General features: G+C 30.0%; 5 protein-coding genes across 6 annotated transcripts; 2 read left to right on the forward strand and 3 right to left on the reverse strand.

Moving 5' to 3' along the window:
• Nucleotides 1-7,098: 7,098 nt before the first annotated feature.
• LOC109791811 (pentatricopeptide repeat-containing protein At3g26630, chloroplastic) lies at nucleotides 7,099-9,280 on the reverse strand. Of its 2 annotated transcripts, none has more exons than XM_020351158.3 (2): nucleotides 9,145-9,280; nucleotides 7,099-9,001 (listed from the first exon to the last, which is right to left on the reverse strand). In XM_020351158.3, exon 2 carries the CDS (start codon nucleotides 8,932-8,934, stop codon nucleotides 7,507-7,509), a length of 1,428 nt encoding a protein of 475 aa, XP_020206747.1. In that variant the 5' UTR covers nucleotides 8,935-9,001; nucleotides 9,145-9,280; the 3' UTR covers nucleotides 7,099-7,506. The 2 variants fall into 2 exon arrangements, with proteins under 2 accessions (XP_020206747.1, XP_020206748.1); XM_020351159.3 differs by having other exon boundaries at nucleotides 9,228-9,279.
• An 8,876-nt stretch (nucleotides 9,281-18,156) lies between these two features.
• ATAN11 (Transducin/WD40 repeat-like superfamily protein) lies at nucleotides 18,157-19,522 on the forward strand. The gene is given in 2 exon segments (XM_020351157.3): nucleotides 18,157-18,554; nucleotides 18,556-19,522. Coding segments are annotated over 2 exon segments (1,053 nt in total). The 5' UTR covers nucleotides 18,157-18,200; the 3' UTR covers nucleotides 19,255-19,522.
• A 7,536-nt stretch (nucleotides 19,523-27,058) lies between these two features.
• Nucleotides 27,059-29,957, forward strand: LOC109791812 (glyceraldehyde-3-phosphate dehydrogenase A, chloroplastic). Its single transcript, XM_020351160.3, has 5 exons — nucleotides 27,059-27,214; nucleotides 27,327-27,443; nucleotides 27,977-28,281; nucleotides 28,396-28,640; nucleotides 29,257-29,957. Exons 1-5 carry the CDS (start codon nucleotides 27,173-27,175, stop codon nucleotides 29,757-29,759), a joined length of 1,212 nt encoding a protein of 403 aa, XP_020206749.1. The 5' UTR covers nucleotides 27,059-27,172; the 3' UTR covers nucleotides 29,760-29,957.
• Nucleotides 29,958-37,244: 7,287 nt separating this feature from the next.
• LOC109791814 (xyloglucan endotransglucosylase/hydrolase 1) lies at nucleotides 37,245-38,971 on the reverse strand. Its single transcript, XM_020351163.3, has 4 exons — nucleotides 38,748-38,971; nucleotides 38,489-38,589; nucleotides 38,183-38,376; nucleotides 37,245-37,850 (listed from the first exon to the last, which is right to left on the reverse strand). The coding sequence occupies exons 1-4, from the start codon at nucleotides 38,932-38,934 to the stop codon at nucleotides 37,451-37,453; spliced, it is 882 nt and encodes a 293-aa protein (XP_020206752.2). The 5' UTR covers nucleotides 38,935-38,971; the 3' UTR covers nucleotides 37,245-37,450.
• Nucleotides 38,972-47,561: 8,590 nt separating this feature from the next.
• Nucleotides 47,562-49,179, reverse strand: LOC109791813 (putative xyloglucan endotransglucosylase/hydrolase protein B). Its single transcript, XM_020351162.3, has 4 exons — nucleotides 48,953-49,179; nucleotides 48,754-48,854; nucleotides 48,409-48,602; nucleotides 47,562-48,156 (listed from the first exon to the last, which is right to left on the reverse strand). The coding sequence occupies exons 1-4, from the start codon at nucleotides 49,137-49,139 to the stop codon at nucleotides 47,757-47,759; spliced, it is 882 nt and encodes a 293-aa protein (XP_020206751.1). The 5' UTR covers nucleotides 49,140-49,179; the 3' UTR covers nucleotides 47,562-47,756.
• Nucleotides 49,180-72,089: the final 22,910 nt, after the last annotated feature.

Genomic DNA, 72,089 nt, shown 5'->3' on the forward strand with positions numbered 1-72,089 from the left:
CTAGACTCTATATGTATACATTTGTTCTCTTCTGCGTGGTGTTTCTAGTGTGCTGTTCCGTGTGTAGTGACCAGCCGGGTCGTTACAAATTTTGTGCAAAATTCTAACAAATTTTTTCATAATTAATATTTTACTATCATGTTACAGTTTTATAATAATAATAATAATAATAATAATAATAATAATAAGATATATATATATATATATATATTATGTGAATTTTGTGTAATATTTTTAACGTCATTTTTAATTATTTATATTTTAAAATTATTCATAATTAATAATTAATATAAATTAATGTTATGAACACTTTTTTTTTTTCAAATGTACACTCCTAATATTATAAATTCATTGAAAATCTAAAAATATATGCAAGTCTCATTCCATATTTAATTTACACTACTTTAGTTACAAATGAAAAAAACTTAATGAATGGGTCCCCACATTAAGGAATTATAGAGTTCACATTCATTTCTCTCTAAAACAAAAGCATATGCATAACATAATTGTGCACATCAATAGTTGAAAATTAAAAATTAGAACACATGGATTTATCAAACAAATGGTGTTCATATACAACAAACTTCTGCCCATCGATAGTTGACATTTAAAATTTTTTAGTTTAAAGTTGTTTAATTGTGTATTATTCAACAATCCATAGTATTTTTGACCTATAAGATATTTAATAGTTTTAACTTACAAGGTATCATCCCATTAAAGATAGTGTAGGAATAATTTTTACCTCCAAAGTTCTTTTTTTTTATTTTTATTATAACTATGTACTGTCTCAATTGATTAAAAAAAACTTATAAAACTATTGGTATAATATCTCATTAGAAGTCTTTTTCATATTATTTTATCACTCATGTTTCTTTTATATATGTATGAGGTTTGTATGATAATTTTGTTCTCTTTTTATTCATAATTTTCATTCATAAGAATTCTTAATTCTCTTTTTCTATGAAAAAAGAAATATAATACATAAAAATTACTCTAATGATCAGGTTAGTATTCAAGCTCAACTATAATAATATAATAAATATTATCATAAATGTAATTAAAAAGTATTTATCTTACTTAAGGTTATTATTTATATTATCACTTAATGATGTAATAAAACTCTTTAACCTTGATGATGAACCTAAATTATTGGATTCTTTTTTGACAATAAACATTATATAATTACTTATAAAAGAAGGAGATGTATATATCCTAAATTTTATAATTTTTACAAATTCTTTTTTATTCTAGTCCGAGTCTCTTTTGAATCCTAAGTCTTAACAAACCATTGGTCTTTGGTATTTAAGCCTTTTCAAGTAGCACCTGACCAGGATTTAAAGCTAAATATACTTTCTGGAATACTCCTCAACTTCATCTCAGAATTTCAAAGCCTTACACATTCTGTAAATAGAAAAAACATATATAATTAATTAAAAAATACAAATAAATAGTTTCATAAAATGGGTCCACACATCAATGAATTATATTAAAGAGATTCACTTTCATCTCTCTAAAATTATAAATTTTTAACTAAATAAATTTTCTTTACTAATAAAATGTACAAATCAATTAGGTTAAATAATTAATTTATGACTTTGAATATTTAATAATATTATCTGAATATTCAGTATTTTAATTAATTACTTTTATGACATTAAAATAATTTTCTACTTTAGTTTATTTATTAATAATATTTCTTGCTTTTCCTTTATTTTTTTACGACTTTCATATTTTCTTAAACTGGATAAAAAAAGTTAGAAAACTTATCCATAAATTTCTTAAAGGAAATTAAAAAAAAATATTTTTTTTATACAAATCATAATGTACATGAATAAGTAAAAAAAATCATATAATTTTTTAAAGTAAATTTAAGAAAATAATATAGTTTGTAAAAATTATACCGAAATTTACAGATTTTAAAAAATAACACAAAATTTATAATAAAAAAATGCATTAAAAAATCCTACAAGAACAATCTGCAAGTAAGAAAAAATCATATATTTAAATTATTGTATAAACTTTATTATAATGAAATAACTTAATGTATAATTAAAAATATTATTAAATCAATTATAATTATTGGCTTGATGAAAAACATTAAAAGTGTATTATTGACATAAAAGTTTCTGTTAAAAATAAAAAAAAAAATTGTCTAAACATTATTTTTTATACATTCTTTTAATGATTAAAAATTTGTAAATAAAATTTTTCTATACTCTTTTAATGACATGAAATTATCAATAATCAAGAAATAAATAAATTTATTTGTAAAATAATTTATCATGACTTAAATTAATAATACATAAAAATATATTTTTAAAATAAAATATAAATATTTTTTAATAATTATATATGTACTTTATTTGTCTAAAAATTTGTATGTATCCTATGACTATATTAAGCTCCACCTCTACTAACAATGAAACGATTTATCTAAAGTGTAATTTGTGCAAGTGTAATATTATTAGATTTATCTAAAGTGTAATTTGTGCAAGTGTAATATTATTAAGTAAATCGTAAAATAAATTATCCAAGGCATAGTCTTCCCACTCAAATATTATTCAATAACATCAAAAACATTGTTAACATGTACTTAAAGCAACAATCACATCAACCATAACATTAATACATAACATTAATACGACCATTTTTTTTTGGCAAAATAAAAAAAAATGAGAATAAGAGACGATAACAATGGCAGAAGAATTATAATTTTCCAGTTATTCTTAAATATTTAATTTCTTAAATTTATGTATTTTACATTAAATAATTTTTCTCATTTTTTTAATAGTTGTTTAACTTGTTATAGACAAATTCAAGAAGGCAATATTTTTTTAGTTTTTCATAAAATAATATTGATCTTTCTTATTATACTATTTTTATTTTTGTTTTGTAATAAATGTATATTAATTATCAATGTATATATTAATTAAAGTTAGGTAAAATATAAGAATATAATTAATAAAAAGTAATTAACATTATCTTAAAATTTGATAACAATTAAATAAATAAAAAAATTCTTAAAAAATTGACAATTATTTTTATTTATTTTACAATGATTGCAATTTAAAATTTTTATATATAGATTAATAGTAACAATAAATATATTATTTTTTATATAATTCTATAAAAATACTTTATTTTCTCAATAAATATATTATTTTAAATTGTGGTAGTTGAATAATTTATAAAATAAGTTGAGAAAACACCTATTAATATTACATTTAAAAAGTGAACATCATTTAGTTCAAAATATTTTTTAAATATTAAAATTAAAGTTATTGTGAAACATAAGTAGTATAAAGAAACCAAGGGAATAGTAAATAAATATTGAATGACTGTTGTGCAAGTCCGTGCGAATTCCATACGACTTTTAATTCATTTTATTGATTAGGATTTTGGCATGCTTCTCAAATATTTGACCATAGACATAAATTTCATTTAAAGCATTTGTAGGTTTTGAACTATAAATATTTTATAATTATATCGATACGAAGAGATGATAAATGTGAATAATTAAAGCAGATAATAAATGCAACCAAATCAAAATTGAAAAATAATAAAATTTAAATTTAAAAACAAAATTAAAACATTAATTTATATTTAAGGATCTAAATCAAATCAAATTAAATGATTTACTTAGGCCCAACAAGGTTCATCATCACAAGTGCAAATCTCTATAACAGTCCTATATTATTTGATAGACGTCCATTTCATTTAATTTAAAGTTGTCATAGATTTGAATGGAAATTATTTTGTACTAATATTAAAGTTAAAATAAAATAATGTGAATAATTAAAAAAATCATAAATGTAATTAAATAATAAGAATTGAGACATAATAAATTTGAATTTAAATCAAAGTTAAAACATTAATTAATATATATATATATATATATATAAATGAATAATTCTCTATTTTTAGACACTTTATTATCCTTTGTAAATATCATATTTGTCACCAATTTCTTATACAACTTTTCTATAATGGTCATGACCATGTACTAACATTGCCATATATAAAAAAAATGTAAATGAGAAAAGAATATAGACAAATAACAAAGACAACAAAAAATAAGAGAGTAACTTAGGAGGGTGTATTGGTTTAGGATTTCATAGGATTTTAAAAGACTTTTTTTGAGTAAAAAAGTTCATTCGTATTCAATCAGGATTTTATGTCACTTAAAAACAATCCAGTAGTATTCAATCTGGATTTTCAAGATTTTTTAAAGAATCCATTAAAATCCATTGGTATTCATTTAAGATTTTTTACAACTTAAAAATAATCTATTGGTATTCAAAAATATAAGGATTTTAAAGGATTGTTGTGTTAGAGGGATTTTGAAGGACTTTCTAGTGTTATCTATAAATACCAAATTCATAAAACAATTCCATCCAAACTCATCGGATTTTGAAGGATTGTTTGAAGTGACTTTTTAAGTGCTTCAAGAATTTCTAAATGAGTTTTTCATATTTTTTTTTTCTTTGCTCCCGTCTTCTCCATTTTTTCTCTACTAATAATATTGCACTACTGTTTATTGCTCATATATAATATTGTAGTACTGTTCCCATTCCATTCCCTTATTTTGTGAAACTTCGATATGTAAATGACAGTGTCATTGATTTGCTTTATTTTTCTCTTCATTCTCTTTAATTGACTTGCTCTATTTTATTCTATTTAGTTGAATTTTTTCCTTTATATAACACAAAAAAATGCTTAAAATTTTAACTTTTAAGTGATAATTTTTTTATAACACACGTCAAGAAAAGGGAAAGGTGAAAGATGAAATTGATATCATGTTCTCTACAATATATATATATATATATATATATATATATAAGATGAATTTGAGTTAGGGTTTTTGTGAGTAGAATGTGTGAAGTCCCACATCGGTTAGGAAGGAGAACGAAGCATGCCATATATATGGGTGTGGATACCTTCCTTGTGTGGACGCGTTTTGGGGTGGCATGCATGCCATTGCCAGAAGCAAAACCGTGGGGGCTGCGACCAAAGCGGACAATATCCACATGCGGGTTCCTGGGCTGTTACATTTGGTATCAGAGCCGGGACAATATCCACATGCGGGTTCCTGGGCTGTTACATTTGGTATCAGAGCCGGGACAATATCCACATGCGGGTTCCTGGGCTGTTACATTTGGTATCAGAGCCGGGACCCGGGCCGGTGTGCCAGCGAGGGCGCTGGACTCCCTTGAGGGGGGTGGGCGGCCAATATCCACATGCGGGTTGCTGGGCTGTTACAGAATGAGATGAAAATGGATCTTAATTGCGAGAAAAACCGAATGAGATGAAAATGGATCTTAATTGCGAGAAAAACCTTCTCTGCATAAAAATTGCGATCTCTTTCCTTCTCTTGAGTTTGTTACTCTTATCCCTCCTCCTTTTAACTCAACAATTTTTTTTTATTATAATTTTTTCTTTTAATTTATATATTGTGAAATTAGAATTTTTTTTTATATCTTAAAAAAAATTAACATAAAACATTGCAATATCTAGCAATGATGTATTCATAACACCAAATCTTAATAATGATGTATTCATAATACCATATCACTGTGAACCACCTTACCAGCCTCCATCACCTCACCCAAGCATTTCACCAGCTCAACCCCCTTTAAGCTCAGAGGTTTCCACTGAAAAACCAATTAATTGTAAGCGGAGTAGGTTCGAGTATGGAGTGAGTTCTAACTCAGTTGGGAACAATAGTCAAGCCAAAGTTCTAGAAAATATATCTATTAACATTGAGACTATAGCTGCCAATTTTGAAAAAATGTCTAACTTGATGGAGAAAAGAGAAAGATACCAAGAGGCAAAGGAAAATATTTGAAGTGCCATAAAAGAGATCCCAAATTTGGATGATCAAAATCGTTACATGGCGGCTGATTTGCTCGATACTAATGCAAAGAAATATTTTGGTGTTATTTTGGTCGTACTTGATTGAAATATTTTAACATGTTTTATTTTTTATTATATTATTATTTTTAGTTATAGATATGTAGGTGAATGTTATTTAAGAGGAAATGATATTATCGAGAATTATTATTATTATTATTATTATTTATCTAAACATTGTTATTTTTTTTTTATTATTTTTATCTTTGACTCTTTTTAAATTTGAATGTATGAATTTTTTTTTGAAATCTTATCATATGTCAAAAATCCACAAAAATTCTACAAAATCCCATAGAATCCATTAAAATCCTGATTTAAAAGTCTTGTAGAATCCATTAAAATCCTGATTTAAAGTCTTGCAGAATCCTGCAAAGTCTTAAAAGTCATGAAAATCCTACAAAGTCTTTTAAAATTCGCAGGATTTTTTTTAACTAAAAAAGTCCTTTAAAATCTTAATCAAATACATTCTTCTTAATAGATTAAGATGACAACAAAGACGATAAAGTTATAAAGAACTTCCAACAATGTTATTGTGGTTGAAAAGTGTTTGAGATTGTTCAAGACACCCTTGTCGACTTTGAAAATAAGAAAGGAAAGTACAATAGAGATAAGAAAAATGACAATTTCAAAGAATTAGTAGAGTTACGAATTAAGAATAAGACAAATAATAGGAATGTCTAATATAAAAATGTGGGTCATATTTCATGATTTAAAAAAGCATTTTACATCGGTTTAATTTTTAATCGATGTAAAATATTATTTCTACATTAATTAAAAAGGAATTGATTCAAAATAATTCTCCCAAATTTAAAAAATGTCACGGTAAGACTTTTTACATTGGTTATTTAACAACAAATCTAGAAAATATGGTGTAATATAACATTTTTTCATTGGTAAACATGATTAATTTTTGTTTTAATATAAGGAACCTTTTAAAAAAACAAAACTCTAGCAATTGTTAAAGTCCAGAACATTCAAAGAGAGTAGTATTTCTTAACCTTACAAAGAGATTAAGTACTTGTGTTTAGGTATATTAAAATCCTATATTCTCTAAAGATAATTTCGAAAAAGAATTATGACATAATTACATCTAATCTTAGTCACTGTAAATACATGTAATTCTCATTGTCAAACCATTGTATCTTTGGCTTGATTAAGTTAATAAGTAACTAGCAGAACGGATTCAAATATGTGCAATTAATTTACTCTAATTGACTTTAGTTCTAGAGGATACATAGGCTCAAGCCTCAAACAAATAAATAGAAAGAGGTTAATATAACCGATTGACTCAAATTGTCTTAATAGACTCGAGGGATACAATTACAAAAGTTTAATAAAATAAAAATATACTAACATGTGTCAATCTCATCTGTTTAAATATTTACTGTAAATATGAACTCTTCACATCCCAGAATGAATTTTTATTTAGTTTATACGACAAATTGCGCTGATCATCATGCATCCCGCAACATGTTAAACACAAACTAAAGGCATCCGTTTGGCTATGTATATAGACTTCTCTTAAAAGCTCCACAGAACACATCTTGGCTTGAATCTCTCACATTGTGTGACAGTAAATGAGAACAAAGTCACAATTTATTTACTTGTTTGGTTGATATCAATCTGCGTCCCACTTGAGCTCGTGGAGGAATGATCTAGAACTAGTTCTGAGAATGCCACATCCCCGTATTGCTTTAGTATAAGTTTTTTTATGTCATTGATACTAGTGAGTTTGCTCTTCCGGAGCAATTCTGCAACATCATGATTTGATTCCATTGCGTTCCCTAACGTGTAAATCTCATCCAACCTATAAGCACGAGTATAGATTTCAACCATGCATTCATAGTGTTCCAAGATAGGTGTTATACCATAACGATCTGTCATAAGATTGAAATACTTCTGAGCTAGTTCCACGTCATTCATATAAATGCAAGCGCTGAGAACACCTACAAAAGTGATAGCATCCGGAGCCTCATTTGCCTTTTCCATTTCTTCAAAAAGTGATATGGCTTCAACTCTAAACCCGTGCACACCCAAGCTAGTGATCATTGTATTCCAGGTGGCCAAGGTTCTCACCTGCATCATGTCAAACACTGTCCTTGCATCATCCAAGCTGTCACACTTGCTGTACATGTCTATAAGTGCGGTACCCAAGAAAGGCTCAAGTTCAAAACCATTCTTGAGAGCATAATCATGAACCCTTCTACCCAACCTGAGGCTACCCATCTCAGTACAAGCTCTGACCAAACTCACCAGAGTGTACTCATTTGGCCTCACATCATCAACCTGCATTCTTTCGAACAGATTAAAGGCTTCAATGGGTTGCTTGTGTTTCACATACCCATCAATCATTGCAGTCCAAGCAACAACATTTTTGGAAGGCATCCTCTCAAATAGCTTCCGGGCAGTATCCAATTTCCCGCAAGCAACAAGGCCAGCAATCACGGTGGTCCAAGTGAACACATTGCGAACACGCATTTTATCAAACACCTTGCACGCACCATCAACATTCTCACACTTGAAGTAAAGATTCATCATGGTGTTCTGCACATAGAGATCACCCCAAAATCCCATTTTGATTGCCAGAGCATGGGCCACTCTTCCAAAACCAAGGGCAGAAGAGGCCATGCAGGCATTGATCAGAAAAGGGTATGTAAACTTGTCAGGTGCCAAGCCCTGGCATAGCATGGCCTTGAACAAAAGAAGTGCCATTTTGGGAGAACCACTAATGGTACAAGCTCTGATCATGACATTCCAGGTGAAGGTATCTGGGGAATTGAGTTGATCAAACACCATAGTGGCATAGTTCAATTTGCCAAAAGTGGAAGAAAGCTCAATTAGCTTCCTTATGAGCAATTGGTCATAGGAAAGACCAAAACGGATAATTCTGCCATGAACTTGTTTGAGCTTCTTGAAATTGTTACATTTTTGAAGAAAGAAAAGGGCTTCTTGAGAACCAAACCTTGTTCCTGGGGTTCCCAAGTAGGGAACATTAATGTCTGGGCTGCAACATGTCACCCTCATGGCATGCCCAATTCCACCTTCAACGGTTATCTGCTATGTAGCAGTTGTCAGTACCAATTGGGATAACCTGAGGACACAAAAAAGTGAAAAATAAATAAATAAATAAACCAAACCCATCACGAAAGGAATCTAAGGATAAAGTTGCTCATTTGCTTGCTAGATGCTCCACCCCACGAAGGGGAAATAGTTGTGCTCCTTGGATAAGGTTACCTTTATTTATTATTATCACTATTCAAAGGACAAACAGCTTTCACACAACCCTGTGAGCAGAGACAAAAATATGGAATAATAACCTTTGAATGAAGTATACACAGGGAGAAGGGATTTAGAACTCGGCATTTGTAATCAAGATCAAGATTCCATCTCCATTTTAAATATAGAAGGTTAAACTATTTTTTACTCTTTATAGTTGCACCAATTTTATTTTTTAATTTTATAATTTAAAATAATTTTTTTTTATTTTTTTATCTTATATTTTTAATATTTATATTTATATTTTTAATTTTTTTTAGTCATTACTGTTAATTTTTTTTTGTAACATTATTTTTATATAAGTAATGTGAGTTTACTAAATTCACGTGATGGTAATTTTTTTAATTTTTTGAACAATAATGTATCATTTAATGATTATCAATCAATTTGATAAAATAAGTTTGAAAATCTTAGAACAAAATAAGAATGTAGTTGTCTAGTGAAAAAAATGCCTACAAAAATAATTTTTGAAATTCTTTCATGTTAGTGAATGAAAACATAGTTTAAGAATGACTTTTTACTTCTTCCAAATAAACCTTTAATATTTTTTTAAAAAAATATTACTCTATTGATGAATAATTAAATTTATATAAACTTAAGGATTAAATGGGGTTGTAAGAACAAACATCAAATTCTCTCAATATTGAAAATAAAAATATGTGAAAATTTAATGTTTTCATCTAGAAATGATGAGAAACAAAATTTGATAATTAATTTTATTTTTCATACATAAAGAGATTTAAGAATCATCTCACTAGTCACATTCTATACACAAAGTCATATATGAGATAACTTCACTCTTTATCTTATTCTAGATGATGATTCTCAAAATTTTAAAGTGTAATTTACTGATTTGACGTTCACTCCTCTTACTCTTTAAACAAAGTTTCTTTTATACTTTTCTTCCCAAACGTCATGAAACAAAATTAGAAATTCAAATATATGTATCTAATCCATCATCTTTTAGTAATGAAGTGCTAAGTTTTAGGTTGGATGTTTGAAGTTTAAGAGTCACTATTAACACCCATTAGACTAACACAACTTAACTTAGCACAAAATTTTATTTTATTATTTTTTCTATAACAAACTTAATTTATTTCATAAGTCCAATTTAAATAAATAAATTAAGCTAATAAAATAAACTATAATTAAATTTTTTTGCTATTTTTATTTATGAAAAATAAGATATTATATGATGTCAATGAATCGTTTGATTGGATATAAGAAATGAATTGCCTTTAATAATAATTGATTTTGTTAAAATTATAAATTTTCTATTTAACGAGATAACAATTAAATAAAGATAAAATCTTCTAATCGAATAGTTTAACTCATCATAAGTTATTAAAATTATAAACTCAATACAATATATATTAATTAATTAGATGATACAATAATAATTATTAGTCATAATTAATTATTGAGAATCTATAAAATTAACTAAATAAATAATTGATCAAACATACATGCAAAAATAAGAAGAACAATAATCACATAAGTGGAAATTGAAGAGAAAAATAGACATTTACTTTGAGTAGCATTTTTCATTAGAATGTACTCCATCATCTAAGCACTTTTAACCATTATTTCATCAACAACAAGCCTAGCCTCCTAACCCCAAGTGTGTGGTTCAGCGGTAGGGGTTGATCCACGCTTAAGCAAGGTCAGGAGTTCGAATCTTGCCTTGTGTATGCAACCGCGTTAAATCTTGGGGCCAGTTATCCCACCCTTTGAGGTGTTTCCCTCGTAGCGAGGAGATTAGTCACAACTATCGGCGGTGGATACTCCAGGGACGAACCCAAAAAAAAAAATCCTAGCCTCCCAAGTTTTCAGCGAGTAATAAGATGGACTCATGCAATTTACACTCTCTTTTTCCTTTTTGCATTGTCCACTTATTTTTTTTATTTATGAAATAATTCCTTTTACAAAATTTAGTTTCCTTAAAATCTTTGAAAAAGTAAAAGTATAGTGAACGGATTTTTTTTTAATTACACTTTTGATATCTTTATTTTTATCGATTTATAGTTTTAGTTTCTTTATTTTAAAATAGAGATATTTAGTTTTTCTAATTTTAAAAATATAAAATTTTAATTCCCTTGTCAAACTGACATCTATTAATTGTTAAATTTTAATGTTTACTCATACTTAAATAACATGACATTTAATAATATGACATTTAGAGATTAAGAAAACTAAAAAATAACCATCTAAATAAGATTTTTTCATAAAATAAATACCAATCACTCGTTCAAATATATATAAGGATTTTTTTTATGTTATTTTTAAATTTTTATCTCTACATGTCATGTTATTAAATATCATATCACTTAAGTAGTTACATGTTACTAAACAACATCAAAATTTAATGATTAACAAATATCAAATTGATAATAAGACCAAAATTTCGTACTTTTTAAAATAGAGAAGTTAAATGTCTTTATTTTAAAATAGAGGGATCAAAATATATCCGACACTCCAAAGACACACTTTTACTTTGAAAACATATTCTCAAACACTCACTAAATTAGGCATCAAAATTCTTTTTGTAGGTAAAATCACCATTAGCAATCTTGAAGATTGAGGACTTTAGATTGAAGACTTTAAAATAGACTGATCTCATGCTATGACCTTGACCACCCTTATTAGGGTCATGTAAGGTAAGGATAGGATTCTCAAGGCTTTCATGGACAAGTTTGGGAAAATAGCTTTCAAAATTTTTTATCTGGCCGAGGAGGTTTCCCTACACCAGATACATATCGAGTTCTTTCCTAGATATTTTGCATAAGAAGTCAACCCTTTTATGGAAGAACTTCATAGAAAAGTTGTGAAGTATATGCAGATAGAGGAGCCTGCCGAGTTTCGAGAACATTTTGGTGAAGAATGAGGCAAGGAGAAAGTTAAATCCCAAGGAGACAAGCAAGAAAGAGACTAGTCCAGACATACAAGGAAGCATAAACAACCTTGTTTTTCTCATTACATTCCCTTGAATGATACCCGCTCAATAATCTTGGAGGAAACATTGAGTAACAATTTGATACCTCCAAAATTTCAATCATATGATTGAGGAGTGCACAAACCTCAAAGATAAAATTGGAGAATTGATCTAGGTTGGGCACTTACGCAAGTTTGTGAAAAAGGTTGATACTAGATCTCACAACTAAGATCAATGATATGAACATTGAGAAAGATGGTGTGAAAGAAATGATAGATCCCAAAGAAGTCCTGAACAGGTTCGTCAGTAAGACAACTATCCAAGTTCTTGGCTACGAAGGGTAATTAACACCATTTCTGGTGGAGGCTCCACTAGCTTTTCGAGGAAGAGGCATCTTTGTACAGTTAGGGTAATGAATGTCATCGCATGACAACCTTCGCAAAAGATGTTACCAATAACCTTTATTGATTAGGACTTTAAGGGCTTGAATCCTTATCAATATGACCTTATGGTGATCACTATGGAGAAGAAAAAATTTGTAGTGATGAAGACTCTGGTAGACCAAGGTAGTTATGTCGACATTTTATACATGTCCACCTTTTAGTAGCTACAAATGCTAGAGTTAAGCATCAAACCCTACAACGTGGTCAGCTTCTTAAGAGAAAGGGTGGACACGAGGGGATATGTTGATCTTTTGACTAACTTTGATGATGGGGATAAGAGAAGAATGATTAGTATAAGATATATACTTGTTAATGCCAACACCTCTTATAATTTTCTACTAGGTTGACTTTCTATAATGAGTTAGGTGTTGTAGTTTCAATGCCTCACCTAGCTATTAAGTTTTCTTCCTCTAGTGGGAGGATAATAACTATTCACACTAACCAGAAGACAGTTAGGGAGTGTTCTGCTATGAGTTTGAAAATAACTCCATTGGTAAGTTAGGTTGAGGTTGACCCCTTACCTAACCAGATTGATGAACCTACCTTTTTGACAAGTAAAAAATAGATAAACTTGGTAGAACTAGTCCCAATAGTAAGTGATAAAGCTTGACTATAACTAGTTAAGGAGGTTGAAAAGTTTCAATTGGGGAGTACAAAAGGGTAATGTACTAACATTGGTACACAACTTGAATAGGAAGAGAAGGCTTTGTTTATAAACACTTTGAGGAAGAATGACGACTTGTTTACATGGTCAGCATCTACCATGTCAGGCATTGATCCATCTTTTCATTGTCATCATCTATCAATCTTTCGTGAAGCTCAACTTGTAACCCATAAGAAAAGAAAAATGGGTGATGAAAGAAGTGTACTTGTGAAGGCTAGAGTGTCCAAACTATTGAAAATTGGTTTCATATAGGAGGTGCGGTATATCACTTGGCTAGCTAATGTGGTTTTTGTTAAGAAAAGTAATGATAAGTGGCACATGTACATGGATTATACAGATCTCAACAAGGTTTGCCCCAAACAAGAGGTCCAATACAGATGCAATATCAATGAAATGATCATTGAACCCCTTCATGGGTATGAGTGGACATTGTTTATGGATGGTTTCTCTAACAAGAAAGGCAGTGGTGTAGGAATTCTTTGGAAGGGCCAAGTGGTCTTGTAATTGAACAATCTCTTCAGTTAGGATTCCAAGCTTCCATTAACCAAGTTGAGTATGAAGCCATTATTGTAGGCATGCAACTTGCCTTGCTTGTTGTGCAAGAATGATTCTCAATTAGTGGCTTGACAACTGAAAAATAAGTATAAAACCAAAGATCCTCAACTTTTAAAATATTATCATGTGGTTAATTGGTTAAACGGAAGCTTTTCAAATTTTTGAGTTGAACATATAACTCGAGAGGAAAACCAAGGCCGACATTTTGTCTAAGTTCGTAAGTTCTATGCGACCCAACCATAAGGTGATAGTGCAACAAACCTTGAAAGAGCCTAACATGTTTTTTGAAGAGTGCATTCAAATTGAGGGGGAGGAAAACAAGATAACATATATCATCAATTATCTGAAAAATAACTTAATGCCAAAAGACCCTTTAGTCACCAAGAGACTTAGGCTTTAAGCGACCAAGTTTTGCATTGACAGAGGTGAACTTTTCAAAATAGGATTTTTGACCTTTTTACTCAAATATGTTATCAAAGCATAGGTTAAGTATGTCATGAAAGATTTACATCGAGGAGTTTGTGGCATGCACATAAGGGAAAGAAGCATTGTAGTCCAAATACTAAGAGCTAGAGCTAGATATTACTATCTGACTATTTAACAAGATACAACTGATTATGTAAAAAAGTGTATCACATGTCAACCACAAGACAATCTCATTGACATTACTCTGGAGTCCATGCATAATATAGTATCTCCATGGTTGTTTTCTATGTGGGGCATCAACATCTTGAGTCCATTTCCACTAGCCAAGGGTTAATGCAAATTCTTGTTAGTGGTAGTCGACTACTTCACCAAGTGGATAGTGGCAGAACCACTTGCTTGAATCACGAAAAAAATAATGCAACACTTCATTTGGAAAAAATTTATCTGTCATTATGAATTTCCTAAGACTATTATGACAAATAATGGTAGAAAATTCATGGACAAATGACTCAATGAGTTCTTTGAAGGACTCTATATCCAACACTAAGTTTCTTTTGTAGAGCACCCTTGAACGAATGGTCAAGTTGAGGTCGCCAACAAGGTCATCATGGGTGAGTTAAAGAAGATATTGGGAAGAGTTAAAGGCAAATGGGTCGGAGTTGCCAGAAGTATTATGGGCTTACAAGTTTACCTCACATTCTACTACTTAGGAAACACCTTTCTGACTAGTCTATGGTGTCGAAGCAATGCTACCGATGGAGATAGAGGAGGCTTCCCCTAGAAGAATCTTACACCAAGATAATGATGGCTCCTCCTACTGGGCTGAACATGATATGATGGACATCATCTAAGACCAAGCTCAAATCCAACAAGAAACGAGTTATAAAAAGGTAAGTTATAGACATGCTTCTTAGTTAGTCAAATGGAAGTTTCACCAAGGTGATTTGGTGTGGAGAGTTCAAGGCAAAGCTATAAAAGATGTGGTTGAAGGGAAGTTTTCAACAAATTGGGAAGAACCTTTTAAAGTCACTCAAAGTTTGAACAATGGACTATATATACAAATTGGAAACTTGTCCAGGTAGGAGATTTCGAGAACTAGGAATGCGTCACATTTAAAGTTTTATTATAGTTGATATTGTAATGAGGTGTGTACTCTTTCCTACCATTAGCCTTTTTTCCCATAAAAAAGGTTTTAGTCAAAGAGATTTTAACAAGACACACTAGTATTATCAATAAAACATTCATTACTTTCATATAGTGTTCAACTTCATTTAGAAGCTATCAAAGAGGTGAAGAAAAATTAAGTATAAAATCTTGGTACTAAAAGCCTTGACCGAGTATGAGTTCTCGATTAAGTAATTTAAAACTCAAGTATAAAATCTTGGTACTAAAAAATTTGGTCGAACATGAGTTCTCGGCCAAGTAATCTAAAACCCAAGTATAAAATCTTGGTACTAAAAATCTTGGTTGAGCACAAGGTCTCAGTGAAGTAATATAAAACCCAAGTATAAAATATTGGTGCTAAAAACCTTGACTGAGCTTGAGTTCTTAGCCAAATAATCTAAACTCAAGTATAAAATTTTGGTACTAAAAACCTTGCCAATCACGAGTTCTCGTCCAAGTAACATAAAACCCAAGTATAAAAACAACTATATAGATACATTTGACAATAATAGTTTGAAAAGTAAAGTATGTGAATACTTGAAATTTAAGGTAAACTTCATTGATTTAAAAATAAAATTCAATACCTGGAAACTAATGGGCACTATTGGCCCCCTCCAACAATCCAATTTTGATTTTCTACTATTGCCTCATCCTCCTTGTTCATGACCTCAACATGGACCTTTTCGATGATCAGCTCTTTGGCATCCTTCAATAGTAGACTGATTGGCTCCAATCCATAACCATCCGACAGCTCCTCCACATCTACCATTCTACCCTCATGGACTACTTATCTATGTTAAAAATGGACATGTTCGACATGTTGTAGAAGTGAATGAGTTGTTAGAGGGCTTTGTTGAAGTTGATCTTATGGTGATTGTATATTTGAAGTTGAGCCTCAACCAACCCCGCCTCCACTGCCTCCCTCATTGCCTTCTCCTTATCTCGGAGCTTGGTCATCTTTAAAAGATGACATTTCACACTTTTATTTTCAAGGGCAAGCTTGTTGTGGGCCTCTTTGGCACATTGAATATGACCTTAAGCTTGCTTATCTCAGTTATGCAAGTCACCAATTAAACTCTGTAATTTGGCAACCTCTTGATACAAGTTTTCATTAACCTTCAAGTTTTTTTGAATGCTAGCTCAGTTCTCCTCTAGATCAACTTTAAGCTTGTTGATGTCTTATGGGTTGACACCAACCTTGGTTAGCTCAGACACAAGGTATTGTGCATTAACCCAAGACTAGGCTTGTAAATCGCAAAAGGTAGCAAGTGCTATCTCAGGATTGGTTTTTTTCATCGCTTCTCAATTGGTTGAGGAGAGAGCGGTCAGGTTTATGATTAACAAAGAATCGAAGGCCTTCTTGAAAAAGGTGTCAGTGTCGATAGCAAAAATACCTCCGTTGGGCCTTGATTTCTTATGAATACGAGTACCTTAAGGTTTTTTTTTCTTGTGCCTATCCTTGAAAACTTTATAAGGAAGAGGTCCCTTATTATGTTCAACAACAATAGTAGGAGTTGTCCTTTAAGACCTTTTTTGGACTTGAAAGAGGTTTTTTGGAAGGGGTGGCCACACTAGTACTAGTAGCCGGGTTCCTAAGAGTGGAGTTTTTGGCACCTCGGGAATCTTAAGCAGCGATAGCAGCTTGGACACTCTTTCGATCAAAGTTGAAATTGTGAGCCATGAATTCTACAATAACATGAAGCATACATCAACACCAATGTAAAACAATTGAGCACTAACAACCGAAAACCTAACACGTACTCTCAAGTTTTTCTTGAGCATTAGGAAAGATGAAAATATTTAAGATCTCCTTTGTTTTTAGCGATAAGGGGAGGCTCTTAATTATTTCTAAGTTCTTTTGATCCTAGGAACTCATGGTATTTGGTTCTCAAACCTTGTACTTGAGCAGCTCCTTATTCCACTAGAAAGGAAACTTAGGACTTGAGTTCTCATCATCTCTAGGAACTTAATCCATAAAAAAAAAACCACCTTTGACTTTTGGCAAAACTTTAAAAAGTCCATCTTTAAATGTTTTTGAAGGAGGCGGTGTAGCGTACGAACAAAAATCTATGAGCGTGGCTGATTAAGCCATCTAGGTACTTGGCCTAGTTTTGTAGAAGTGGCCAATTATTAGGATCAAGTTGTGTTGAGAACTGACAACATCGTGACTATGAAGGTATTGAAGAAGAGTCAGACATTTAAGGGTTTGAAATGACACTTGTTCATGAAGAAAAAAAAATCCTTTGTTGTTGTTAGTTTCTTGACACATCCTTTCCTCCTACAAAGGTCTTCCATTTAAGCCTCTATAAGACCTTCCATTTCAAAATCCACAATGCTAGTGGGATGGAAGAAGTGAGTCAACAAAGACTTTTTTGTAAACTTAGAAAGATACTCAAAAACTGTATCCAAAACTTAATTTGAGTATTTTTATATGTCTATAACAAATTCAACACTTAAGTTAGGAATTTACATAAAATTTGAGTTATTAGTCACTTAGACTGGCTGCTATATCCTTGACCTAATTGTGATCACCCACTTGTTATTATTAGTATTTATTTTACTAATAAATTATATTTATATATTTTCATTATTTTTTTATCTTTACATATGACGTGAGATAATATAAAATATCAACAGATGTTAATTTGATAAAAAAAAAAGAAAAAATATTTATATTTTGAAATTAAAAAAAATAAATATTTTAGAGCAAAATAAAAAATTTAGGGAAAAAAAAAGGGGAAAATTGTTTGTGCATTTGGTATTGGTATTTGATTTATAAGTGAAGGAGCAGAGGAAGGAATAAGGATAGAATAATTGTGAGGCATCGACGATGGGCGCAAGCAGCGAGCCGACCCAGGAGGGGTCGGAGGAGCAGCAGAAGCGTTCGGAGATCTACACATACGAGGCCCCCTGGCACATCTACGCCATGAACTGGAGCGTCCGTCGAGACAAGAAGTACCGTCTGGCCATCGCCTCCCTCCTCGAGCAGTACCCCAACAGAGTAGAAATCGTCCAGCTCGACGACTCCAACGGCGAGATCCGCTCCGACCCCACCCTCTCCTTCGAGCACCCCTACCCGCCCACCAAGGCCATCTTCATCCCCGACAAGGACTGCCACCGCCCCGACCTCCTCGCCACCTCCTCCGACTTCCTCCGCGTCTGGCGCCTCCCCGACCCCGACGACCCCCACCCCCCCCCGCGTCGAACTCAAGTCCCTCCTCAACGGCAACAAGAACAGCGACTACTGCGGCCCCCTCACCTCCTTCGACTGGAACGACGCCGAGCCCCGCCGCATCGGCACCTCCAGCATCGACACCACCTGCACCATCTGGGACATCGAGAAGGAGACCGTCGACACCCAGCTCATCGCCCACGACAAGGAGGTCTACGACATCGCCTGGGGCGGCGTCGGCGTCTTCGCCTCCGTCTCCGCCGACGGCTCCGTTAGGGTTTTCGACCTCCGCGACAAGGAGCACTCCACCATCATCTACGAGAGCTCCGAGCCCGACACCCCCTTGGTTCGCCTCGGCTGGAACAAGCAGGACCCCCGCTACATGGCCACTATCATCATGGATAGCGCCAAGGTTGTCGTCTTGGACATTCGCTTCCCCACGCTACCTGTCGTGGAGCTCCAGCGCCACCAGGCTAGTGTCAACGCTATTGCCTGGGCCCCCCATAGCTCCTGCCACATTTGCACCGCTGGGGATGATTCCCAGGCCCTCATCTGGGACTTGTCTTCCATGGGCCAGCCCGTCGAGGGCGGCCTTGACCCCATTCTCGCCTACACCGCTGGCGCCGAGATTGAGCAGCTTCAGTGGTCCTCCTCTCAGCCCGATTGGGTTGCCATTGCCTTCTCCACCAAGCTTCAGATTCTTAGGGTTTGATTTTCTTCACTCCTTTTCTCTTCCGTTCCACACTTCTGTTGCTGTTTCCTGTTAACCCAACGGAGATACTTTTCTTTTCTTTTCTTTTTCTTTAGGCTTTAGTGCATTGAACTGCTAGTTAGTTTGTATTATTCATGCATTCTTCTTCACTGCAAATTGCCCTTGTACGTAAATGCTTTCACTTCTGTTTCTTCCTTCTTCTTTTTTTTGCTTTTACTGGTTAACTCAAAGAAATTCACTTATGATGCACTGCCAGGGTTGTGTTGTTGTTTGGGTTTTGGTGCTTTTTGCCTTTGCTGTTTCCTGATTCACTGTTGATGACTCTGTTAAATACAAGTTACAAGCTTATCTGTTATAAATAAATAATATTTTTCAATAGAAAACCTCTAAGAAGGGCTTCTAAAGAGGAACCTAGTGGTAAAAGGCTTGGTTTTTGTGGGTGTTGGTTTGTTTGGATGATGGGTGCATTTGTGTGTGTGTGGGGAAGCTCTATATTTTAATTGTTTAGTCTTTCTGGGAGGTCCTGATTAAGAGAAATTTGATATAAAAGTGGTGTTAGTGGATTGGTGGAGTACAAAGTGGACTCTGTGGCACCGATTCCCTTTCTCTTCTTTTATCATTTCATTGTGTTATGTTGGTTTCCTTTGAACTGACCAGGGTTCTGTTAAGGTTCTTGAAGGTGAAGTTAGAGTTTAGGCTTAACAGACGGACATGAAATAAACATACATCGGACGTTGTGTAAAACAAAGGAGAGGTTATCTAAGGCACTGATAATGAAAAAGATAAAGCCCTCCAATTTATAAAAGCAGCATTGATTAACCCTAAGAGCTTCAGTTCTGTTTTTTAATATTCAAACGTTTAGGACCTATGAAATGCTCCAAATGACAGCAATTACCCCATGATTTTTGGTTTCTTCTGTTATTATTGCAAAGAATGAAAGCATCTAAATTCTAAACCAATGAACTACTACGCTTCCCTACGGATAAAGAACAAACCTACCCCCATCCCACATATATAAACAAGATCTTTCAGTTGGTTTGCAGTGGAAAAAAAAGAGTTAATGAACCCCAATTGGATTTGCAATCAAGCAGTGGTTATAGGAATACAAGTTTCTTTGGTAATGTCTTCTCTTTTAATTTCTGTAAGTTATTTTTATATGTTGTAGTTGTTTACATGAAAAGATAAAAAAGCATGTTGCAGAATTTGACCGTTGTACTCGAAATAATGCGTGTTTTTCTCCCATGGGGTGAACCACCCTGGGTATAGACTTTTAGATGACGCAACAGAACTGGATGGTGATGGCTGTTAGATTTTCAAACCTTGTGCTAAACTGAACTAGTAGAAGTCAATTTGAGCAGCATTTGATATCGAGATGATCCATATAAAATGGCTCTTAGGTTTTCAAACGTTATACTAAACTGAAACTCAATTCAAGGAGTACTTGATCTGGATATCTGCAATAGTGATTAATGCAAGTTTAAAGCGGATTATTGTTTGGAAGGTAGTTTTATAAAATCTAATTACATATTATAAACTTCGTGGTAAAGTTCGGTAAATGAATTGGAATACAACGGAACTAAATGTCAGAGTTTTATTACATGTTTTAAAAATAATACATGAATCTAAAATGTGGTGCGCTTTTATTCTATTAAAAAGAATAGAAATCAAAGAAAAAAGGAGAGGATAAACTATTCTTTCTGTGTTGTCCGTTCTCCATTGGCTACCTTATGTATACTGATTAAGAAAAGTCGAGGCTAATCTGAGTGTTGTATGTATAAAGTAAGAACAGGAAGCTCCAATTTTCCATCTCCAGATCAATTGTAATGCCATGGTCTCATGGGGGGACTTGTTTTATTGTCGAAAGTAACATGTTTTATACTGGGTTAACGAAAAAAATAATAGGAAATATATTTTTGGGGACTCCCTGGCCAGAAGAATTGAAGGAATTGAACTGGTATAAGCAAGAGTCTTGATGGCAACAGCATTCAACTCAATGATAATGACATATAGTAAATCTTCTCGTAAGGATATGAAAGGGATTGATTTTCGGGTGTAGCCAACAAGAGATCCACAATTACAATTAGTTTAATAATATTGACTTTTGATACAGAAGTGGATAAGCAAGAAATGAGGAAACAACTAATTTCTCGGACTTTTAATATATCTTATACATTACTTTCTATCTCAATATATGTTTAAGCAAAAATAATTAATTTCACACATGTTTAATATATTTAATTTTTATAATTTTATATAAAATATATATTATATTTGTTTTAATATCTTTAATCACATTTTTCATAAATAATATTCTTATTTATTATCTTAGAGATTTTTTTTTGGATTTATAGCATTTAATAAAGTTAACTTAGTTAACAATTTTTGATATTTAAGTTCAAAGAATTTAAGTACTTTTTTTAAGACAGGATGTGCCATTTATTATGTTAGTGGGGGGATCAGACCTAACCCACAAAAAGTATAGAGAAAAGAAAAGAAAGTAAAAGAGAAAATAAAAGGATTAAAGGTACAAAATTAGAACTAGTTACAAATCAAGAACACACAAAGACCTAAAAAGCCAATCTTTGCTAGAACAAGAAACTACAGCAACCAACCAATGACACCACCTATCAACCAAAGGCCAAAACTGAGGGCAAGACCAAAATAGCTAGGAACAAAAACCAAGTCTAATCTATCCAACAACTCTACCATTATGCAACCAACAACATAGCTTTGCTACAACTTCCAAACAGAGAACTTAGATTGCAAGTGATATTATCACACTCATCACGTTGAAGATTGGGCATCTTAAGTATGAAATTTATAGAACTTGACATTTGTAGGTGGTCCGATAACAAGAGACATAATAAATTTATGAATGATTGTTAGAAAATACTTTGATATTATCTTAATAAAGTAATTTTAAGTCTAACTCAATTCTACAAAATTAACTTGTAAGATGAGAATTATTTCCACATATATACTCTATTAGTTAATGTGAGATTTCTAACACAATTGAAAATTCATTTGTGAAGAATCCTAATATGATCATATGAAGGTGTTACATAACAGGGGACTCCAACTACACTAGGTTGATCAATCTAACAATACATGAGATGAACCATAACATTCACTTCTACATAGGGACCCTCCCCAGATTTAGGGGAGTATTAATTAGATGCACTTGTAATCATGTTCAAATCTTTGTTATCTTTATTATTGTAATCCCTAATTTTCTTAATTCTAATGCCAAATCCATCAATCTATTTTTCTTACTTTAGTGTTTAAACCCACTATTGTATTTTTCGCCTTTTTTTTATAAAGAATTCTCTCCACTCAAGATTATTACCAACCTTTGTGTACTTTATCTATTTAAGTTTTAGCATATCAATTAATGATATCAATTCACAAACCATTTTCTTCCTTTATACTATTACATTTTACATGGTATCAATTGATCTTGTGATTATCTATCAGGTCTCATAAAATTCCATCTTCTAAGAATACATCATTTACTACCCCAAACCCTTGTCTCATTCATCACTCAGATAGCCCTTCAACAGTTCTTGTTAAAAATTTTTTGATAAAAGATAATTATGGTTCATGGAGTCATGTAGTGACAATAAAATTTCGTGCAAAAAACAAACTTGGTTTTGTTGATGGGTTACAACCAACTAGAAAGATAAAATTCTCGATCAACAATGATGTAATAATTTGGTTGCCATTTGGATTCTTAATTCTATCTCGTCTGAGATCCATCCAAGCATTTTGTATGCTAAAACTACAACACAAATCTAGATTGATATACAAATATATATTTTTTAATCAAATACTCCTAAAATATATCAATTGAAATAATCAATTTTGTTTTCAAGCAAGGAAATACATTTGTCTCTTTATATTTGACACAATTTAAATCTTTATCAGATGAGTTAAGTTTCGTGACTTCATCTCCCCCATGTAATTGTGGAAATGCTAAATGCATTATTCATCAACAAAATTAAGATCGAGCCATGGAGTTTTTTCAAGGTCTTCATGATTGTTTTTCAACTATTCATAGTCGAATCTTTCTAATGGAGCCATTTCTTTCAATTCAATGTATCTATAATCTGGTCTGTCAAGAAGAAAAACAACAAGTGATCAATTTTCAATCAACTCTTATTGTTGATTTTACAAAACTCCAAACTTTTAACTCGACATCTTGACCACTTGTCAAACACAACATCCTTCCTATAACCATTGTGAAAAAACATGGTCATACTTTTACTACTTGTTATAAAATTCATGACTTTCTAGATAAGTAAATAAGGAAAACAAGGCCAAAACTTTCTACTTCTACTAATCTTTTTAATATGATATCATCCAAACAATACCATAAACTTAAGACATTTAGCCAAGGAAGATATTATTGGTTCATCCGCAAATTTGACAAGTATAACCATTGCTTGTTTTCCTTTTTCATGGATTACTAACTCAAATGTCTCTAATCATATTTTTACATCTTTTTATTTTCTTTATATTCTACTTTTCATATGTGTGTGTGCGTGTCTTCAATTACATGTTTGTTGCTCACCAACACTCGTTCTTACAAATGATTTCCACATTCTAATCTTATTATTAATCTTGTTGTCTATTTCACAATTAAAAAATTCAAAAACTTATGATGCAATTTTTTCATCTTTTGAATGTATATTCCATGACCAAACAACAAAAAAGACAATTGGTTAGGGTAGTGCTTGAAATGGACTCTTTTATCTCAAAGCAGATTTAACATCAAATTCTACTTTCCTTTTGAGTATTCTAATAGGCATGACCGAGATCATTATTGTTTTAGTTATTCATCAAATTCTTATTTTGGTTTTAAGCATTGTAATAAGTTTGGCATATGACATTCATGTCTAGGTCAACCATTTAAGTCTCATTTCAATTTCATTGTTAGAAATTCTTTGAATATTAATGCTAATAAAAATAGTTTTTGTGACATATATATGTTTGTGTTCTAAACAATCATGTCTACCTTTCTCCTAATTTATATTGTCTCACTTATTGATTTTGAATTAATTCATGTTGACATTTTAGGTCCATTTTTTATACTGTCTAAAAATAGATCATGTTATTTTCTAACCATTATCAATGATTATTTGATATGTAATTGGCTCTATTTAATGAAACACAAATCTAAAACTTTCAAGATGATGATTCATTTTTTAATCAAATTAATCGTCAATTTAATAGTAAAATTGATCCTATTAACTCTGGTAATGAGGATATTTTTCTTCTCCAACTTCAAACATTCATTCTTGTAATGGTTCAAAGTTTCTCTCCAAACCAATACAAGGTTGGTTTCTGATCATGGAATTATTTACCAACATAGTTGTGTAGCAACTGCTCAACAAAATGACTTCGTGGAATATAAACATTGACATCTTCTTTATGTTGCAAGAGCTTTACAATCTTAAGAAAACTTGTCTTTTTCTTTTTGGGGTGAATGTATTTTTACTGTTGCATATCTTATAAACAAACTTCCAACTCCAATTCTTCAATATAAATCTCTTTATCAAGTTTTACTTGGATCTCTTCTTTTATACTCATCATATGCATTTTTGGATTTTATGTTTTGCTAAAAAATGAATAGTCAACATAAATTTGATGAGTGATCCAAATATTGTATATTTGTTGGTTATCAAATAGATCAAAAAGGATATCAAATATATGATCCACAAATTCAAATGGCTCATTTATTAATATTTCCACATCCAATTTTCAAGATAATACTTCCATGGATTGTTAATTTATTTTTGTAGATGCTCTATCAAATGATTTTCCTTCTATAGAAATGAGTCTTCCTATTTAAATCATTCTTAACATCTTCGTCGTCCACCAAATTATCTTATCGAATATTTGTAATCATATTAAATCAAAAACTATTTTTCTTTTAAAAAATTATTTATTCTTATCCAATCTAAATAATTCTCATAAAGTTTTTTTCACAAATATTATTGACAACCAGGAACCAAATCTTATTCTCAAGCCATGAAATTAGCTAAATAGCATGAAGCTAAAACCAAAGAAATTTAGGTCCTTAAACAACACTTGCTCCTGCAGATCATTTCGACAAAGGTATGATGGTCGATTGTGTAGTTAGTAGGTTTTTAAACATTATTTTTGGGTTATAATAATATTTTTGTAAGAGGAGTATTATATGTCATTGTTTATTATATATTTTACACACATATCTCCATATTTATATAATCTTGTTCACTTTAGATACAAACTCTCATAGATTAACTTCTAGTCATTATTTAAAAGAATTCTTATAATAGTATATGTAAACTTTATAAACTCTTATTTATTTTTTTATTCTAATAATGTGAGACTTAATTTGTATCACAATAGTAGCCTAGTATCTTCTTACTATCCAAATAGTATCACAATATGTGGAAACTTGGTCGATCTATTTGTTGGGGTGGGCATAGGGACTGAAACAACAACAATGGTAACTGCAACTTAGATGCATCCACAAAGGACGTAGTGACTCGAGTATCCAAATTCTTCTTTGTACGTAGGAGTTTCATCTATACTTGGATGTGATTGTCTAGTTCTCAACTACATACACTAAGGACAATCTTACGACAAAGAAGGAAACATTAGTATAGAGATAACTCAAATACCATCGGGCATGCTAAAAATTATGTTGGTGCATAAATTTATTAGTTGTTGTATTGACTAACACCAAACAATTGATTCTTAAACAAACTATTGTCTTGAGCAAGAGATTTTATTCTTTTATTTTGTTCTTAATCTACTCCAAAGAGATTTTTAACCACTGTAATCCTGAAGATTCTAAAATAAAAACACTTTTAAGGGAATGATGTAAATAGATTTGACAAAAATGGCTAAAATAAACAACAAAAACCGTAAAAAAAATAATAATAACTGTAGATGGATGAAAAATATTATGATAAATTGCATTGATTTGGTTGGGGGTGCTAGTTTACATCGTTCTTTTTACAATTTATATGGCCTCAACCATAGTCTTTCGTGCTAGCATAACTACCCACTCTCCAATTTTTAAGGGAAGTGGACTTTATGTTCAAAACCTCTCAAAAACCATGTGGCCTAGTTCAAATTTGCACGCCTCCAAGACTTACTTTCCTCCTTTTCTTCTTCTGGGCCAAACAACCATATTGGGCCTTACCTTTCTTTCTGCCTCTGACTACTACAGCCGTTAGCCATTGCAAAAGAAAACAACTAAATTAGTCATTAGTGGCCGAGTTCTCGCAAACTTATTGGATAACATTTTTGGTACTAACAATTACTCATTATATAAACCTAGTTCTTTCAATGAAAATAAACCACACAATATCTGAGTTGGATCTAAATTGCGAGCAAGTATTGAACCAAAGCACATGAACCCAAGTAAAGAATGACCATAAACTTCATTTATCCATTCGTATCCCCTGTCACATATTTGTGTTCGTCGTTTCTGTGTGTGTGGGTGTCTCATGTTGCCCACAGATTCAACGTTGATATTTTTCTTTGGAGTTTCTACACCCAAAAATTTTCAATCTTATCTTTCAACAAAAAAAAGTGAAGTGTAGAATTTAGTGAATTTTATTGTCCACTGGATGCAACTGGAAAAACCCATAAACTGGCCCACTTTGGACTAAAGGTTCAGATCCAACCATCAACAGAGAGTAGAAAAATAAGAGAGGCACAAAAACAAAGCACCAATCACAGCCATTCATTGAATGAGAGGCTATCCATAATCTCATCCTCACTTGTGCTCACGAGTCACAGCCACACATCCACGTTGCGTCCTTATTAAACTTTACGAGCCATAATATGGAACATGAAAAATCTAGTTTCCTACAAGGCTCTAGCACTTCAGCTTCTGCTTCACAAAATCCAGTGCTGAAACATGGCTTCGGCTACTCTCTCTGTAGCCAACCCAGCTCTTCAGGTTCAACAACTTTTTCATTTACATGCATCTTTAGAAAGTCACATTAGAAGTACCATTTTGTGGAGGTGGCTGTTTATAATATAATACTTTTTTCATTCATTGCTCTACTCAGGGAAATGGGAAAAGCTTCTCTGAATTCTCTGGCCTTCGCAGCTCATCAGGCTACCTTCCCTTTTCTAGAAAAACTTCAGAGGATTTCCATTCTGTCATTGCCTTCCAGACCTACGCAGTAAGTTCTTACATCAATGAGTGACTAATTTTATTGTAAAATAAAGATATACTTGGCAAGTGAATATAGATCACAAGAAATTATCATGTTCACTTAAGCATACTCTCTTTTTTTTGTTCTCTTAATGATGAATGATGATGAATAACAATGTATACTTCCAAGATTATGTAACAAGACCAAAATTTTCCTCATGGTACTTGGCAAAAGTTATTATCAAGTATCAACACATTTAATCTTTCCATTTTCCTGCTAGAAAAAATGTCCTTTAGATTCTAGCAGTTATTATACCACATTAATGTGTCTGCACCAAGAATACACACTTTATTCGTGATCATCATTTTGTACATGTTCTTGCTTTCATGTCCGGGAACTTGATAGATAGATAGATCAGAGTTTGAACTAGGCATTTCACCATTTGAATGAGTATATAAAGAAACAAGGAAAGGAAACAGAAGGGTGAACTGATGAATCGTTAAATATTCAAAATGTGTGATAAGTATAACAAAATACTGCATCTTGATGTACTTTTGAAGGTTGGAAGCAGTGGAGGATACAAGAAGGGTGTAGTAGAAGCAAAACTGAAGGTTGCCATAAACGGGTTTGGAAGGATTGGAAGGAACTTCTTGAGGTGCTGGCACGGTCGTAAAGAATCCCCTCTTGATGTCATTGCCATCAACGACACTGGAGGTGTAAAACAAGCCTCTCACCTTCTCAAGTACGATTCCATCCTTGGAACCTTCGATGCTGATGTCAAGCCTGTGGGTTCTGATATCATTTCCGTTGATGGAAAGGCCATCAAAGTTGTCTCTGACCGCAACCCTGCCAACCTTCCTTGGAAGTAAGCTTCTTTTTCAGTTCCATGCAACTAGCTAGTTTACTCAAATTTTGAAGTAAGTTGTTGTATAGAGAAGAGAGTTACATGGATGAAGGTGATTGTGGTATATTGTTACAGGGACTTGGGCATAGACTTGGTGATTGAAGGAACTGGAGTGTTTGTGGACAGAGAAGGTGCTGGGAAACACATTCAAGCCGGAGCTAAGAAAGTGCTCATCACAGCTCCTGGTAAAGGAGACATCCCCACCTACGTGGTTGGTGTCAATGAATTTGATTACAACCATGATGAACCCATCATCAGCAATGCTTCTTGCACCACTAACTGCCTGGCACCCTTTGTCAAGGTCCTTGATCAGAAATTCGGTAATGTACCTTGTCACCACATTTTCTATCAAAGACTTCAATGTTCATGTGCTATCAATATAAAAAACTTTTACACAAAAATATGTAAGGTAATTATTTTAAAATTTAACAAGTTTACCATACAAAGTGGTTTGTAATTAGTTGATAACGTAAAACTCTGTTATACTGTTTTACAGTATATAGCCTTTTTTTCTCTTCTATCAATGTCATCCCCCATCTATGAAATTGGAGAGTGCTTCAAAACAAAACAAGTATACTCTCACTTCAATAACTAAAACCTTACTTTAAAAAACTTCACTCACTTTAGTCCATATTACTTGTGGTGGAAAAGGGAGTAAGATAAACATTAAAATGAAGAACAATTTTTAAAGTGACAGATTAGAGTAAACTTATAGTGAAATTAAAAGCTAAAAATGAACTAGTATGAGCTGATGTGGTTAGGCAGACAAATAGTCCTGTCTCTTCAATGAATTTCAGTATCTCAAAGAAATGATACCTGGTTTCAAGAAAAACTAAAATGACTTGTGCATGCAATATTAGAGAGCAAAGTGAAGGTTTACATGTTATAAAGATCACATTGTCCACTATGCCAATAGAAAGTGACAATCCATGACAGGTATCATCAAGGGTACCATGACCACCACTCACTCCTACACTGGTGACCAAAGGCTTCTTGATGCGAGCCACCGTGACCTGAGGCGTGCAAGAGCAGCAGCATTGAACATTGTCCCAACATCCACAGGAGCAGCAAAGGCAGTGGCCCTTGTGCTGCCAACTCTCAAGGGCAAACTCAACGGCATTGCCCTCCGTGTGCCAACACCAAACGTGTCAGTGGTGGACCTCGTTGTTCAGGTCTCAAAGAAGACCTTTGCAGAAGAAGTGAATGCAGCTTTCAGAGAGAGTGCAGACAATGAGCTCAAGGGAATTCTCACTGTCTGCGATGAGCCTCTTGTCTCTGTTGACTTCAGGTGCACCGATGTGTCCTCAACCGTTGACTCCTCGTTGACCATGGTCATGGGAGATGACATGGTGAAGGTGATTGCTTGGTATGACAACGAATGGGGTTACTCCCAAAGGGTTGTGGATTTGGCTGACATTGTTGCCAGCAAGTGGAAGTGAAGTGAGTGAACCAAAATCATTGGTAATTATTAATTGTATGTTACGTACCATGCCATTGTAATTTTGTATGCTTACTTTACTACTACTACTACACTTCTTGCCTCATTTTTCAATTTTCCTTCTAAACTTGTACTGAGAAACAGAACCATTAATTTTCTCTGCCTTCTCATTGTGCAATAAAATTCTTACCTTCAAAAATGACTGCATGTTTAAGTAAATATATTCATATGCAAGAAGATCAGCATTTTCTCTCGAAGTTAATAATCAATGGGAAAATAAATAGTTGGTATGGCAGCATGTTTATGCTTTTCTGTGTCTAAACTTTTGTTTTTTGAATCTTCTATTTTTCATCTCTCGCTTTCCATTCGAACTAAATTTTACTATGCAAAAATGGTTTTATTATTCATCTTTCTACACTATTTTTATACTCCCTTTTATAATAAAATACAGTATCTAATCAATTTTACCTTCAATCTATTAACTGATTTTTTGCTAGTTAGCAAAGGCCATTCGATTACTTTAACGCCAATCACACTAATGTATTTTATTTTTATGCGTTGCCGTTTGCTTTTGGAAAAAAGAAGAAGAAGAAGAAATTAACTAAATCTGACCCATAGAGAGGGTATAAATAAATATAATAGAGCTTGGACAAGCTGTCACTGGATTATTCTAAGTTAACTTCTGGTCTCAAATTTAGGTTTCTCAGAATATAATTAGATTAAAACTTAATTGGGGAGCTTTATTATTAATTTTTTTATATAAATATTCTGATTCTACTCAAAGCAAATTTGTAGAATATCTAATGTAATGTTTATTCAGCTAGTACCCTAGACAAAAGGAAAACTTTGACTTGTGTAGTCATCACTTGAAAAGGTGTCCAATAAAACAACCATCTCTTGTCAAAAATAAATAAATAAATAATACAACCATCTCTCAATTAAGTCTTTTTTGAATAATCGTTTCTGATATAAGGAATTATATATAGGTTCTTTCTATAATTAGACAGAAAATAAAATAAAATTATCTTCACAAACTATCTTATAGAGTTTTTTTTTATAAATAAATTAAAAGCAATTTTCGGGCATATCATAAAATGTTTTCATAAGTTGTTTCAATACTCATTCAAATCTTTATATCATAAAATAAATTTAAATAAAGTGTAAATATTTTTTTAATCACACATTTACCTTCATTCAAACTTTAAAAAAAAAAATTACCCAAAATTATTAGGACAAATGATTCAACATTTGTATCCTTTAGTTAATGAGTAAGGTTTAATACTTAACTTGTAAATGAGCCTCTACTAAAAATATCACTTTACATCTAAAAATGGGTTGTAGATGGAAAAGGAATTAGTTGGGTGTTAAATAAAAGAATAAAAAACACCTCAAATATGAGAGTCAAGTGCATTTAATATGCATTACGGTAAAATACAAGAAAAATAACACTGGAAAAATATTTAAATACAACTTTTTACTCTGGACATTGTTTGATAAACATTAAACAATACAAACAAAAGAAGGTTAAATTTACTATGATATATATATATATATATATATATATATATATATATATTAATGTTAATCATCTTAGTGAGTTATTAATATTTATTTTAATAAGGTGATGATGATAATAATAATAATAATGACAATATAATAAAAGAAATAATAAAAATAATGACAATAACAATGATGTTATTAAGAATGATGATAGCAAATACATTAGTTGTAGAAGGAGGGAGGGTGGTGATAAGCGATAGTAACATTGGTTAACAACAATGATAGTAAAAAAAGCAACTATAGTAATAGGCGGAGTGTCAATGATATTGGTAGACAGTAGGTAACAGTAGTAAGGGATGCTTTCATGATGGTACAATGATGATGGTGATGGAATTAATTATCTTTTCTAAGCATTTTTCTTTTTTGATTTTTTTTTTATCATGACATGATCAATAATTATTATAATAATTTTCATGATATTTGAATTAAAAATCGACACCATTTAACATGTGTTTTACCTCTATGCATTAGAACATTTTTTTCCCAATATTTATATACTTTTTTATTTTTCATATCAAATTAAATATATTTTTAGTCTTTAAAATTTTTCCAATTTTTTTTTATAGATTTTAAACAAGTTTTTAACTAATTTTAATCCTTAAACTTATGTCAATTTTTATTTTTAATCTTTTAGAGGCTAAAAACTGACAAAAAAAATTACAAAGGAAAAACATATTTAATCTTATTATATATATATATATATACATATATATCATCTTTTTATCTCTATTATAAAATAAATAATTCCATAATTATAATGTCCCATTTTACTTGTCGGCAGGGCGTTATTAGTACAATGCAAAGTTAACGAATATAAATGAAGAAGATCCAAAATAATTAATAAACACTACAAGACCCAAAGCCCAATGGTTTCTGCGTTAGCTCAATATATGTAAGAAAATTTCAAAGAGGGAATTCATTTGACACCTTGTTTTTTATTTCCGCATTCTATTATATTTCTTTTTCACAATATATTTTTTTATTTTGTTTTGGTTCGTCCCTGGAATATCTACTCTAGCTAGGTTGGAGTGGAATAGTTGGTCTCAAGATTTAACGCGACTGCATACACAAGGCAGGATTTGAACCCCTGACCTTGCTTAAGCGTGGATCAACTTCTACCGCTGAACCACACGCTTGGAGTTATATATTTTTCTATTTTAAGAATTAACTAGTATTTTAATATATATATATAATACATATATTAAATATTTATTATATATAACTAAAACTTATAATAATCATATATGTATACAAATATTATGTTTGAATATATAAATTATATTTTAGATTTATTATAAATAATTTAATTTATTATAAGATTATTTTTTAATTTATTTAAAAAATATTAAATTTTAATTTATAAATAATTATGATTAAAAATGAGTTAGATAAGAAATTCAAAGAATTTCTAACAAATGTTTTTAAAAATACTCTTACACAATATAATTATTCATATTTAATATATAAAGATTGATTTCTAAAAAAAATAAAGTAAAAAAATGTAAATGATTAGAATATCTCTTTTAAAGATAAAATATGTTTAAAGTACACTTATTTTTCTTTCATTTTACCATTTTTTTTCATTCTTCACATATTATTTACTATATTTATTATTTTCTCACTGTCTCTCTTATCTATAATATCCATATATGAGTTTAGGCTTTTATTATATATACGCCTCTATTAACTAATAATACATCTCTCATGCTTTTTCTTTTTGTTTATTCTTTAAATACTTTTTATAAAAATATTTTTGAAAGAAAATAATATAAGTATTTTTTAGGAAAAAAATATATATTTAGTAGTATATATATTTTTTAATATTATTGTAATATATAATATCATTTTTAAAATTATTTAATACTTTTCAAATTTTTATTTTATTTTGTCAAGATTTAATTTTAATTTTTAAAATGAGATAACATCTTATAAGTAATTAAATAATAATGCATCTAGACACTTTAAAATAGTATAAGTGATTGTCACATAAGTTTTTATTATACATAAGATCTTGATTATGTTGTTTGTCCAAATGAATCCAAAATCCATTTTTGGGAAAGTACATTTTGAAGCAAAAGATACATTTTGGAACTATATTTTTTTCTTTGCTTCTGGAAAGTATTTTTTAGAAATAAATTTTTTTGCTTCTTGAAAGTATATTTTACACCCTCAAACTTAAAGAGTTAAAATCTATTTTTGGAAAGTACTTTTCAAAAGTATATTTTTTCTTTACCTTTAGATGTATATTTTTTACTTATAAAAAGTACTTTTCAAAAGTATGTTTTACACTCCAAACTCCAAGAGTTAAAATATATTTCCAAAACATATTTTTCATTTTTTTTTTTGCTTTTAAAAAGTTCCTTTCAGAAAATAATATACTTTTAGAAAGAGAAATAATTTTACTTTTCTAGAAATAATTTTCAATCTACACCTGATAATAGTGAGATAGAGAGTGTGTAACTTGCATCACACATAATGACATAAAGCTACACCCAACATTATGAAGAGATTTCTAACTCGATAGAATCATAATCTGCGCTCAAGCCACATAAAATCCACTTTCAATCCAACATGAAACTTATAAAACAACACATAAAATTCCAACATGCAACCAACAAAAATTCCTAATCATCATTTTCCTTCTCCTTTTATGAAAATAACCAAAAACCAAGAACAATGTTCTTCATTTCACAAAGCAACAACATAGTTAAATATGAATGAAATCAAGCAACAATCAACATATACAACACAACAATAATCATTCTAGTTGGTATTCATGATGATGTAAAGGTGATGACATTAAAATGTTTATGATGTTGATATGATGATGAAGATGAATGTTGTTTATGATGATGTTAATTATATTGCTTATATATGTAATACTATATGTATAATGTTGAATTCCTAGAAGTTGACATGAGCCAATAGTGGTTGTAGTTAATTATTGTATGCTTTATGTATGTTGCTAAGGATAAGTGTATGAAGGGACTTAGTCCTTAATTCATAGTGTTGTAAGTAGGATGTTGAGAAGGCCTAATCCTCACATCTATGTTGTTTTTTTTTTTAAAAAAAAATAGCCTTGTGATTTTTTGAAGGAGAATAATAAAATGAAATGTTTTTCTTGAGTTGTTTAGTAAGAGATACTAGTTGATTGAATCTTCCAAAGCCTAGTGCTTTAGGGTCCCAAGTAGTGACATATTTTTATAAAAAAAATGTGATTCTTTATAAGTAGTGTTTGATTTTAAAGGAGATTGGTTGTTGCAGACGAATGCCTTGGTAAGGCTTGTACCCAAATGTTCTATCCCAATAATGTCTTGGACCTTTTAAGTTTATGTCGATGATACATGAGTGACTAAGATTACTATTGTTCATTAGAGTTAATTCTAATAGATTTAACATATTCGAATATAACTCAATTTCAATCGATTATGCCTAAATGTGCCTGGCCATTTTAATTGCTTGTAATCAATTAAGTCTCAATCTTAGTCAATTACAAGCAAATGTTTGTAGTTTTTTTTAATTTTTAATTTTTATTTTTAGGATATTCAAATATACACACAAATTCAATTGATCACCAAGGCCATTTGAGTTGCTTGTAATCCATTAAATATCAATTAAAAACAAATGTGTGGTTGCGACTTTTTTTTTTTTTTTTTAAGTATTCAAATATAATATAGTTTCAGTCGATTCCTACTAATGTGCATGAACAAGACAATCACAAGGGTAATAAATAAGGATTACAAATTTATTGTGCGTTTCTCCTCGAAAGTGCAAAAAAATAAAATACTCGTGAAACTCAATTTTTTAATTTCTCTTATGATAATTTCATACTAACCAAACACTCATTTATTTTCATATCTCTATTTTCATCCTCTCATCTCTATTTCTTTACTATTTCAGTAGAACCAAACACAACGTCAATTCCCCTCTCCTGATCGTTGAATCACTTTTCAGTTTTCACCCAATATTTGATGAATCCCTTGTGTCAAGTTATATGGTGAGAAATTATCCGGTAATACTTAATTTATTAAAAAAAAGTATAAAAAAGGGGAAAACTTGTTTGTTCTTATATATTCAGAAGTTTTAGTTTCAAATTCATTCATATGCAATGATTATGTCTCGTGTTTACATAATTTTAACAAAAAGATTTAAATTTAAACAGATTACGGATCCAACATTTTAATTCAATCGAGCTTTAATCTAGTCAAGTATAGTCTGTAGGTTGTTGTGATCTCGCTATGTATCAAATTTCTATTCTAATAATGGAAAAATAAAAAACAATTAATTCAAAGTTTCAAAGCATATTTAAACCACTCTTAGAGAGAAAAAAAGTTAGTATTTATAAATTATTATCAATGTAAAAACTCTAAAACTTAATAAACTTACATGTATCACTGTTTTTTTTTTACTTAGATAATAGTATTAATTAAAAAAAAAAAAAAAAAAAAAAAAAAAAAAAAAAAAACAGATTCATGTACAGCAACCTGTATATAACAAACTTTGCTCAAAAGTCTAAACATAGTAACGCACCGACAAATATAAATAATTTGACATTAGAATCAGATTGTAAATTGAAGCCATGCTGCATAATTTGTTTGTTTTCTGCATTGTTTACTGCAAACTTTATACCAAACGCCAAAAAAGTCATGGACGCCTAGATTGTGGAGGGAAACGAAGGTCCACCACGTTTGATTTTTGACCATGAAATAGCTGTAAGGTGGCAGACAAGTCCTCCCTAGTCCACAGCCATGTATGTCCACCAATCAAACTTCCAAAGATAACTCCGCAATCACGTGCTTTGTTTTCTTTATTTGAATTAACCTACATGTTTACACACTTCAGAACATGGTACAAAAGAAAAGAACCTTAATTATTTGATGTAATAACAATGACACTTTTCACCTCTTCACACCGTTCCTCGCGGCTTGAAAGTTGAAAGTTGAAACAATGCCAAACATTGTAAACACTGTTATTTTATGCTATCGTTTTCCATTCCAAGTTTCTAACCATCGCTGTTCTTATCTACCACTCTACAGGTCAAACTTGAACCCTTTACGAGGAAAAGAAAAATGGGTTACAGAAAAAATTTCCAAGTGTTTTTCAAAAATGGAATATATAAAATCGTTTATCCCATAACACACTGCACATAGAAGTTACAACTACACTATACCGACCATCTTTGTCAATCATATTTCCTATTTTAAAAAAAAAACTTAAAGTTTCCAAAGCTGCAATCACAATTTAAAATCTTAATTTTATTTGTCCTAGCTAATGCCTCAGTCATCATGCACATTAAAATACACAAGCCCACGTGCCAAAGCGCAAGCAAACCACGTTAAATATCGAATAATAATGATGCTCTAGACAGCCTTTGAATTGGGTCAAAACAAGTAGGATTAATCATATACCTTAAATAAAATCCATCATCCCAATTTGTTAATCCTCGATTTTTTTGCTGAAAAACACCCCTCATGTGTAAAAATGAAAAACATTGAAACATTTGTTTTTGTTAATTTGAGTAATACGCAGATTTTAGTGTATCTCTCTCTCTAACATGATTTTAAAAAGAAAATATTAATCAATATTTGTTAACCATTATAGTAACAGTAAGCAGCATCCTAAAGAGCCTTTAGTTAAAATCATTTATTATTTACTGCAACTGCAACCGCTTTATGCCGTTCACATGGGGAGTACCCAGTGGTAACACGTTTACGGGGTCCAGTGTCTTTTCCGCAACAATATTCAAAACCACCACTTTCTACTTTGTCATTTCCGGGACCAGAGGATCAGATCAGAACGCAGATCTATGATTCACCCAAAAAACACAAAGAACACAGATCTCTACAAAACTACAACTGGCTCTGCAGCAACCACATTATTAGCACACAATCAATAGAATAAAGCAACAATAGTAATAATAATAATGTAGCAGTGAAAATATACGGCATTTATTTGAACTAAGGTTTTAACAACAGAGCCAAATCCTAGTATATGGTGCGAATATGATCAATAATAGGGCCGGGGCTCAACTCATTCATATAAAATTGTACATACATAGCAGTGAGAATGTGATAAAATTAGGTGGTGAAAATAAATAATAGTGTAACGGCAACAATAGTAGTAAATGAGAATTTAAATGTCACGGTCTCTTTTGCACTCTGGGGGAAGTTGAGGGTAACGTTTTCTATCAGTGCAGTAGTTGTAGATGGTGTATTTCTGGCGCACCCACCTAAGTCTGCGCCATTGGGCAGCGTCAAGGTCACGAAACTCTGGCTGGTCCCACCATCGCTTGCCCTGAGTGGCGCAGAACTTGGCGTTCACCGAGGCCTCGCACCCGTCGATGTGGAACCCCTTGTAGGCTGCAATGAAAGGGGCTTTGGACCAATCTGTTTTCTCCAAACCACCCCTTGTGGCCCAGTCGTCAGCGTTCCACAAACTGTTGTAGATCTTCATGGGTTGGTCAAATGGGAATTTCACTCCCAAGTCCTTGCTGTTCTTGAACACCCTGATTGGGACATCGTCCACGAAGAACCTGTATGGACACATGTTGCAATTCAAGTCTTTTCTTTTATACCTCAAGACTCAACTAAAATGGAATGGTCTTAAAATCTGTACTGTTACTATATTTTTAGGGGGAGTGAAGGATTGTACATCTTTAATATAAGATTTGAAGTTGACACTACACAACTACTAGAATAGACTATGATGAAATACAAAATCTTAAATTTGGACCCAACTTTATCTAAGAAATTAGCTTACTTCAATTCAAGTTAAGGATTGTTTTCTTTGTGGCTTTGTTTGTTTTGTTTTCAATCATACGGTGAAAACCGAGAAGGGTATGGAAGAGTTGAGTGAAGTGCTTACACGATCTGGTACAAGTTCCAGAGAATAGAATATCTGTGGTAAGCCAATGTAGGGTCGAACCAAAGGTAGATTCTTTGTTCTTTGTCACCTTTGCCTCCGGTGAAAACATTTGTTTGCAAAATGTAAGGTTGTCCGGTTCTGTTGCCCAAGAACTCAAAGTCTATCTCGTCGTGCTCTGCATTTTGGGAAGATAGCTGCAAAGTTCCAACCATATAACAAAGGTCACATTCATATACAACACACAAACTAAAGAATCTCCAATACAGGTTCAAAAAAATCGAAACTTTTTTTCTTTTTGGAGCATACATAGAAAGCAGTGACTGTGCCAGCTGAATCACCAGGAACCATCTTTATGTACATGCTAAAGTGACCAAACAAGTATGACCCCTTGGATTGGAAGCCAGTACCTGTTCAAAATTGTATCACACATAAGCAATAAAGGGATAGATAGTGAACCTTAACTTTTTTTTTTTTTTTTTAAACAACATAACCTTAAGTTTGTTTTAGGATAACATGATTCACACAGGAAAGGACATGTTGGGTCATGGGTGTGTAATATACTGACCAGTGTACTTGTCAAGATGAAGCTGAATCTCAGAACCACCATTGAAGTATTTGATGTGATCAAATGCCCATGTGGGAACGTAGTTTCGGGCGAATTGTACATCCACTGGCCTCCTTGGGTTGGCGCAGAATGCAGCAGAGGCCAGTGATGCCAAAATCAGACACACAGTCCACAAAGAAGAACCCATTTTCTGTGTCTCAGTTTGTGAAAGCTAGTGGCTAACACGGGGTATATATAGCCATTAGACCCTTCCTAATAGGCTAAGATCCTTTGTTCCTCTCTCTTTCCCTCAACTTTTTGTTTTTTTAAAATTATAATTTAAATTTATGCAAATACGTGGCACTTCATTTTAAAAAAAAAAAATTATATGGATGATGAATGATGATTAACAATATATTTAAGATTTGTTTTCTTATGAGGGTGAGAGAGAGGGGGGGGGGGGGTGAGGACAAGAATCATGCATTTGCTTTTGTTAGGATTTTAGTGTTGGAAACAACTAATATTATGCGTTTATTTTACTTGATTAATAGCTAATCATCAATCATTTTCAGGTTAGAGTATTGTTATTTACAATAATGATATATTTTCGAATTCGTTTTATGCTATTTTTTGCAATCACTTCGTGATAATTATTTCGTGATAATTATTTACTCTATTTTTAAATTAACCATTTCTTCTTGTAGCGGCTCATTCCAAATCAAAGAGGTAGCTTTAGTCATCTTAATTTTTTTACATTTTTATTTTGATTCTAAGGGTACTGGTAAAAAATAATATTTTTAATGAATTTTTTTTAGATAAGATTTTGTAAGAAAAATAAATGATGAGTCTGGTATATTTAACTTGATTGTTTATGCGAAAGAATCAATTATTCAGAGTAAGTTAATTATTAATGTCTATATACTCATTGAATATCATTGAGTCAATTATTAATGTTTAAAAGTTTTTTACTCGTTATTGCTTTAGATTTACAATTACATTTTTCTACTCAAAATTGAGTACATGTAACTTCTTTATTACTTTCGTTATTTGAGTTTTCGTTGTTTTAACAAAAAAAATATGATTTCCTTTGTTCTAGTTTTAATTTGGTTTTATAATAAATCACTTGTATCTTTTAAATCGAATACGATCACAAAGTTATTTTTAAGTATCGACTACAATTGTACGTTTATACTTAATTAATTTCTAAACATCTAATTAAACTGAAACAAGAGAATTGACTTAAAAAGTAAGACTACTAAAACTTAAGTTTTAGAATCAATAACAAAAAATTATTTACTACTAATTATTAATATTAAAAGTAAAGAAATCATTTATATATATATATAGATATATATTAATATAAGACCTTTATATCAACAAAAAAAATATAACATATTTTTCTCGATTAAAAAAATAATCTCTCAAAATTTACTTTAAGCCTTACTTATTAGTTATTATTGACTAATCTTTAATAAAAAAATCTTTTCGGTTGGCAATAATAACTAATAGTATTTAACTATACTTAAGATATTTTGTAATTACCCGTAGTTTAGCGTAGACACTTTTCAGATCCTTTTATTTTGATCACATGGTTTTTCTTCTTATCTAAATTTATTATATATCCATTCAATTTATACAATAAGATGCTAACAATTTGTGTTTCAACTTTCTTGTTTTGAGATATATTTCCGATTATTCAAATGATCTATTATGTGGGTACAAACATCTTTTTACAGATTATTTAACTTTATTCCTAAAATTTAGAGGCTCGATTTATTGAATTTCTTCCTTTTATTGAGTGGGAAATAAATCTAGACATCAATCATAGCTAAACTAAAATATAAAAGAGATAATAGTTTATAATAGGATTTGAAATTAACTTTGATCACTTGAATATATATTTACCATCATTATATAATATGTCATAATATGTAATGATGATAAAGTAGAAGCATTTAAAAAAGTTAAATTGAACATTTTAGTTGTTTAGATTAAGCTTATTAATTGGTGGGTTCGATTGTGTTTGAGTTCAACACTTTGAGTTTTGAGTCAATTTGATCATTATCAATACTTCCTTCGAAATAATTATCTAAAAAAAAATTTAACACTTAAAAGATTTATGTTGGTCAACTTACATATTTAACTTTTTAAAAAATTTAACCATTCGAAAGATGTTTTGGAATTCAGTTTCGGAGGATTTAGCACTTTTACTACCGAATTTATTTTCGACCAACTTAGACATTGGTTTGATCAAGTAGCAGGTTACGTAAGAATTAAATGGTTTCAAGAGGTGTTTTTAGCCTCAATGTAGTGTTCTTTTTTTGGTTTTGTACATTTTAAATTTTCAACCCTAAAACATGGAAACAGAAAGAAGTGGTCAGAAAAAAGAGATTGATGAAAACTTATGGAAAATAAAATTTAAGTTTAGAGAGAAGAAAGGTACGGGTTTCCCTCTAAAAACACCCTCAATTGAAACACAAAAAGTAAAGAAATGAATTACAAATCTTCTTCCATGTTAAAGGTAAAAACTTTCACAACATCCAAACCTGTTTGTACTACTCTGTTTGTGGAGGATTTCATTAGTAGATTCTTTTTATTTGAACTAGCACGATTTCACGTTTCAATTTATGCGTGTTCGTGACATGACAGAATCAAAGACTTTCAGTGAAAAAATAAAATCGTACAAGCAACAAATAGAGTTAAATTAGGGTGTTGTTTCAGCACCTCAGAAGATCTATGCTCTTTGTTCGAGCACGTTAGAAGATCTATGCTAGTTTTAGCACTTCAGAAGATCTATGCTTATTTCAGCACATCAGAAGATCTATGCTAATTATACAATTAAATTAATGCATGTAAGAATTAACGTGAATTGAACAGATGACATGTATATTGACTGCAGAAATCATATCTTTCATTAAATGGTAACAGAATTACAATTCGTAAGGATAAGAAACATGTTCAGAATGACTACACTACACTAGGCTAGATTATGCTATGCTACGTTATGCTACGCTACTCCTAAAAAAGGAAAAAGAACGGTGGTCGAGAAATCGTACCCAAAGCTGTCTCGTATGCACAGTATGCCTTATGCGTAGGTTGCGGAGTGCGTGTGAGGTATTGTGGGAATTAGATTTCTGACCCTTTTCTATGAGCATGGCTCGTTTAATTTATAGACAAAGATCTGGGAAAGATAACTGTTTCTAACGTGCCCCGGAAGTGCATAACCGTTCTAAACTTCCACATCGTGGCTTATTCCCGGGTACGTCTTTGGATAACTCTTGGAACTGCTCATTAACTTCCCCAAACCGTTCTGCAGCCTTTGACACTTATCCCATGATTTACTTCACCGCTCTTAAATCGTGTCTCCTTTAAGCTCTTCATTCTGAGAGGTTACGAAGTGTATTCGTGTATGTCCGGATCCTTGGAATTTCGAGTAACCAACGAAAAATATACTTGAGTATTTCCTGATTTTCCTTGTACTTTGAGAAGTTGCGAGGCTGTGAGCCTTTCTCCTGAGCAGCATCCTTCCCGGTTCGAGGATTTCGAGAGTTTCACGAAACATGTCTTCGCGTATCTCTTGATTCTCTTCAGGCTTCGTATGTCTTCTTCAGAAACTCCTTTGGCATTTTTCGATCACCTAAGATTTCGAGCACCCCTGTATTTCGAGTATCTCTGAATTCATTTTCTAGTACTAACATACTCACAATGAAAACCAAAATAAAAGATGCAAAAAATAAAAAAGAATGACATTACATAGATCTTGTTCTTGACAACCACAAGCCATCATTTGGTTATTGTTGACAATTGCAAAAAAGGCTAACAAATAACACCATCTATTTTCAACATTTGGTAGAAGAAAGGAATATAATTATCATTACAGAGTAAAAAGGACAGAAGACAAAGGATTGAGCAACAATGGAGATGAGAGAGAACAAATTGAACATAAGTGGAATGGAAATCGAAAATGGAATGTTAAATAGAGAAGAATGAATGACTAGATTAAATGAATCTAGAGACATAAGTGGTCAGGTTTGGATATGAGGGGTTGAAAAAATAAAAACTCCTTATAAAAAACTCTTCTAATACACTAACTGTAACACCCCAATTTTCAAAAAGGTTATTATTATTATTATTATTATTATTATTATTAGATGGTATTTGGTCATAATTATTTTAATAATTATAGAGGAATATTATTTTGTACGTTTTAAATAATTATTATTTTGGACAATTATTTTGTACGTATTAAATAAGTATTTTTATTAGCATTTTTAAATAAATATTTATATATTTTAAGAGAATGTTGATTTTATATGATATTTTTTTATTGAAATTATATTATTATATTTAGGGTCAGAAATATATTATTATTATAGAGAAAAAATATTTTATAATATACATGTATTTATTTTATTTAATTATTTTGAGGAAAATTAGAAGTGGGTTAGAAGAGAAGGAAAATGGGTTGGGTTGACCCAGTCCAATGGATTAATTTTAAGAAAGGAGTCAGGTGGTGTTAACCCTATCTGCCTCATTTGCGTTCTGAAGGGTTAGGGAAAAAAAGAGGAGAAAATTCTTGAAGGAAGCCGTAAAGTGTTCAGATTGCTCCGTCGTTCTTCTGTTGGCCTTCGTTCATCATCCTTAAGGTATGGGGGGATGGGTTTCTTCATATGTGAATATAGGGGTGTTCGGGTAGTGAGGGCAATCCCTAAGTCCCTCTAGGAACTCTATTTAAAATTCTGAACGATTATCTGTGCAATCGATGTTCTAAATTCTTAATTCATTTGGAAGAACTTATTTCTTGAATTGTCTTTGAATTCCATTGGGGCTTTCTTGTTAATTCTTTATCCTTAAATTTGATGACTTGAATTTTATGTGTTAAGAAGAGTTTAGATTTTTTTTTGTAAAACCAATGGAAACCAATTTTTGAGGCTTGAGATGTGTATGGATTGATTTGGAACGTATGAAGAATATAAATGGAGTTAAACTGAACCAACGGGGTGTAGAAGTAGTGAAAATTGGTAAAAACCTTGTTGGAACTCGTAAAACGCAGGTTTAATTGCACAGAGGGGAGTCTGGGCAGAGATTTGGGCGCTCAGCGCCAGTTTTGGGCGTCGGGCGTCGGGACCCCGACATACGTTTGTAATTTTGCGATATCTTTCTGTGTAGTTATCCAAATCGAATGCCGTTTGTTTTGTTATAAACTAGACATGTGGGGCTACCATTTAGAAACAAGAATCGTGTAAAAATATTAATATTTGATCAAGTTATGTGAGTTGCAATTTGAGCCTTCCAATCTGTGTGCGAACCACAACATCAATTTTTGTGAGCCCTGAATGGTAACCTAAACTACTTTATTAGGATTTGTGTTCTTCATGAAAGTTGTAGATATTGATGTTAGAATTCTAATGGAGTTGGGATCACTTAGAAAGGATATGTATATCTCGAGTTATGGTTAAATTATTAACTGAATGTCATAGATATTGTGATGTGTGTGAAGAATTATGTGAAATTTGTGATCTATGATGTTGATAACTTAATGATAGGTACCTAGCATGTGAGGATGATATTGCATGGATTGTTATTGACATGTGATGATGTTATATAATGGAGATGCATTAATTATGAGTTACGTGGGATGCATGAGTTGCATGAGACTTATGAGTTGCATGTGGTGCTTGAGAAGCCAGACGTGGCTATATTGCATTGGACCCTGGGCCCAGAGAGGGGTTGAGACAGGGGGGACCATGACGGGAGGCATTCCATGCGTGGGCCGTTGGGTGTTTAACTGCGCAGCTCACTGGCCACATAGGGTTTAACGGTGGGTGGATTGTCTTTGCACGGGCCGCTGGGTGTTTAACCGTGCAACATACCGGCCCTGGGAGGGTGTGAGAACGGTATGCCCGCATTGGCAACAACTAAGGGAATTGACGAGGTACGCCCATTGTGCGGAGTGCCAAGTTGAGACTCTTAGGAGAGGAGATGTGTATGAGCATATAGTGAGCATGTGTATGAAAGCTTGTATGATTGAAAAAAAAATGATGTTTGGTAATTATATGAGATGTATTTGTTGTTTATATTTAATGATGATATTTTGGTGCACGGTGTGGGGTGGGAATTGGGTAGCTCTATGTTCATATATGATGTTATCTATCTCTCACCGTCCTGTTTTTATGTGGTTTTCTTTTAGGTGAAGATGAAGGCACTCATAGTGTTGAGTTCTAAAGGGAAAGGGTTATGCTCTGATATTGTGACATCGGGGCAGAGGACTTTTAGGAAAGAATTTTTATATGGATTTGGAATTGTAAATATCATTTTGAAAATAATTTGTAAACTTTTGTGTTTCATTTTCTAAATCTTTAATATTCAAGGTTATTAAAGAACGATTTTTGAAGTTTATGTGAACCCTTTTACCAAATTTTAAAGTTTATTTTTCTTAATTTAATTACATTATTATGATGTATGTGTTGGGGTAGTAAGGGTGTCACACTAACAATAATTCTTGCTTTAGAATATTCTACTTTAGTAAAAAGTAGAACATCATCAACAAAGAAAATATGCAAAAGTTTAGGCTCATACCTTAACAATTGGATTGGTTTTCAACCACCTTCTTGAACATCCTTATTGTACTATCCGTACCGCAAGGCCGAGCTCCCAGCTCGGCATCGCAGCGCATGACGACCTTGGATACGCGCTATGTGATGTGAGCTCGTCACTTAACCAGATCATAACTGATCTGAGGAGATCTCGGTCCAGACGAGATCCGCTATCTAATTAGATCACAACTGATCTCAGGCCCAAGGCCCAATACAACCCTAATTCACACTAAGGTACATGCATTACTTATACGAGACATACACTCATACAAATCCTAACTTTAGCATCGAAGTCTCTTTTGCAGGTACTACCCCCATCTTGGAGCAGCAAGCGTACCAGCGAAGGAGGCTCACTGATCTTACCCTACGGATCATCCCTACCTCGGATTCCCGGTAAGAACACTTATGAATCATCATCATTAATCTCTCCATGAACAAAACAAAGAGGTAAGAAAAAAGGGGATTGGTCCATTTGGTATATAAAAAATGGATAGAAAATAAATATGATAAAGTAGAAATAAATTCAAAATAAAATATAAATACTGCCTAATTGTAAAGAAATAATAATAAAAAAATAAGTGTTAGATCCACATTTGTTTTATTGTTATGCAAAAACTAGATGAAAACAAGCAAGAAGTGTCACATACATATTTAATTGATTGTCACATTTTTTAATTGATTTCCACCATTTAATATATGTCTTAGGAATTGATTTAATCAATTAAATTGTAATTTTAACTTAATAGGCTAATTTTTTTTATTTTTTATTTCACTATCTTCTATTTTTTCTTTATTTCTCTTAAATTAAACACCTATATTTTTACCTTATTTTTCTCAGCCTTACTTTTTTTCACTCCATTTCTTTCTTTCTTACCAAACATAATAATAATTTTTTTAATCACGCAATATTTTAAAATTGATAATAAAAATTAATTTACATTCATTGAATATAACTTCTAATGGCTAAATATCATTTTAAAATAATAATAATTTCATTTTGATACAAATCTTATTAAAAAAATTCCTATTGAAATCCTAATCAAATTGATGTTTTTGAATTGATCTATAATCATAATTGTGTGGAACTTATTGAGATGCCTAGCAAGAAGTACAAACCTTGACATGTGAGGATTTTACAATTAGCTATGAATGTTTCAATTAATAAATTTAAATTTTGATGAATGCTATAAAAATGTGTTAAATTCAAGAAGATTGCTTATGAACTAAAGAGAATTATACTCTCTAATTTGCAAAACCAAAAATACATGTCATTGATAAAGAATTCAATTACAATTTGTAGGTGAGGATTCACAAAATTCAAACCCTATTAACCTAAGGAATTTTCGGAAATAAATTTAGTCCATTTGATACTAATTAATACAAATATTTTTTTAACGAATACAAATGAAATTTGAGATATTATTAATGTTATCACCTAAAAAAAAATAATAACTTTTCATACTATGATGAAGGGATATCAATGAGACGATATGAACATGAGTAATAAAGATTCACTTATCACCTCCTCGGATAAATATATATATTGTACTTGTACCTATTAAGTAAATATTTACAAATTTTTTAACTATATGCTTATTTATTTTACCAAGTTAGGTTGTTTCGGTAAAATAACATAAATAATCACTTATTGAATAAATATTTATCATGTAAACATTTATTCATATGTTATTTTTCTAATTGTAGAGACAATCGGATTAAATTACTTTCATATAAATCGAAAGTGTTTTAATTAATTGTCTTGAAAAATTTATATATAATTTCATTATTTGAACTCGAAGGAGTGGGTAATACTTGATGGATATTTAATATTTTAACAACTACTTATATAATTTCATTATTTAAATTCAAGGAATTTGGAAGCATAAAAAAATTCAAGGAAATTGGTAATATTTGATATACCAAACTGATGTTTTGTTGAATAACTAATCTTAAACATCACTTTCTGTAATTGAATCGAGTGTATTGCTGTCTTCCACCTTTCTCAGGTAAACCCAACATTTTATTAATCAAAATGGATATTCACTTTATACTAAAAGTAGCAAATTAAAATAACCAAGAAAGTCCTCGAGATCGGAAATGGATGCAGCAACAAGCTGTTATCCATACCATTAAGGAATAGAACATGCATGAAGTATAATTTTAAGAATTCGATATTCGATAGGTGCCAAGGATAGGAATGAGTAAAACAGAATCACATAACATATAACAACATAACATATAACATAACAAACATATAGTTTTATTATAGAGTTTCCTCTGTACTCAAACCTCGCTCCTTAATTACACAGCTCAAACAATACAATACAATACAATACATTGGTAATAATAAATAATGGGTGGTGGTCGTATATATAAAGTATGATAAGGGATGAACAGAAGAAGAAATTAACATATGGTAGCAATGATAGGAAATTTAAATGTCACGGTTTCTTCTGCATTCAGCGGGAAGTTGGGGGTAGCGGCTCCTGTCATTGCAGTAGTTGTAGATGGTGTATTTTTTGCGCACCCACCTGAGTCTTCGCCATTGAAATGCATCGAGGTCACGAAACTCTCTTTGATCCCACCATCTTTTGCCCTGTGTGGCGCAGAACCTGGAATTCACAGAGGCTTCGCACCCGTCTATGTGGAACCCCTTGTAGGCTGCAACGAAAGGAGCTTTGGACCAATCTGTTTTCTCCAAACCACCCCTTGTGGCCCAATCATCAGCATTCCACAAACTGTTGTACACCTTCATGGGTTGGTCAAATGGGAACTTCACTCCCAAGTCCTTGCTGTTCTTGAACACCCTTATGGGGATGTTGTCCACTAAGAACCTGCATGTGTACCCACATTTGATGTTATGATATAAACAAGTTTCATATCGATAAAATAAAACAAGAAATAATAACTTATAAAGTATACAGAAAGATTTTCTGATTGATGACTAAAAATAAAACTGAGAGGATTTAGTCCCAAAATAGAGGATTCATGTTATTTAGCGGTTACCAATTTAGCATATATAGTATAGTACACTCATTCACAACTTGTGCTTTTGGAATGGGGTTTTGGTGGAGTGGAGTACTTACACAATTTGATACATGTTCCATAGGACAGAGTATCTGTGATAGGCTTTTGTGGGATCAAACCAGAGATAGATTCTTTGCTCTCTATCACCCTTGCCTCCGGTGAACACATTTGTTTGCAAAATGTAAGGTTGTCCTGTTCTGTTCCCCAAGAACTCAAAATCTATCTCATCGTGCTCCGCGTTTTGAGAAGATAACTGCATCATTCCAATCATACCAAGTAAACAAAAAGGTTGAAAACTAAAAGATATAGATGATTTGATTTAAGTGAATGTTTAATTTAATTAATTAATTGTATAGATATAAACTTGTTTTATGATGACAATGAATAAAAATAATTGTGCATACATAAAAAGCAGTGACTGTGCCAGCTGAATCGCCAGCAACCATCTTTATGTACATGCTGAAGTGACCAAACAAGTATGATCCTTTGGACTGGAAGCCAGTACCTGTTGAAAGTTGTATATAAGAAACGTGAAAAATTAGTGTACCAAGTTTAGAACTAAATAGGTATCCTGAACTTTGTTGTATTCTATATATTACGTACCAGTGTACTTGTCTAGATGAAGTTGAATCTCAGAACCCCCATTTAAGTATTTGATGTGATCAAAAGCCCATGTGGGAACATAGTTTCGACCGAATGGAACATCCACTGGCCTTCGTGGTGCGGCGCAGAGTGCAGCAGAGGCTAGTGAAGCCAAAATTAGAGACACAGTCCACAAAGAAGAACCCATTTTCTTTTTCTTTGTGAAAGCTGAAGTTGTTATGCAAGTCTTCGTGGCTACAACTGGATATATATAGGCACTAGACTCTGCCTTTGGAGTTTGACTCTTATGGTGTGTTTAAATGATAAATTTTATAAATGTAAAGAATTTAAAATTTTTTATATTTGAATTATTTTGATTTTAATTTTTATTATTTTTAAAATATTTTATTTAAATAAGTTAATTTAAATTTATTAAATTTTAAATTATTAGGATTATATTATGATAAAATTGATTTTAAAAATATATTTATATATTAATATTTTTAAATATTTTTTTTAAAAAATAAGTCTTAGTCAATTTTTAAATATTTAATAATTTGAAAAATTAATATTAAATAATATTTAATAATTTTAAAAATATTTTAAATATTTAATAATTAAAAATATGAAGAGATAAGATATAAGATAAAATATATAAGTGAAATAAGAAGAAAAAAAAAAGAAAAATTTTAAATTTTTTACTTTTTTATAAAAATTTAAAATTTTACTATTCTAAAAAATTTCACAAATATTTAAATTTTAAGTTTATTATAAATTCTCTGTCCAAACAAAATATTTATCCTAAATTTATTAAAAAAACGCAAAGAAGTTCCCAGCCAAGAGTTATGATATGACGTAGTAATACTTGAATTTTAAGAAAAATATTCACATTCAATATGTGACGGACCGTGCCATAAAGAAGAATGCAAAGAACATAGCTATGAAAAACCAAAAAAGTATAGATGATAGAACATGAATTTGAATAAACGTGTATTAATTTTTTAAAAAATGAATTTGAATTCTATAGGCGTTCCATCTTGATATTTATGTATAATAAAAAATGTTAAAGAGGAATTTTAATTTGACGCCTATAATTAACCTCAAAAAATGAGAAATACTTTAAAGTATAAATAAATAAGTCACTATTTTAGATAAATGTACAACAATTTATATAGAACAATAACTTATTTACCAAAATGCGTTTTCTTTTACGTTTTCTATTATACTTGTTTTTGGGTTTCACTTCGTGATAAAATTATGTTTCAATTGAGGTAATCTATAATATTCTGAAATTTTTAATATAATATTATAAATTCCCTTATCATTGTCTTATTCTTAAAATATTTTTAAAATTTTTAATTACCATTTGAAATAAAAAGATAAATACATATATATATTTTTGATATATTATAATTTCTTTTATTTCTAACAAATTAAAATGAAAATATTTAGTATTTAATTTTATTATAACTTTGTTTCTTTTAAAAATAATATTATGATATATATATATATATATATATAAACATTATCAAAGGGTAATATATATATATATATATATATATATATATATTTTAAAATATTATTATTTAAAAAAATTTATAATTATTTTATTGTTAAAAAAAAATGAAATTTGTGCAGAAAAATCTGTTTCCAGAAAAAAAAAAATCTACTGCCCACCTTATCCTCTTATCCCTTAATTAATAAACCTTATCTCTAAGTAACTAAAATGTAAAGAGACTTTGAAATCAAACTAAAATACACAAACTTTCCATTAAAAATTAGCTATGTAATCATTAAAATTGACACTATAAATAGGCTTGAACCTGGAGTGAAAATGTGAACACAAGTTTACGGAGAAAAAAAAATAGTGAGAAGGAAGAGAAAAGCGAGAGAAAGAGAGAGGGAGAAGTGAGTAGGAAGAGGATCGTGAAAATTTTTTCAGTTAACTCGTGATAAGTCTACATTTTAAGATAGGGGGAGGAGAACTTTATCTCTTTAAAATTTTATATACTACTACGTTTATTTATTTGTGTTATTTTTTATGTGTATTTATTTAGTGAGGTGTCCCTAACCTCATTTATTTGCTTAACCTATGATTATTTTTATCCATAATAATTATTAAGGTGTTCATATTTTATATTGTTTAATTATTTTATAATGATTGTCATTTTTATTTATATCATTGGTACTCTCAATATATTCTTTTTACGTAAATATATTTATTGTAAATATATTTTATAATCAACTATAATATAGTGATATCTTGGATTCGTCTTGCTGTTATTTCTTCATGTATTTATATGAAGATAAATATTGTTCTATGGCCATAAAAGATAAAGTTTGAATTATTTGTAGCTGAAAGTTTGACCTTCGAAATTTAAATGAATAAGGAATAAATGTGAAATATCCTCTTGTTGGTTAAGGTGAAATATCCTTCTGTTGGTTGGTATTATGATGATCCTCATTTATACTGACTAGTCACTACAAGTATAATTCAAATTTTATTGTATCATGAAAATCTAATATATGATATATATATATATATATATATATATATATGTTTAATATTGATTATAAACAATTTTGTACATTCTTTTGAATTATTGTATTTATTGGATATTGTTCTTACTCCTCATTTTTCTTTGTTTTTAAATTAAATATATTACAAAATAGATGGATCTACTTGGGATTCTAGATCATTTTGCAGTTGTTATAGCTGTTGTTTTCCTTGGAAGGAATTGGAATGTGGAGGCTGTTTGATGGATCTATTATAATTTTATTTGTTATTGTAAATTTAGTTCCACTATCAATGTAAATATTGTAATGGAAGTGAAAGAAAGAAATAATGTGTAAAATAGTACATTATTGTAAATATTATTTGTAAAAAAATTTCATTATTATCACGTATAATATTATTTATAATACACTTTTATTTTCAATATATATATATATATATACGTATAATATTGGGAATTATAAATTGGGCATTACATTGAGTGGTATCAGAGCAACGCTCCATGTGTAACTTGGGAAAATGTGCTAACCATGTTTCTAGTATGATAAACTAATCTATAAAATTTCAGATGGCAGGAAGAAGAAATACCGAACTGACAGAGGCTGTACAAGTTATTAAGGACATGGCTGCAACCTTATTAAGAAATCAACGACCGGAAGGAATGAGGGAGTCACAGGGACTGGTAGAATTTAGGAGAAATAAACCTTCCCATTTTGACGGAGGATATAATCCTGAAAAAAGCTGAATTATGGATCAAAGAAATAGAAAAGATGTTTCGAGCCATGAACTGTCCTGGTACCAAAAAGTAAACTATGTAGTGTTTGTTAGTAGGAGAAGCGGAATATTGGTGGGATAATACTAGAAGGTTATTAGAAGGAGGAGGAATAATTATTACATGGGAAATGTTTAGAGCAAAATTTTTTGAAAAATATTTTCCTAATGATGTTAGGAGGACTAAAGAAATAGAATTTATGCAATTAAAACAGGGTAATATGACAGTAGGAGAGTATGCTTCTAAGTTTGAAGAATTGGGAAAATATTCTGCTTTCTTTTATCACCTTGATGAGAGGATGAAGTGTATTAAATTTGAGGATGGACTTAGACTAGAATTAAGAAAGGCAGTAGGGATATTAGAAATCTTTGGTTTTCCCACATTAATACACAAGTGTCGATTTCTGGAAGGTTTTGATCATAATAAGGATAATAGACCAAAATCTTTTGGCCCTCAGTTTAATAAGAAAAGGAATAATGAAGGAAAACCTTATGATCGACCACAATGGAAACCCCAATCTTCTCAATTTGTAGGAAATTCCAGTAGACCCATGAATAATCAAGCTAAGTGTCTTAAGTGTGGACAAAGTCATTATACTAAAGACTGTCATCTCAAAGGACCTGTTTGTTTCTAGTGTGGAAAACCTCGTCACATGTTTTCTAAGTGTGGACAACCAAAGGCGCACGCGAATACTTCTGGACCCAAACTGAGACCTCCTACAACTGGGAGAGTTTATATCATGACCGGAACTAAAGCTGTTCAAAACAACGATCTAATACAAGGTAAATGTTTCATTAAAGGAAAAACTTTAAATGTACTGTATGATTCAGGCGCAACTCATTCTTTTATCTCCAATGATTGTGTTCAACACCTCCAATTACCAATTTCTTCTTTAGAGAATAATCTAATTGTTTCAACCCCTACAAACAAATTTGTAATTGCCAATAAAGTTTGTTTAGACTGTCCTATTTTTATTGGTGATAGAAAATTTCTTGTAAATTTGATTTGCTTACCTTTATCACAATTAGATGTGATTTTAGGTATGGACTGGTTATCTTCCAACCATGTTCTTCTCAATTGTGCAGAAAAGTCTATAATATTTTCTGATTCTAAGGACCTATCAATTTCATTATCCAAACCAATAAGAAAATTTTCATGGGGTAAAGTTCAAGGATATTTAATCTTATCTTCTATGGAAGCTAAAGAGGAAGCCGACTTGAAAAACATAGCTATTGTTCAAAATTTTCCTGAAGTTTTTCCTAATGATATTCCTGGTTTGCCACCTGACAGAGAGATTGAATTTTCGATTGATTTAATACCTGGAATTGGACCAATTTCAATGGCACCTTATAGGATGTCACCTTCTGAATTAGCTGAGTTAAAGAAAAAATTAGAAGAGTTTCTTGAAAAATAATTCATACGCCCTAGTGTATCACCTTGGGTGACTCCTGTTTTGTTAGTTAAAAAGAAAGATGGAAGCTTTAGGCTGTGTGTAGACTATTGTTGAGTGTCTTTTATGCATGATTTGCACTCAACTTTTGGTACTCTTTTTGGTAATTGTAGATATTTATATATGTTATTTTACCCCCTAAGGAATTTCCTCAATTTTTGTAGAAAATTTAGGAAGGCAGAGATCCACAGCCATAGCTGTGGATCTGGAGCTCGAGCTGTGGAAATCTGGGAAGGAATTAAAAATCCATAAAGTTGCAGTTATAGTTGTGGATCTGCAGCTATAGCTGTGAAAATCTGAAATGCAATTTGAAGTTCCAGAAAGTTGAAGCTAAAGCTGTGGACTCATAGCTAAAGCCATGGAGCACCCAGGACCCAGCAAAAATTCCAGAGATCCACAACCATAGCTGTGGCTTCACCGCTGCAGCGTTGGAGGTTCCTTAAGCTTGAAGGAGTTGCCACAGCTATAGTTGTGAAACCATAGTTGCAGCATTGGAGGTTTCTTCACTCTAAAGGACTCTCCACAGCCATAGCTGTGGATTTACAGCTGCAGCTGTGGGAGGAAAAATTACTTTTTGCCCCTGTTTTAAAGCTCATATAAAAGGGGAAAATCTAAAAAGAAAGATCATCACGAACAAGAGAGAAAAACAAGATTGAGACTTGAGAGAAGAGAGAAACAGAGTAAGAACGAAGACTTGGGCAGCTGGGTCATTTGGGAACGAAGCCCAACCCCTTGTTTTCATCTCCCACTTTGTAATCTCTTCTTTTACTTCTTATATCTTGTAATGACCATGTGTGACTAAACTCATTAAGGATTGGTTGGATGTAACTACTAACTCTTCTTCTTCTTAAATATATGCATTTTGATCTCATTGTTTGTGCTTGATTCTTTACTTAATGCGTTTATCAGTTTGATCACCCGTGGTATGATTTTGGTTTTTAAATCCAGTTGGAAAACGTTTTTGAAAACTCGAACTAAATCTTGCACCTAATCATTTCTCGTTCTAGGAATAGACTTGATTTGGTTAGTCACATTGTTCAAGTCACTATTCTTAATGCGAAGTGTTAAACTCAAAACATAGAGGAATCATGTTTTGATATTAATGACTTTAGGATTCAACCTTGAGGAATCTTGTCGAATTATTAAATGAACGTGGAAATAATGAAATTAGAATCGCATTTATTTTAAGAAGATCTACAAGTTAGCAAGTACTTCTGAACCAATCCTTGTTTCTTAACCATTGTTTTTACTACTTTCATCTTATTGTGTTGTTTTACTCTATCTTTATTCATTTGCAATTATAACAACATTTTCTTTTAAAGCATTAGAGCAAGAATTACTAAAAAACTAAATTATGAGAATCAATGTAAATTATATATATATGTTTAATATTGATCATAAATAATTCTGTACATTCTTTTGAATTATTGTATTTGTTGGATATTGTTCTTACTCCTTATTTTTCTTTGTTTTTAAATTAAATACATTACAAAATAGATGGATCTACTTGGGATTCCAGATCATTTTGCAGTTGTTATAGTTGTTGTCTTTCTTGGAAGGAATTGGAATGTAGAGGTTATTTGATGGATCTATTATAATTTTATTTGTTATTGTAAATTTATTTTCACTATTAATGTAAATATTGTAATAGAAGTGGAAAAAAAAGAAATAATGTATAAAATAGTACATTATTGTAAATATTATTTGTAAAAATATTTCATTATTGTCACGTATAATATTATTAATAATACACTTTTATTATATATATATATATATATATATATATATATATAATATTGGAAATTATAAATTGGGCATTACATAATCGCCTAAAAAGTTGATGAATGTTAAAGTATATTTTAAGAATTTTTAATGTACTCCTTTCTGTCCATAATTTTTTCTTTCCACACATGTTGGCACTATATATTTTTTCTTGGCTTAACATTATTAATATGAGAATCAAATTTAGTTTTTTCTTTCCACATATGTTGGTACTATATATTTTTTTTGGGTTAACATTATTAATATGAAAATCAAATTTGGGAATATAAGATTGATTTAATATTATTTTAATATATATAAGAATTAAATTTGAGAATATTAAGTCGATTTCTTATATCATAAGATAGGCTTTACAATCATCACATTAAGAGACTTGATTGCTATCATATTTTTATTATAAGATACTTTTAACTTAATTACATGAAATAATATAAATAATTATATTAATTAGTTAATTTTATTAATTTTATAAAACAAAATTATGATATATTACTTTTACCTTTCTTATTTGTTATTAAGTTTTATGGAAGAAGGAAAAATATTTTTTTATATCAAAACTTAGCATTGATCAATAAATGATAATTGAAATTTTAGATGTGAGAGACAATATTTATTTTTCAAATTCTTTTTTTATTATCCAAAAAAAATTCTCAAATGAAAAAATAAAATTAATTTTTATAAAAAATATAAAGTGGCAAATAATTTCTCTTTAAATTGTCTTATAATAAGATGGGAAGGGAATATATATAAGATAAACATGGAGTAACCATATTAAGAAAAACTTGAGTAACATGGTCTGAAGAAATTTAGAAACTTCCATTGAATAAGGAGCCATTCTGTCAGAAAGAAACCACAATTGCAACGCACTAACCGTAAATTTGTAAATTCTTTCTTGGATTTACAAGACATTTGCAACGCATGCAAACTATTATTAAATGCAAACATGCACTTGGGAATAGAATTTGCATAAAATAGTAGGGTTTAAAGAAGAATTCCAGAAGGGATTGGGACCAAGTGTCTGTTGTTTTCGGTGCAATGGCCCGTGCATGCGCTTTTCTTTTGTTTCTTTTAGTTTTAGGGTTTCATCGCGTAAGTTCCTTTTACGGTGCCCGAACCAATCTTACATTTCTAATCATGCCAAACATAATTGCATTTAGAAATTTCTCAAAAGGAGCTCATCAAACGTGCTTATTTGTTCTTTCATTTTTAACTAGAATGTAAGATTTTTTATTTTATTTTTACATTTATTATTCTATTATACTTTTTTATGTATGATAAAATTGTTAATTTTATAATATAATTACTTTCAAGTCACTTTTAAGATGGGTTTTAATAATGAGTTGATTGTATGAAAAAGTTTGCATTCACTATATATGAAAATCAAACTCTTCTAAATAAGCTTTACTTGTATGCAAGGATTTTAAATTCTAAAAGAAGAAAAAATCTTTATTTGACTAGACTACCTTGACTGAAAACAAGATTAATGTTTATTTTATATAGTTATCATTTATAATAAATAAAAAATTTAAATATATAAATAATTTAAAATTGAAATAAATAAATATTTATCATATAAATTATATTTTATATTTATAATTATTATAATATGAAATATTTTTAATTATTAATAATTTTTTAAGAACATTAAAATTTAATTAGAAAAAGATAAATTGAAAAAAAATGAGGTGTTGAGAAAAATCTTAAAAATACTCTTGTAAAAAATGATTAAAATATTTTTGTTGAAGAATAATTTCTAAAGTTACTTTCATGTAATATAGTTATTCTGATTTATATATAAATAGAGATATTAAAACAAAATATGTAAGATTAAATGGAATTAAATTGATTTTTTTTTACTTAACTTTAAAACATGTTATCTCAAATTTATTTTTAAAAATATAGTTCTATTTTTAAATATAAAAAAATCATCTCTCTTCTCCTCAATATGCAAAGACACATTGACAAAATCAAAATTATCATCATTGTTATTAACAATCATATTACCACCATCTATCACTACAACCAAATAATAAATATATATATCGTTCTTGTGGATCACATTTGTTACAATTACACCATTATTATTACCAAACCATTACGCCACTAGCAACTGGTTACACCACCATCATTAATATTCTCCATATATAAGAATCATTACTGTTGTAGCCTCATGGTCACCTCAGTGTTATTATTATGATGCTTGTTATTATTGTTGTTGTTATTATTATTACTACTACTGTTTTAACATTTAGCAAGGTCAATCCTAAGCTTTTTAGTTCCCTAGGAACGTGAAGTGAAAAAACAATGCTCTTATAAATATTTGGATATTATTGATTTTCCCAATTTTCAAACCTAAATGTAAATATAAAAATAGTTAAACACAATTGCATAAAAAATAACTAAACATTCACTACATTCATACGAGGCTATGATTATATAGTTAAAAAGCAACAAAAAAAAAATCAATTATGGTAACATATCACAAAGAAGTTCGTGATGAAGAGACAAAGATTCATAATTTGATTTTAAGATTTCGTTAGAATAAAATTGGTCATGACTTAAAAAATAGAAAGAAAATCAAATAATTAAAGATAAAGGAAAAAAATAAAAAAAATTAAATACAACTCTTATTTATTATTTTACATTAATACTTATGAAAATTCACACAAAAAATAGAAAAAAGTCAATAATATATCACAAACTCCTCTTTACAATTAATATTACTGATTTATTTTTTAAAAAATATTGATAGAATTTTGTTAACTAGTGAAAAAAATTAATTATCGATTAATTTTTTGTAATTATTTTACTTTTTCTATTAGATTTTTAATAATTTAATTGTGTATTTTTTATATTATATAAACTAAATAATATTTTTTTTGGTGTCTCTCCAACAATGAGACTCTCGACAATTGGCCCACCAGCCTATGTTCAGAACTATCACCGACCACTAGAGTTAACTTGCTATAATCACCTAAGTTAACTATTGTTATCATAGTCATTTGTCTCTCTCATGCTCTTTTCTTGACCTCACCATCAACTCTCATTCCCAATCACCTATCTATCTATATATATATATATATATATATATATATATATATATATATATATATATATATATATATATATATATATATTGATTTAAATTAATAAAATATTAAATAATTTTAAATTTTTTTAAAAATTTGTAAACTTGATCTATGAATTAATAACTTATGTTCTATATCAAATTTTAAAGATCCAACCATTTAATTAAAAACTATTAATACATAGATGAAGTCTATACATTTTTAAAAATTTAAAAATTATTTGATACTTTGTTTCATTAATTCAAATTGATGAATAATCATGAAAATACTTTATACGTCGATTTGAATTAATGAAACTGAATATCAAATAATTTTCAAATTTTTTAAAATTTTTCAGAATAATTAATTTATGCATTAAAAATTTAAAATTCAACTGTTGAATTGTTAAAATTTGATGTAGAATATAAGTTATGAAACGGAATACATCTAGGTAAACTTACTTTTGGAATAAATGGATCCATTCTCTCTCTATATATACATATATTAAGGAGAATATTTTTAGTTATTTTTATTTAAAGAAAACATTTTTATGGATCTTATATCTTTTAATAACAAGTCAATTTATTTTATTTTTAAATTAAATTTTAATATTTTAAAATAAAATATCAATAATTAAAAATACTTTATATCACAATATAACTTATTATCATAAATTAAAATAAAATTAATTTGTATGATTATACTATAATTTTATTATAAAATATTTATTATATATTTTACTTATATAACATAAAAATTTATTTTATGCATTACATGCTAAGATACTAACTAAGTTTGAATTAAGAAAAATAAGATATAACTTTTGATTTAATATTAAAATTTAAAACTAGAAATCACAAAAAAAAGTCTGAAACTAAAAATTATAAAATTAAAAATTGACTTAAAGTTTTAAAAATTTCAAAGCTTAAAACTCATAATTAATACCCTACAAATTCTAAGATTCTAGTGTTACAGTCATTTTGGAGATGTCCGATAAGAGATTACTGTTACAAGTTACAACTATACCATTGGGATACTCCGGTAAGGGCACAAACATTTGAAAGAAGAAGAAAAATGATGAATAATTAAATTCTTGTATAAAGTTAAACAATCGAAAGAATGCATGGCAATGATATCATAAAACATGTCTCTGTCTGAATAACCCGTTATTGTCGATATACATAGCACTTTGGCAGTTGAAACCTGACACATAAATCCGAAGAAAACTAAAAAGAAAAGCATTGCATGTGGGATCATGAGTTGGGTGCAAACATGTAGCTTTTAATAATTTCGAAGTGGCGAGTTGGATGAACGTACAAACAAACTCACATGATTTCATTAAGATATATATGTATAAGCCATGTTTATGTGTATTCTTAAATGGAGTTGAGCAATAATTACAGCATTATTAGTTGGTAATGGAGTTTAGAATTGTAGAACCACCTTGATTTTGTGTTTTCGATTTTCATGATCTGCGACTCTATTCCGATATGTTCATAGAAAGCCCGGAATCAAATCAAGAAAAATTAAAATTCTGATACGATATTGTCGATACTTATGATACTCTTATTGTTACATTAATTGAAAAATAACGACACAATTGTATACAACTCAATATTAACGACTCTCGTAAATGCTAAGTTTCAAGTGGGAATAAAATTTTGTAGAAAACTAAACAAGCATGAAACAGGAAGGTCCTTAGACTTGAATTAAAGTTGTCATTTGATTAATTTGGCATAAACATTGGAAATGATAAGTTTATTATAAATTCTTTGAATTTCTTTATTTGGAGATTTTTTGCGTTCTTTGTAATGTTTATTTTCGGATACCAGTCAAAGTAAGACCCGAGTAAGTAATTAAGTTTCGGTTAGGGTTGCTTGCTTAATGCTTAAAAGTAAAACGAAATTAAATCACATTAAGATGGTATAAGAGTTCATTTTAACGATTATTATTAGATTTATCATATTATTATTGAATCACCTATATATTTTTAGTATTACACACTTCAATTCAAGATATTTAATCGTCAATATGAGGAGGATGTTAGAAATATCACAAATTTAATATAATATTAAAATTTATTCTAATAATTTTTGTTAGATTTTTTAAGTCACCTACAATCAAATTGCTATTAAATTATATGTATGTATCTAATTCTACAAAATTTACACTCAAGATATAATATGGTTAAAATAAAATACGTAAATGATGATAATCCTCAAATTAAGTAGACTCAAATTCACCTTATATAATTGTACATATTTGAATTTAAGAAATGATTGATTTTGGATGACCAATAATAATAAAGAGAAAAACAAGATGAGTTTATTTAAAAAAATTAATTTATATGTATCTTACACTATCATTCAATTATAAATTATCATGCAAATTATATTAACTATATAATACATATTCAAGAGTCATACATCTTATTAATTGATAGTGTAAAATTTTATTCAATTATTTTTTATTAATTAATATTGTCACATTCAGAATACGCCAAAACTAAACTCTTCAATTTCCAAATACTAATAATATAACTTTCATTAGTTTTTTGTTTGTTTGTTGAAATCAATCGTTCTCCTTTTAAAGAAAGAAAATATGACTTTATTTCATTCCTTATTTCCTGTCATTCCCACTCTAGTTTCGTCAACATTCAATAGTCAACAAGGCTTGGATCCTAGAACCACTTGGAAAACCACAAATTTTAATAAATGAAACACTTGTAAACAAAACGAGTCCCTCAAGGCTTGGCTAGCACTGAAAAATGTTTTTATAATTTTATGTTTATTAGGTTCCGGAACCAAAATTATATTTATTATTGTAGGTAATCAATAGTAATTGTCTTATAAGGAAAAATAAATTAAAGCGAATCATTCTATCCATCCATGAAATATATATGGATTAGAGTTTAAATTTAGAGATGAATGGAATTAAGAGGGAACGTGCATTGTCTTGAACCCGATGATCACCAACACGTGTACTTTCTTCTGACAAAACATGGCACCAGAAACACATATATAATTGTTTATTCATCATCAAAAATTAAAAATAAAGAGAGAGACCATATTGTTTAGCAGTTAGGACTTAGCAGTGGTAAATAAATTAATATATCTATCGATGTTTATTACATTTGGTCAGACTATCAGAGAAATATATATAACAAATTGAGCGAATTAAATTAGTTCCATTTTTGTTAACATATAATTGAATTTAATTGATCACATCAATTTATTAAATTTAACCTCTATTAATTTAATTCTTGAATATATATATATATATATATATATATATATATATATATATATATATATTATATAAAACTGAACTGAATCAACATTTGGATGGAAGGTGATCTCCGATACGAGTTCTTATATAGGATTTTGGATGGAATGAGGTGATCTTCGATACAAGTATTTTGAATATGTTGTTTGGAGTTGCGCATCAAATATGAAACTTAATATGGTATACTTAATTCTTGAAATTCTCACATCTAATAAACTAATATTTTAGATTATGATTTCTTGATGTGCTTAAATGCTAATAATTGATATTTTCATTATAAGTTAAGTTGTAAAAAGAGTTACCTATAAGCTAGATTATGGTACAAATTAATTAAATATTGATATGTGAGTGAAGTTGTCAAAGAAAAAAAAAATACTACTAGATCAATATTGATAAAGTGAAAGTTTTTATGGATGTCGATTCATAACGGAATGGACAATGTTTGAAATCCTATATTAAGTATAAAAAAATACGAAGTTCAATATAATATTAAACGATTTTTAGTTCTTAAGACAAAAAAAAATGAGGAAAGTGAGTTTATTGTGAAATTTAGATAAAATAAATTAAAAATCTAAGTTATATTCTTTCACAAAAAATAACAAATTTCTTACATTCTACGTGACATTGAGAGGCCTATAAAAATTATATTAATAACTTAAAATTGATTCTACTATTGGAGATACTTTATTAAGATTTAATCACATATTTGGATAGAAAAGAAAATAGAAAAAGCATGAATAATAATATATTTTTTTTATTTAATTGTAGAAAAAGTGAAAAAAAAAAACAGGTAATAATATTTTTGAAAAAAAAAAAAAAATTTCCTTCACATTTCTTTGGATTTAAATTTTAAACTTTCTACCACTCTCTACTTCCACTAATCGTTTCTAGCGGGGCATAAATATACCAAGTTGTATACAAGAAAGGGAAAGAAACCAAATTGAATTGAAGTTGAATACGCCAATCTAGAAAGTGAACAACCACACAACTAACAAGTGAACACCCAACACGTCAATCTAGAAAGTGAACAACCCTCATTGAGGTTAAATCAAATGGTAAACAAATTAAAATGAAACTTTAATAATGTTAATTTCTGACATGAAAAATTAACCCTTTAATATTTTTGTCGACATCAATTTAATTTTAAAAACACTATACTTCATTGCCTGTTTTAGAAAAAAAAGTTTTCATTAATTACTGAAAACCAAATTAATTATAACGTGTATGAAAAACATTTATTAAAAATAATTAATTTCTCAGATGAATCTCATTATTCAAAAGAATTAATCCTTAAGAAACGGACAAGAGGATACTTTATTTAAAAAGTAATAATAATAAGATTTAGTGTTTATCTTTTCCTTTCTCTAATCCATAGTTTACACTATTTTGTCATCTGTATAGAAATTCTTTATTTGCCACCCACAAAAATTTTGAGCTCAGCTGGTTACAACTGGGGTCCAACAATGCAGTTGAATTTCAGCTGTTATGTCCAAAATTAAACAAAAAGATGTGAAGTATGATTGAATTTCTAAATATGTCTGGCACTGCCAATAATTGAGCTGTTGTAGTTCATTTACTCATTCTGCAATCTCTATTGCAAACATTTAATGAGCTGGGTCTCAAGCATACCCTAACAGGTAACAACTCTTGCACCACATGACCTTTGCAACTCCCAACACAGAATCACATCACACACCCCACCAGATACCCCTACCCCCAAATTCTGCTTCTACCACTATTCAATAACAATTAAGTATTAGATTACACGTGTGTTGAACTCTTGCTAGCCAAACTTTATTATTTGGAACATTTTCAGGAACATCTCATATGATTGAACATGCACAAACAAAATTTCAATATTTGTAAGTTTAATTTTCTTCAAATGGAATCAAATTGAGATTTGGATAACTTTTTATAATTATCTTATCCATGTAAATAATCTATTAACTTTAACATAGTTGTCCCAAATTAAGATTTTTAAAACGCACCAGAAATGTTGAAATTTTTTATTATAATACTATTGGTTTAGTGTTAAATTATCTTTCATTAATATAGTTTTTATGTAACTAAAAAAATTATTTATATTAATATTGTTAGTTTGTATTAAAAGTGTGATTATCACGATTTTATTAATATAAATTTATTTACCAACTAAGTTACACTTTTTTGATTCGTAATCAGTATTTTGATCATGTTAGAATAATGTTTAAAATTTGTAAAATAAATTTAACGTATATAAACAATATAAAAATTATATTAATTATGACAATCTTAATAATTAACAATAATTTTTATCTTTTAAAAATAGATTTTTTTTATTCTTACTATCTACCCTTACTAACCAATATGTGGAAAATAAATTATGTTAAATATTTAGAAGAAAAGTTTTATCACTCATAATAGTCTTTTTTCAATTTAAATACGACTGTCTCCACTTTTGATCTATAAAATAAAAATTATTGGTACTCGTGGATCTCATATGCCTAATGCCCTAATCTCATATGCCTACGTTGACTAGGAATTGAAAAAGAAAAGGTTAATTAAATGGAGGATGCTGTGCTTGTTTGTGAATCCAATACGGTATATATATACATGTGAGAGTAGTATATATTATCCTAACTATTGAGAAATGCAACTTTCCATCCGATCCGATTTATAAATAAATTAAGCTTGATTTTGCTATATTTTGATATTTTTGTTGATTTAATTAATCATATATAATTTCCTTCTTGATTTACTGAATTCAGTATATTTTTACTCACTTTGATTTTAATGACTAATCACTGATATTTTCAACTGATTCACTATGTATTCCTTCTTTATGTAAATTATTGACTAATTCTTGAGATTTTAAAGAAAAAGTTTGACTAGTGAAAATGAAAGGAAAATCCAACCATGTTTTGTGGTCATAACATAAAGCCCTATTGCATTTGCATTTGCTTCTCAAACCATGACGGCTAACCCATAACATAACGCATTGTGTGATGAGATTTTGTAACTACATTGGTCCTTGATAACAAGTTGTCTTCATGTGTTTATTGCATACATTGTTTGTATCATAATTTCTATAATAAAAAGATAGTTCATCTTACCTTTCATAAATGAATCTAAAGAAGAAGAAAAAAGTATATAAATAATTTCTTAAATATTAGAAATCATGCTAACCAGTGCCTTAAATATTAAAAAAGCCTTTCAAATTAGTCCTTAAACATTAGTAAAATATATGAATTTAGAGAATAAATTGATAAATACTCAATACCTGATGAGAAGTTGGGGGAACAAATTGGCCGTTTATTATCTAATTTTTATATCAAGTTTTCTTTTAAAATTTCTAACATTAAAAGATAAAAGATTTTTTTTAAAAAAATCATTTTTTAATTTAAATATAACATTTTAATGATTAATATCTTCAATTCATGATCAATTGATCAGCCTCATAATTTTAAGTTTGTTGAGTAGTATTTAATAATATCACCGATTCTTAAACTCATGACTCAATGCAATTCAATGTATTGTATTATTGAACAGTACATAATTGATAGTTTCTTATCTAATTGCACGTAGAAGAAATAGTTTCTTTCTTGGGGATTCCTTCAAGAAAGAGAAGGAGTTTCATTAGAAAAATAAAAAATATAATGACCGGGACCTAACATAACCCGTCTTATGTCAAGTTTGGCAAGCTTTAACTGAAGTTTGATAAGAGTAGGTACTTCCAAAAAGAAAATAAAGAATTCCTATTTAGTGGTGCACTACAATATATTATGTGGCTCAAGCTGAATAGACAAGGTATGAATGGAGTTTTTCATCAGAGAAATTATTATATATACTTGAATGAGTTTTTTTTTTTTTTAAGTTCCATATTATTCATGTGATACCAAATGAGGTTTTAATGGAGTTTCTTGTTTCAGATTTATTGAAACTATAGTTGAGTTTGGCATCACATATGACCTGACCAAGAAAATCAACCCCATATATTAACTTTGCATTAGCTTTTTTTTTTTAAATGATTAAATTTCCTAATTTATTCACTTATAAATAATTAGAGAAAATAAGTCAACTGTATAAAATAGTTTTATACTATATTATACTCACAAACTATTATATATGATATGTACAAAAGAAAAACGATTATATATATATATATATATATGTAAACTAATAATTAACTTTTATAGCAAATAACTAAAAAGTCGCATTAATTATAATTTTTATTGATTCACAATGTAAATATATTTTATAATGTTAATGTATAATCATTGAACTTAATAGTTAATGAGACGTGTCTTTTTTAACTTTTTAATTTAAACTCAAAATAATTATGTATATTTATAAAGTTTAGGTACTTTTTAAAATTTGTATATTTTGTGTTTTTTTACTTAAATTAATTATGGGAATTTCATTTCAACGGGGTGATGAAGCATGTTTTTTATAAAATAAAGTAAAGAAACAAAAGGCGTTGCAAAGAGTAAATGAGTAGGTGTCAATCACAACACCTCAGTTCAAATCGACAATTATTAGGCATTTAGGCTGATTGACTAATTTAAGAAACAAAATGTCACATTGGAACTGATTTTAAAACGAATAATAGAAGTGAGAAGGGATTTGTTTATTTTAGGAGTAAGTTTATTTAGATTTATTCTGTTCAATAACTCATGTTTTATATCAAATTTCAATGATTCAACCGTTGAATTTACAGTTCTTAATATATAGATCAAGTTTACAAATTCTTAAAAAATTTGAAAATCATTTAATACTTCATTTTATTAATTCAAATTGATGAATAAGCATAAAATTATTTTATACATTAATTTGAATTAATGAAATAAAGTATCAAATGATTTTCAATTTTTTTAAAAGAATTGTAGACTTGATCTATGCATTAAGAACTTTAAATTCAATGGTTGGATCATTGAAATTTGATGTAGAACATGAGTTATTGAACAAAGTACCTAGACTTACTCTTGGAGTAAACAGTCCTTTCTCTTATATATATATATATATATAGAGAGAGAGAGAGAGAGAGAGAGGAGGGATCCTTTTACTCCAAGAGTAAGTCTACTTAGACTTACTCCATTCAATAACTCATGTTCTACATCTAATTTTAACGATCCAACCGTTGAATTTAAAGTTCTTAATGCATAGATCAAATTTACAAATTTTTAGAAAAATTGAAAATTATTTGATACTTCGTTTCATTAATTCGAATCAATGTATAAAATAATTTTATGATTATCTGTCAATTTGAATTAATGAAATAAAGTATCAAATGATTTTCAAATTTTCTAAAAATTTACAGATTTGATCTATGCATTAAGAACTTTAAATTGAACGGTTGGATCGTTGAAATTTGATGTAGAACATGAGTTATTAAACTGAGTAAGTTTTGGTAGACCTATTCCTAGAGTAAAAGCATCCCACCTCATATATATATATATGAGGAGGGTTCAAACGACACCGATATAACTTTTACTAAGAGTTACACCACTCAATAACTTTATATTAATTATTAATTTTGTAAATCCAACCGTTAAATTGAAAGTTCTTTACTCTTAGATCATATATATACAATTTTATATTAAGCCAAGATGATTTGATACTTCATTCTTATAAAACAAAATTGATATAATATATTAATTTCAAAATATACTAAAATATGAACACTTTGATTACCTTCGAGTTGTTATTCAATTTTGACAAAATTTGATATACACATATAAAGTTATATGAATTTTCAATCTAACGGTTAGATTTACAAAATTCACAATTAATATAAAATTATTGAGCGATGTAACACTTAGTAAAAATCACACTGGTGTCGTTTGAACCCCTCTCTATCTCTTTCTTTCTCTCTCTCTCTCTATATATATATATATATATATATATTTAATAAAAACATTTAGTACATACGTTTTTTTTTATATATATTTTACCAAATTATAGTTTTGATCTTTTATTGTATGTTTTAAATTTATTTTAGTCTTTTATATTTTAAAATATTTTTTTTGTCTTTATATTTTAAATTTAAATTAATTTAATCATTTTGATTTTTTTTATTGATTCTTGAGACTTGTCTTATAAAATTTTATTTATATAAAAATTAATGAATGCTATAAAAGTTCAAACTAAGTATTATAAACATTGTGAAAAAAAATCATCGCATTTAAAAAATAAAAAGATCAAACTATAATTTTTTTTTTAAAATTATAGGAATAAAATCATTTTTATCCAAAATAATAAAAGGTGAAAAACATATTTTATCCTTTTGAATAGCTTATTTATTTGCTAGATTCAATTCGAAATAGTTTATTTAGTTAACTTGTATGAAAAAAAACAACTTATATGCATTAAAATATTTAAAATTATGACTTAAAATAGTTAAATGTTTATTTTAAAGCATTTAGATAAACTAATTCAAAATTAATCATTATAATAAATTTATTGTGAAACATTTTGAAGTTATAAACCAGCCCAAACTATTAAGGTGCATTGTGCGTGAGGGTTAGGCCTACTAAGCTCAAGCCCAAGTCTATTTTTTCTCAATTTCGTTAGCCAATAACTAGCACAGTTGACACCTCGTCCTAATGTTTTTCCAATACAAATCTTGCCTTCAATAATATAGGATCGAAAATTTAATTAAAATATACTGTGAAAGTATAATTTAACTAAATATTGTCATTTATGATAAAAGGTTAGATTTTTATAATATTTGTAAGATATATGATTTATAATCTATAATGCACATACGCAATACCCAGATATGTTGGATAGGATACGATAATATGATTATTCAAAGAAAAACAAACTTTTTATATATTACTAAAAATAAAAATATAAATTATTTCATCATAAATTATTTTCTATTATTACAAAAAATAAAAATAATACTATCAATCTCATTTTTATAAACCATTTCATCCATAAATTACTTTATTACTTATTGCCATTTTTGATTTTTTGAATATGAATATTTTACCACTTAAAAATGACTGGTTGAAATTTGGTTAGTCAAAATGATAAGACTTGAAACTTATTTATCGATATTCATAGTAGAATAATTCAAAAATTCAGCTGAAATTTCTAGATAATCAAGAGGAAAAGATGTCAAAATGGTAGGTCAAAGAAGAAGGAATCATGTTCCTATCAATTAAGCGAATTGAAATTCAAAATCGAGGATTTCACAAACATTTTTTAGAAAATTGGATTAGGAAGAATGCACTCATTGAGAGTTAACTGAAGTCAAGATGAATAGTTAAAGCAGTTGAAAAATTGATTAATTATTGACGGTAGGTTACAAGAGCACAATCTAGATTAATAGTTCGAAATCTTGTAGTATAAATATAGGTAAAAATATATTTTTTGTCTCTTATATTATTTATTAATGTCAATTTAGTCTCACTTTAATTAATTGAATCAATTTAGTTCCATATCTTTAAAATGTATCTCAATGTTTGACTTTTCGTTTCTTCCGTTTAAATACTTAATGGATGTGACACGTGTCATGCCACGTGTTATGCTATCATGTCATGTGGCATGATGCATGACATGACACGTGGCATGATAGCATGACACGTGTCATAACAACGACATGTGACATGACACGTGTCATATCTGTTAAGTATTTAAACGATGGAAACGGAAGGTCAAATATTGAGATATAGTTTAAAGATGTGGAACTAAATTGATTCAATTAATTAAAGTGAGACTAAATTGACACTAATAAATAATATAAGGGACGAAAAATATATTTTTGCCTATAAATATATGTATTGAATTACATGAGAAGGACGAGGGGTGGGTTTTGATGGGAAACAAAACATAATAACAACATAAAGCAAACTCAAACAGTTAATGCAGCGGAAATGAATTCCCCTAACATGCAAGAATCTAAGAAAAATAGGGTTCTTTCCAAAAGGTACTAAGAAAAATAGGGTCGTGGTTGGATAGAATGAAGAAGGAATGCCATGCAAGTGAATAATGTCGATGGAGAATTGTTGAGCCAACTATGGAGCAATGTAATGAGTCAAAAGTGCTATAAAAAATTACCCAAATAATTGTATGGCCATGGGAGTTAGGTAGATGAGTAATGGAGTCCATTGAAATTTCATCCCAAACTTTTCTAGAATAATTAATGGCTGAAAGAGTGTTGATTTTTTTGTTGGTGTATATTTGTTGTGTTGACGGTTTTGATAGTGACAAATATTCTTTTTTACATCTAAATATGGCCCAGGCCAAGGAAAAAGTGGCATTGAGACGAGCCACAGTAGATTTGGCATTGAGTCGTGGTATTCTTGAATAATTAGACATCGCATGTCATCACCGGATGTGAAGAAAATTCTTCCCATGAATTATAAGAGACTATTTTTATACTAAAAAACCAACTATTTACCTTTTGGATAATGTAGATAAAATTTCTTTAATCGTTGGAGAATGAGGGGAGCTAGAGAAGACATGAGAGACAAGAGGATAGGGTTAAGATTAGGCTTGGACAAGGTGTTGACCACCACGTTTGTCTTCCTTGGTTGGTAAAAAACTTCATAATTGTGCCCTATGAATTTGGTAGCCCATTTAAGTTGTTCAGGGGCGTGGTATGATTGAGTTCACAAGGTTTTGATACTTTGTTGTGTAGATGTGAAATTGTTGGCCAATTAAATATTGATGCCATTTTTTACTGTTTCTATCATAACATAAAGTTCTCGTGTATAAACTAAGGCATCATGCTTGCAGAAGCAAAGTTTGCAACTAAAAAGGCGATAGGACATGAATTTTTTGAAAGGACGACCCCTATGATGATACTAGAAGTGTCTGTTTCAATAAAGGAAACTTGACTAAAATCGGGAATTAGTCATAACACGTTTTAAATTAGAAAAAGTGGTAATTTCTTTTGGTGTCCATGTAGTCATTTTTTATTTGCGCATGTTGGTGAGAGGAGCAACGCTAGTGAGGCATAATTGCACACAAATTTTCTGTAAAAGTCAGTATGACTAAGAAATTCGTGGAGTGTCGAGTGTGATAACGATTGTGACCATTTAACAATGGCCTAAACCTTATTAGGGTTTGGGGCAACCCTAATATACTTAAAATAATATGGCCTAGGTAGGCCACACTTGAAACTCCAGAAACATATTTTGATTTCTTAGCAAGAAATTGGTTGACACTTAATAACTGTAAAATGATACTAAGATGTTGGATATGATTAGTTAAAGAAACACTAAATATCAATATGTCATAAAAGAAAACTAAAACGAGCATTCACAAATAAGGGCAAAGTAAATTGTTCATAACATATTGAAAAGTAGATGGAGCATTAGATAAACCGAACATTACTAGAAATTCGTAGAAACCATCAAATGTGTGAAAAATTGTTTTAGGAATATCGAGAGGATGAACCCTAATTTGATGATTGCCAGAGCATAAATCAATCTCAGAAAAAAAATATTTGTAGCACTTATTTTGTCTAATAATTCGTTCATTGTAGGAATAGGAAAATGATCCTGAATTGTGATTGCATTGAGTGCATGGTAGTCCACACAAATTAAAATGCCATATGCTATCTTTTTTTCAAACTAAGAGAACTGGAGATGAATAAGGACTTGTATTCGGGGTAATAATCTCTTTCACCAACATATCTTGGATGAGTTATGACATAACATCTTTCTAAGAATGAGGGTATCTGTATTACATTAACTAGAGATGCATATGGAATAAGATTGATATGATGGTTATATGGTCTTGGTGGCTGGAGGCCATGAGGTTTATCAAAAACAAGAGGAAAAAAGTCAAGAACATTTTTATAGTTGAGGATCTATAGGTTATAAAGGTTGAGGGGAGGGTGGATTAGCAAGGGAGAAGGAGAGTAGATGAAATGAAATAATGGAGTTGGTATGTACTAAGTGACACATCTGATGGAGTGAGGTGAAGGTAGGATGAGCATTGGCTTCACTAATGATAGTGATAGGGTGTTATCATGAGAAAATGAAGTTAGGGCATGGCAATATTATCTTGTAAAGGGCTAATAACACGAAGCCACTCAATTCCCATAATCACATCAATGCCTTGAATTGGTAACAAGTAGCATGGTATAATGAAGAGATGCTGAAAAATGATGGGTACTTGTGGGCAAAATCCTGAACAAGTAATATGTTCACTATTTTTTATCATAAGGAAAAAATGATGGGTAGGCTTAGTTATAAGCTGTAAGTGTAAGGTAATGTATGGTTGTATAATATTATGAGAACTCCTTAAGTCCACCAAAATCATGACTAAGAGGCCATGAATCAAACCTTGAA

This window comes from Cajanus cajan, chromosome 4 (assembly GCF_000230855.2).
Source record: "Cajanus cajan strain Asha chromosome 4, NIPB_CcT2T_4, whole genome shotgun sequence".
NCBI lineage: Eukaryota > Viridiplantae > Streptophyta > Magnoliopsida > Fabales > Fabaceae > Cajanus > Cajanus cajan.

Coding starts and splice junctions, on each gene's coding strand:
- LOC109791812 (XM_020351160.3), top strand. CDS start 27,173: ATGGCTTCGGCTACTCTCTCTGTAGCCAACCCAGCTCTTCAG. Junction 28,282..28,395: donor CCTGCCAACCTTCCTTGGAA/GTAAGCTTCTTT, acceptor ATATTGTTACAG/GGACTTGGGCATAGACTTGG. Junction 28,641..29,256: donor GGTCCTTGATCAGAAATTCG/GTAATGTACCTT, acceptor AATCCATGACAG/GTATCATCAAGGGTACCATG.
- LOC109791813 (XM_020351162.3), bottom strand. CDS start 49,139: ATGGGTTCTTCTTTGTGGACTGTGTCTCTAATTTTGGCTTCACTAGCC. Junction 48,855..48,952: donor TCATCTAGACAAGTACACTG/GTACGTAATATA, acceptor AACTTTCAACAG/GTACTGGCTTCCAGTCCAAA. Junction 48,603..48,753: donor GCACAGTCACTGCTTTTTAT/GTATGCACAATT, acceptor GGAATGATGCAG/TTATCTTCTCAAAACGCGGA.
- LOC109791814 (XM_020351163.3), bottom strand. CDS start 38,934: ATGGGTTCTTCTTTGTGGACTGTGTGTCTGATTTTGGCATCACTGGCC. Junction 38,377..38,488: donor GCACAGTCACTGCTTTCTAT/GTATGCTCCAAA, acceptor GGAACTTTGCAG/CTATCTTCCCAAAATGCAGA. Junction 37,851..38,182: donor TGGAACTTGTACCAGATCGT/GTAAGCACTTCA, acceptor GTGTCCATACAG/GTTCTTCGTGGACGATGTCC.
- LOC109791811 (XM_020351158.3), bottom strand. CDS start 8,934: ATGAGGGTGACATGTTGCAGCCCAGACATTAATGTTCCCTACTTGGGA.